Genomic DNA, 70,157 nt, shown 5'->3' with positions numbered 1-70,157 from the left:
CTTTGTCGAAAGACTGAGCGTCTCTGGAAGTCTACTAAACTTGAGGTGCACAGACTTAACCTCAGGGATCAGATGTCCTAATCCAATGAGATGGTGGAAACTGTCAGATCTGATTACATGCGGAAACTGGTCAAAAGTAAATAAGAAAACCCCCAGTGTTTTTTGACACAATAAATGATCTCATGTGTTCTGCTGCTTCATTCACCTCTGTCTTCTGTGAAGCTGACAGCAATGCATTGTTGCGACTTTTCACTGACAAAAATAAAATCCCTCCCCTTGTGTGTTGAACCCCTGCAGTCACTGAGCCTGTCTCCACCTTGTGGTCCTTATTTAACAATGTGACTATTGCTGATATATCGGCACAGGTGAGCAAGATGAAACCCTCCAGAATTCTGACCCGCTCTAGTAGAAGAACTTACATTTCCACGAACCTTAAAACTCTTCACTGGCTTCTGGTTCCTACTTTCAGATCTATTCATGGTCAGGCTTGACTTTACATCACTGATCTGATCCAGACTTACATCCCAGCTTGAACTCTGAGGTCTGTGGATCAGAATCTACTGATGGTTCCTGAACACGCTTCAGAGGAGAGAAATCCTTCCAGACTGTTGCTAAGCTTTGGAACGATCTTCCTCTGTGTTTGATGATCTACTGACTCCTTCAAGAAACATCTTAAGACATTCTTATTTGTGCTTTTCCCTGATTTTCTGGAACTCCTGTGTTTTTGACTGAGCTTAATTCAATCACTTCACACTCACCCGCCGGGTCACGCTCTTGCGTTTGATTCTCTTGTGTGTGAGCGCCTCCTCTGGGAGACGTACTCGCTCACGTCAGGCTGGACTTCCTCAGGCTGGGAAACAATTACAATCACCACCTTTTTTCATGCATGTTCACAACTCTTCTCTTCTTCAGTTTAACCCTTCGTCTCTTCGCTCAGTCCTCGGGCTCGTATCATGAGTTTGTTTTTGTAGCTCCTCCGGAAATGGACTCCCACCCAGAGAAGAGGGGTGAGAGGGAGGTGAACCAGTCTGTGTGAGTCTATTTCTGTATCTGTGTGTGTGAGTCTATTAATGTGTCTGTGTGAGTCTATTTCAATGAGAGTCTATTTATGTGTCTGTGTGAGTCTATTTCAATGAGAGTCTATTTATGTGTCTTTGTGAGTCTATTTGTGTCTGTGTGAGTCTATTTCAATGAGAGTCTATTTATGTGTCTTTGTGAGTCTATTTGTGTCTGTGTGAGTCTATTTCTATGTGAGTCTATTTCTATGTCTGTACGCGTCTATTTATGTGTGAGTCTGTGACTGTGTTGGTTCGTGGGTGTCTACTTCTGTGTCTGTGTGAGTCTATTTCTGTGTCTGTGTGAGTCTGTTTATGTGTGTATGTCTGTGTGAGTCTATTTCTCTGTCTGTGTGAGTCTATTTCTATGTAAGTAAGTAAGTAATATTTATTTATATAGCGCTTTTCCTGTGTGAGTCTCTTCTTGTGTCTGTGTGAGTCTATTTCTATGTCTGTGTGAGTCTCTTCTTGTGTCTGTGTGAGTCTATTTATGTGTGTATGTCTGTGTGAGTCTATTTCTCTGTCTGTGTGAGTCTATTTCTATGTCTGTGTGAGCCTCTTCTTGTGTCTGTGTGAGTCTATTTATGTGTGTATGTCTGTGTCAGTCTATTTATGTGTGTATGTCTGTGTGAGTCTATTTCTATGTGAGTCTATTTCTATGTCTGTGCGCGTCTATTTATGTGTGAGTCTGTGACTGTGTTGGTTCGTGGGTGTCTACTTTTGTGTCTGTGTGAGTATATTTCTATGTCTGTGTGAGTCTCTTCTTGTGTCTGTGTGAGCCTATTTCTGTGACTGTGTGAGTCTGTTTATGTGTGTATGTCTGTGTGAGTCTATTTCTCTGTCTGTGTGAGTCTATTTCTATGTAAGTAAGTAAGTAAGTAATATTTATTTATATAGCGCTTTTCCTGTGTGAGTCTCTTCTTGTGTCTGTGTGAGTCTATTTCTATGTCTGTGTGAGTCTCTTCTTGTGTCTGTGCGTGTCTGTTGCTTTGTCTGTGTGAGTCTGTTTATGTGTATGTGTGTGGCTGTGGATTCTCCGGAATATCGGCTGCTCTGTATGGATGCCGGGCGAGTTCCCCAGGAAGTCGAGGAAGAAAAGCTCTCGTTCTTGTTACACGTCAATGCAAGACGTGTTGGACTGTGACGTCATCGCTCATGATCGCTGCCTGATCAACGTTCCTCCCTGTGATGTGCGACAGCACGTCAGTGTTGCCGTTCGCCTGGACTTCAACGAGTGGTGGTCAGATGTTATCATTTTACTCTTTTTAATTCGGTGTTTACACCAAAGCTAGGGCTTTTATTTGTGCCTTTTTGTTCAGGGTGCAGTTTTAAATTTTGAGCATGTGAGAATATTTTTTGTGTGCATGTAAGTGACAGTTTGCATGTCATTTTTACTCCAGCAAAAAATAAACTCGATCAGAAGTTTATAAACCATGTGTTTGTTTCTTCTCGTTTAGACTATTGTAACAGTTTATTTTGTGTCTTAACAAGAAGGATCTGTCTCACCTACAGTTATTACAAAACTCTGCAGTGAGAATTCTGAGCCGCTCTAGTAGAAGAACTCACATTTCTCTGATCCTTAAAACTGTTCACTGGCTGCCAGTTTCTTTCAGGATCAACTTTAAAATTCTGGTTCTTACTTTCAGATCTATTCATGGTCAGACCTTCCATCAGTGATCTGATCCAGCCTTACACCCCAGCTCGGGCTCTGAGGTCTGTGGATCAGAATCTACTGATGGTTCCTGAACACGGTTCAGGACCAGAGGAGAGAAATCCTTCCAGACTGTTGCTCCTAAGCTTTGGAATGATCTCGACATTTTTATTTGTGCTTTTCCCTGATTTTCTGGGACTCCTGTGTTTGTCTTATGTGTCTTGGACTTTTATAGTATATAGTTTTAACTCTGTCTTGCTCTTGATTGTTAAAGCGCTTCGTGAACCTGCTCTAGAAAAGCGCTTTGCAAATAACTATAACTTACTTACTTTCTCAGAGTCTGTAGCTCTGTCACAGCAGCAAGATCTCAGGAAGTGTAAATGGGAAAAATACTCTGTCTCTACATAATATGGCATTGAGCTGTTCATAAGTGACAGGATGAATTTTCTGCTGATTATTTATTGTTCTATATTTATTCATACATTTTTAAGTTAAGCAGGAAAGGTTTCTGCTTGAGAGTTATTTTGTAAAGTTAATTTAGTTATTTTGTATTAAAGTTAATTTCTTTATAATAACTTGTTTTTACGTTTTTATATCATTCAAAAATATGCATCTAATTCAACTCAGGTTTAAATAGTTTCACCCACAATAAAAGAGCTAAACTTTTTTTTTTTTCAGGGAGTCGGTAACCCTAGTGTGTCATGGGTACGCTGACGCTAATTGTTAGTATTAGCTTGTTAGTTACAGCACTTACTGGAATAACAACAAGAAATAATCCACCACGTAAACCACATTTATGCTAACACAATAGCAGACGTACACACACACAGTATATACAAACATGCAAGTACATGCACACATACAGTTTATCGAAAAGCACAACCATACACACACACACGCACACCTACACAAACACACACCGACTGTCGCTGGAGCAACTCAATGCTGAAATGAAGCAGGTTGTAATTAAAACATCACCATGTGGTTCGATATGAAGCCTGGAGTCACATGATCATCATTGAAGAAACTAATTGTAAACGTTCACACGTGTTGTGTTTCCTCAATCAAGACGTGATTTGTGCGTCCAATGTTTTCCAGAGAGTGACTAGAGAGTGAGCAGCAACATTTTGTAAGTAAGTAAGTAAGTAAGTAATATTTATTTATAGAGCACTTTTCAAGACCAGGGTCACAAAGCGCTTAAACAATCAAAACAATACTCAAACAAGTACATACTTTAAAGATCAAGATAAAATTGATAACACAACAGGAGTTCCAGAAAATTAAGGAAAAGCCTGAACAAATAGAAACGTCTTAAGATGTTTCTTTAAGGAGTCAGTAGATCCATCAAGAACAAAGAGAGAGGAAGATCGTTCCAAAGCTTAGGAGCAACAGCCTGAAAAGATTTCTCTCCTCTGGTCCTGAACCGTGTTCAGGAACCATCAGTAGATTCTGATCCACAGACCTCAGAGCCCGAGCTGGGGTGTAAGTCTGGATCAGATCAGTTTGTTACTGAATGATAACATTTTGTCATACTCATTCACACAAATGCAACATTTGCCAAAAGATAAATGACGACAAAGCCTCTGAAAATATGTTCTCGGGTCAAAAGTTTGTAAAATTCTTTAAATTAAATTAATTTATTTTTACTCCCTCTCTTTTTAAAGTAATTTCCATGACTACACTAACAATATACACAACAAACTTCCTTGAAAATTTACCTTTTTTATACTTATTTCGGATAAAAGTGTCTTTTTTTTTCTTTAAAAACTGAATTCAGGATTCATGGGTTTTTGTTTTGTCAAACCACTCATTGAGGATGAAAGGCTTATTTTCTAACATTTGTAACGTGAAAGTGCAGCTCCAGGGAAGTGGAGGTTCTCTCAGATGACGCTGCTGAAACAATAATCTCATCGGAAACATTCCCGTTTATGAAATTCAACCTCAAAGTCTGGCCGAGCATGTGGGCTTTTCCTGTCCCCCCGAAATCATTCCTAAACAGTCGGATTGACTTTTCCACCCCATGTCAAATGCTGAAAAGTGGAAATTGTAAAATAAATAAATCCTCAATTTAATGGCTCATTTCCGTGGGACACTGTTGAAGCCTGTGGGCTCGCAGTCAGTGGAGTCAACCTTGTAACCCGGCTCTCCATTAACTCTTCGCCTCCTCGCTCGAGCCTGACCGGCAGAATCAGAGTCTGGACTTTAATCTGATTTTTCACTTTGGTGCTTCACGGTCGGACAGGAAGCCGAACGACCGGTGGTGGAGCCGATCAAAGTACCTGTCAGACGAGATATCTCGCGGATTTCTCTAAATACGTGGAAATACCGAAGATATAGAAACTTAACTTCAGTCAAATCTCGTCTCAAATCAATCGGAAAATTTGGAAGGATTTCTCCTGGAGGAGACCTCGGGCCGGACCAAGGACATGTTGGAGAGACTGTGTCTTTTCCGGCTTTCAAGCTCCGGACTACTTTGACTCTGACAGCCGCCCCAACGACTTGACCTTGAACGAGTTACAAGTGTACCGACAGTCGGGAAGATATCAGAAGAAAAGTCTAAAACCAGTTAAAGCAAAATCCTGCCTCCACCAGTTGACCTTGAGTAAGCTACAGTTTGGACCTTCATGTCATTTTGAAACAAAAATAAAACTTGGGCATTTAAGGAGCTATGTTATTAATGTTAGGGGAGTGTATTGGCAAGAATCTCACGATACGATACGTATGACAATACGGGAAGCAACGTCATGATATATAGTGATACTGTAGTAATAAGAAAATATGTGTAGTATTGTAGAGTACTTGACTCTGGTGTTGCAGAATTTACAGACCACATGCCTCTTGATGAAGTTGTAACTGCTTTTGTTTGTTTTCAAACCAAAATACGTCCAAACATCAGTTTTAAAAGCTGCTGGAGTCACTGTATCCTCTCGTCCTCAGTCATCGCTGTGATCTCACTGGAGTTGCAACATAAAAATGAACAAATGCAGTGAACATTTACATGTTAAAAAACAAACAAAAAACTTTATACAACTTTTATTTAGCTATAAAACATAAAAGAATGATCATTAAAAAATGTATATATTTAAAGGAAAAATACAACAATAAAGTATTGATCTGAATATTTAAGTGTATTTAAAAAAATAAAGAAAACACACACTTCATTGAATATCAAACATAAAATAACTATAATTAAATTAAAATATGGTTTAAAAGCCCCATTTAAATATTTACAATACTTAAATATTTACAATATTTAAGCAGTTAATATTTACAATATTTAAGTGGATAGATTTAAAAAATATATATTTTATTTCTCATACACTTTATAAAACATAAAATAATAATAAATATATGTTGTTTTTTAAAGCAAAAATAAATAAAGGTTTTATTTTCTATTTTTTTTAAATCAATACATTACTGTTGAATATTAATACAGTATCATAACTGCTTTCATTTGTTTTCAAACCAAAATATGTCCAAACGTCAACTTTGAAAGCTGCTGTAGTCACTGTATCCTCTCGTCCTCAGTCATCGCTGGGATCTCGCAGGATTTCAATGTTCATTTAGGTGTGGAAGACAGCCAGGACTGCTGCCATCTAGCGGTATTTTACACACACAATATTAAACTATAAACCATAAACAAACTATGTTTACACCAAAAACATGATTTTCAAGCCAAAATCTATACACAAATACATGTATATAAATACTTTCATTTCAAGCCATTTTCTGAGTCCAGTCGAGCTCGGCCTCGAGCGAAAGAGAAAGAAAGAGAGCAAAGTAGGTCCGTCATCATGTTTCATTGTACGTCTATAACATAAAGATTGTGCTGACGCGGCGCTCGCTAATGGATTCATGCGACTATTGATGACTTTTGTTGGCAACATTGTTTTACAAACTGCTTGGGTGTCAACGCCACCCGTCAATCACGGCGCTTTCTAATTAAGAACACCTTGTTATGTCAGAGATTGTTGCCGGCGATGAAAATCTTTATCAGCGGCGGCGCATTTTCATATGAATGAGGCCTTTTAATTAAAGCGTGCAGTTAATTAGAGCCTATATCCAAATAAAAGAACGTTCAAGCAGCTGTGAAAGAGATGAGGAACGACACACGGAGACACACGGAACAAGAACACCACACATGAAAGGAATATCTCTGAACATTTAATAAAGTTATTGGTCGAAAACGAGCGAAGAAAACAAGCCGACTGTTCTAAGAAGAAAGAATATTCATTAAAAAAGAAGGATCCATTGTTTTTTTACCATGTGTGTGTAGGTGTGTGTGTGTGTGTGTGTGTGTGTGTGTGTGTGTGTGTGTGTGTGTGTGTGTGTGTGTGTGTGTGTGTGTGTGTGTGTGTGTGTGTGAGAGCCGTCATGTGAAGGTTAATTAACGCTTTGAGTCAAAGCTGCCGGACCGAGATTCAAACATCTGGCGAGTCGTCGTCGGGGATTATTGGAGGAATTAATGAACATAATGAGACAATTAAAAACATTTGAAAACGTAAACATGGCTCTGGTCTCCATTGATAAACACACCGTCCAAGACGAGTGAAGTGGAAGGAAATCATGTCAACGTTTGTTGATGTTGTTGGAGGAAAAGAAGGATCTTAGAAAATATGAAATGGGAAAAAAAAGTATGGCCCGGGGGCCTTGTGCGGCCATTGAGTCGATTAAATGTGGCCCACGATCTTCATTGTAAATAGTTTTATTTAACAAAAAACTATATTGGAAAAGAGAGAAGATGACAAGTGGACTAAATAGTGGAAACCTTTTCTGTCGGTGAAAGAATTCTCTGTTGGACTGGTTGATGATAAAGGCGATTTAAATGTTTTATTTACACTCTTTTTTTTTACATCGTTTGGGCTTTTTGTGACTTAGAGGGACAAAAAAATGTTACAAAAGAAAATCATTTAAAAAATACTATTTGAAAGTCATATGAAAGTATGTGTAAAGCCGTTTTATTTTTAAGTTAATGTGTAACGTTTGGGTTTTAGATTTTACAAATTCATTCAAAAATGTTATTTGGTGTAAACATACATTATATTGTCAAGAATCTGGTGACACGACACATTTCGCAACACAAAACATGTCCAAACAGCAGCTTTAAAAGCAGCTGGACTCGACTGCATCCTCTCGTCCTCAGTCATCTCCTAGCTCTCTTAAGATTTATTTGTTGCGTAGGGCGTAACGACTTTGTCGGCCATCTAGTGGCCAAAAGTTAAACTGCAACATTAATATGTGCACGTTAATTAAAAAAAAATATTCAAATATTTTATCGTACACGATTATTGAAATATTACCCTGTAAAAAATATAATATGATGCAAAATAGCGCAATATAATCGATGTATCGATATTAAACATCCCTAGTATTCTAGATTTAAATCTATTTTTAATAAACTTTTCAGTGACTTTAAGTGAAAGACTTGCATTATTGAATAGAAGTCGTCAAGTACCACAAAGTAACTCGCTTGATACTGAAACTACTTCATTTCCGTTGACATCAACTTCTGCTGAAACGCTTCTACGTCGACACGATTCCTCGAGGACTTCTGCAGCCTTCGTTTCAGGCCCGCGGCTCTCGTCTGATGCTCTCCGCCATCTTTCTAAACACTTCATAGCAACATAAACCTGCCGTCACTCACGTCGCTCTCCTGGCCGTCCAGAGTTGTGTTCGGCGTGACGCTGACGAGACTCTTTGAATCCTTCACGGCGAGAAACACACGACGACCTCTGGCCAGAGCTTGGTTTTCATGAGATTGTGGCGACTTAAGTAAGTCAAGCATTCTTTTGGTTTTTCTGCTCTTTCTAAGATCAACAAATATTCCTGCCTACAGTCCAGATACATGACAAAATTAAGCGAAATGACACTTTAATGTAGATTTTTTTTTCTTTTGTTTCTGAGTTTTTTGGTGGAATAAAACAAATGTTTAAGATCTTAAGAGCACAAGTAAGTAAGTAAGTAATTCATATTTGAAGAGCGCTTTTCTAGACCAGCGTAACAAAGCGCTTAAACAATCAAAATAATACTCAATAAAATCTATATTTGAAAAGATCAAGATAACACAGAGACAAACACAGGAGTCTCAGAGAATCAAGGAAAAGCCTGAACAAATAAAAGTGTCTTAAGATGTTTCTTAAAGGAGTCAGTAGATCCATCAAGAGCAAAGAGAGAGAAGATCGTTCCAAAGCTTAGGAGCAACAGCCTGGAAGGATTTCTCTCCTCTGGTCCTGAACCGTGTTCAGGAACCATCAGTAGATTCTGATCCACAGACCTCAGAGCCCGAGCTGGGGTGTAAGTCTGGATCAGATCACTGATGGAAGGTCTGACCATGAATAGATCTGAAAGTAAGAACCAGAATTTTAAAATTGATCCTGAAAGAAACTGGCAGACAGTGAAGAGTTTTAAGGATCAGAGAAATGTGAGTTCTTCTACTAGAGCAGGACATGAATTCCAGAGGGTTTCGTCTTGCTCACCAGTGCCGATATATCATCCAGAGTCACATTGTTAAATGAGGACCACAAGGTGGAGACAGGCTCAGTGACAGCAGGGGTTCCACACACAAGGGGAGGGATTTTCTCTTTGTCAGTGAAAAATCGCAACAATGCATTGCTGTCACATGAGATAATTTGTCGTGTCAAAAAACACTTTGGGGTTTTTCTTATTTACTGTTACCAGTTTCCGAATGTTATCAGATCTGGCAGCAAAGAAATAGATTCCTTTCTAGCAAATTTTACCCATCCTCAGTATTTTATCATTTTAGTTTGTTAAAAAAATAAGTATATTTAAACAGAATTTTAAAACCATGTTATCAATGTAACTCAAGAGCGTGAATTAAGAAGTCATTTTTTATCATTAAACATCTTAAATGTAGATTAGAGCAGCAGCTACAACAGAAAATGAAAAATAATATTTTTTGATTCAATGTCACTAAACATCTTGATCGTTTAATTCATGTGTTCATCAGGTGAAAATGATCAATTCAATCCAAGTGGAACAGGTTTACGTCTGGTCTACATGGAAACAATGACTTTAAATAACTAAATAATTAACCAAGATAAAAAACTAAACATGTTTCATGTTCATGACGACACATTTCTTCCGACCTGTAAATGGAACTAAATCCAATGCAGACGTTCATAGTGTAGTTCAGGCAGGAAATGAGTTCTAAAAGTAAAGTGTGTTCGGTTCATTTTGTCACAAGCTGCCTCTTATGGCTCATGACTACAATGAAACTACATTTTTTTCCAAAAATAGTCTTAGTATTTCCTCAATGAATTACGAAAATAGTTATATTTTCTACATGTTTGACCGCCTGAGGGCCACATAAATACAATCAAATGGCCGCATTTGGCCCACGAACCATGTCTGATGTAGTCTGTATATTTGTAAATAATCCTGACACGTGTAGTCGTTGCGACTCGGACAACAACATGGCGGCGCAACTAAAGCCACGACCAGACAAGACCCAAGCATCCCCTGATCTCCGAGAAGCATCTGGTCCGACAGGATGTTTTCGGTTCGTCTCCAGATCGGCGTCAATAAATATCCTGGACAGTCGCTCATTGTCTCGCGCTTATCCTGAAGCCGACAGAAGCCGACCATCACAACGAACGCTCGGGGGTCTATGGCTGGGAAACCCACGTAAAACACAAACCAACCTGTCAGACGTTCGGAGGTTCAGATGATGACGCCTGATCTGAGGGGAGAAGAGTCGGCGGAGGAATTTCTAAAGGTCCGTCACAGACACACCATCATTTGTGACGCAGCTCGATTGTTTTTCAGGGTGACTCCTGCTGAACTTTGACCCTGAGAAGCGCTGACGTCGGCTGTAATTTTCCTCCAGCCTCGGTCAACCTCTCCGTCCGCCCCGGGCTCGCCGGACCCCCCGAGAGAGTGAGTGGCAACTGCGTCGATACGAGGCTCTATGGAAGTGTCATCAGCTCCGATTCACTGTCGCTGAACGAGGCCGAAATATCTCGCGCGTTGATTGGAGAACAAAAGGTTTGTCTTTAGCTCGTCTTTACTTCATTTGCACACTGATGTGTGATCTTCAGCAGGAAATCAAACTATTTCTCAAACGGTTGATGGTCCACGAGAGCAGGATCCAAGGTCACAAGACGTTGAAGACCAGAGTATACTTTTGTGGTGAAGAAATAATTAACATCAATTAATCTCACACATGAGATTAAGAATTTGTCACAAAATGTCCACCAAATGTGTAAAAAAAATTCAAAATATTCTCCAAAATTCAGGCTAAAATACTGCCTTGCTCAAAAGTACCCAATGGTATTGTGATAGTTGTTTTGAGTTATAGTTTGGGGTTAGAAAAAAGGAGAGAAATTAAATTTCCTGATTGACTATCTTTATATAGTGTGGCATGTGTGAGGGAGAGAAAGGATGAAGAAAATGGTCCAAAAAACTGATGAAACGAGATAAATGAAATAAAATGTTGTAAAATAAAAGTGCTGAGTCATCATGAAAATTCGATGCAATTGTTATTTTATATGATATGATTATTTAAGATATACTTGTAAGGAGGTTTATCAGTGCCGTCAGAATATTAAGTGGTTGAATTTAATATTTTTTATTGAAATGTTGTTGGGTTTATTCCATGTATTCTTCTTGTTGTTTTTTAATAATAGAATCCATATTTTTATATTAAAATGTTGAATTTGAAAATTAGAAGAAAATTAGAATATTTTCGAAAAAATATTTTTTACATAGAGATTGAATCCTAATTCCAGTAATAATAAAAAAAAAAAATTATAATCTTCTTTATTTTTAAAGCCTAATTCAATATGTTTCTACTGTAGCCTTCGTTGCTTAAAGAAAATATATATTTTATATAGAATTTAAAAGGCTTAAAAGCGAAAGTTATTGAATTCAGAAAAAGTATTTTAGAATTATTTGAATTAGAAAAATAAACTCTTTGCTAAGAAAGAAAATATTGATTTTGAAAAATAATTCAATTAATGTTTTTTTTAAGTACCAAATTCAACCTTTTAATATATAATTGCATACATTAAATTATTTTAAAAACAGACAATATTTCAATAAAAATAACATTTGAAATGTTAAACTCAACCATTCAATATTCTAATATACTATAATATACTTAAAGATTATAAATGATGAAAAAAACAACCGTAAATCCATATGGAAAAACATTTTTTATTATTTTGAGAGACAAGTAAATAAAAATAGAGAAATAAGAAAAGGAAAAATATAACATAACAGGTTGAGAAAGTATTAAAATGAATTATAAATTTAAGATATTAACAATAATAACCTTGAAAAACGTTCAGGTGCCACATAAGTGTGGCCCTCAAACTCCATCATACAATGGGCCAAAGTCTTTTAACAGACGAGGTCAGGGGTCAAACTAAATGTGTATTTACCAAACTGTCCTTAACAAGAGTCTGATTGAGATATCGTTATTTTTTATTAATGACATATATATTTATTACACAGACAGCAGCTTTAAAAGTCTGATTTATTGTCTCCTCCTCCTCCTCCCTCACCGACTGTCACTCTGTTATCTCTGCTCACTGATGGTCGTTTCTCTTCTGTGGAGATTCTTCTGCTCGGATCATGACCGGCGCTGACCGGCTGACCTCGGGGTCGACGCCACAATGAGAACTCATCACCAGTCGTTATTGAGCAGCGAGACTGATCTCGGTCGTTGTTTCTCACCAGCAGAGAAATAAAAACTAAACTAAAAAGACAATCATCTTCATCTCATAGAACCATTAAGAGGATTCTTCCTTTGATAAGTTTTGTTCTTTATCTTTATCTTTAGACTTAGATTGTATCATCTTGTTCCTTCTTTTTATATATTTATTTTATTTTATTTCTCTTTGTTCTTGTTCTTATTTTATTTTATTTTTTTATGAAAAATTGCCGTATTTGCTGTGGCTATTGGAAAAAAACAACAAAGGACACGTCAAAAAGAATGAAATACAAAATAAAGTCCTAAACGATCTTCTTTTTTTTAATTAGTTTATTGGTTTTATTGTGAGTTGAAAAAATGATTCCCAACTTATTCACTTCTTTTCTTCCCACCGCAGTCAGACTATTGAATGAAACTAAAGTTTAAATAGTGTTTATAACTCCTCCACCACTTTCTCATACTGGTGTTTAGTATATTTTACTATTTTTTATTGTTGTTGATGTATAATTATTTGAGTTATTATTGTGTTTTATTTCACATTATTTTCTTATCATTGTTTATTTTATAGATTTGTAATATTTTTCCTACTGTATGTTTTTTTTTATCATTATTATTAATGTGTGTACTTTACATCCTAATATAATGCGTTTTTGTGAACTGTTCTAACAACTTACATTTTGCCCCACAGTGGGAAGAATAAAAAGGTGTATTGTATCATAATAATTAGTACCAAATAAAATGTTATAGTTTTACTTCGGCAACATGAGTAGAAATGACCGAAAGTGGCCCACTAGCCTCGCTTTCATTTCTTCTTCTTGTGATGAAATTGATTTAAATGATAAATAAATATAATAAATGATCATTTATTTTGGCCTTTTTTCCTCTCAAGAAATACATTTTGGATATGCTTGCTATCTTTCACTGACGCCGTAATTATGAGACATTCCCGAGCCAGAGTGTAGCCGTCGTCGGTTAGAAGACATACACATGCAGACCTTTACACACATTTTTTATATTATTTATATAATGTATTTATATATATATATATATATATTATATAAAAACACACGTTTTTATTTGTTCAGGCTTTTCCTTGATTTTCTGGAACTCCTGTTGTGTTATCAGTTTTATCTTGATCTTTAAAGTATATACTTTATTGAATATTGTTTTGATTGTTTAAGCGCTTTGTGACCCTGGTCTAGAAAAGCGCTATATAAATATAAATTACTTACTTACTTACTTACACACACACTTTACTAAAGGCAAGAACAAGGCTTTACGCTTTCTTATACGCCTTACAAACAATTTCCCGAAGGAGACCTCCTGAGGGATCAATAAAGTTTTACCTTACCTTACCTTACCTCACAAATAACTATTACTTACTTACTTGTCCCAGCTAGCCGGGGTGACATCAAGGGACACCCTGGCCAGCAGTGCATCAGCGGGTGAGAGTGGTGGGAACATTGGTTGCATCACAGGCTGACGATGACCTCACGTTCGAACACGAAGCCACAAGCAGACAAATGTTTTCAATGGAAGTGTGACAGAGGCTGAGCGAGGGGGGGGCGGAGCCAGGAAAGTGAATTAGAGATCCAGGAATAGGAAGCGGCTGCTCCCCCTGCTCTGGTCCTCCTACGAGAGGAATGAGCAGAGATAAGACTAAAAGGCCTGTCACTCAGACAAACAAACCCTCCAGTGTCCCCTCGCACTCCTTCCCCTTCTCCCGCTTCACTCTCGCTCCAATTTCCTCAGATTCCGTCTGAGATTGTTGTCATTTGCTGACATCATCCCGGGGGTCTCGCTCTCTCTCTCTCCCCCAGCAGTGGACACAGCATCACCGTCCTCGTTGTTGTAGAGTCTAGACCTACATGAACGTCTGATGGAGTCGACCCTTATTTTTATAGTTTATTAATGTTAATTTATATCGTGTGTCGTGAGATTAATATATAAACATTATTTTTACTCATTTGAGATTTGTGTGATGAGTGTCAGGATATTTAACTCTCTACTTTAAATATCCTGATGCTAATCTGTAGTGTGTTTTTCTTCTGTGTGTTTTTATCTTATTTTAATTTAATTTAATTTAATTTAATTTTTATTTTATTTTATTTTATTTTATTTTATTTTTATTTTTATTTTATATTATTTTTTACTTTATTTTATTCTGTTAACAGTGCTAATTTTCTAATACTGTAAATAATTTGTATATTTTTAAGATCGTTTTATTTTATTTTATTTTATCTTATTATCTCCTTACTATTTCTTTTTTCCATTCACTTTATTTTCATTGTCCTGCTGCTGCTGTTGTAAAAGTGTGTTTCCCATCTGGGGATGAATAAATGTTTTCTATTTCTATTTCTATTTTGAATATTAAAAATAATGTAGTTTGATGTCCTAATTCTAATCATTTTTAGTTCAATTGTCTACTTAATTTTTTTGTTTTTTCAAATCATTTCTAAATTCAGTATTAAAATGTAACAATAACAAAACATTTCCGAGCTACTTGATCGATCTTTCAGCTGTTTGATTAAAACTAAAACTCGGTTAATCACTATCATACCAACATTTTTATATTATATTTAAAGTTCAACAAATTTAAAAAGGTGAATGTGACAAAAAAAATGTGAATTTCTGTCATTGCGATATTAAACTCTATGTAAAAAGTCATTCATTTTGTAAATATACATTTTTTTCCATTCAATTATAACTAAAAAAAATATATATATATATAAAACATTCCAATATACAAATGATTGAATTTAATCATGTGAAAAATGAATTCTCAGTCCGTAGGTAAGAGTGTGTGTGTGAATGGTTGTCTGTCTGTGTGTGTCCTGCGACAGACTGGCGTCCTGTCCAGGGTGTCCCCTGCCTCTCGCCCAATGAAACTGGGACAGACTCCAGTCTCTTACTGTGACTCCCATAAGGGATAAACCGGTAGAAAATGAATGAATGAATTCTTCTTTTTAACTTAAAATGAACTCATTTTAACTATATAAATTATTCTATTATTATTATAAAACAGAAGGTTAATATTTTCAATTTCTACAAAAATGCTGACTTTGCATTTTGTGTAGAGAACACTACAGTCGAGCGGAGGGTCAAATATGAACTTGGACAATATAGGAAAACTCTTTCAAAGTTTCATAATTTAAAACTAATATTTTAAACCAGTGCTACAAATACATTTTCGCGGACAGAAAATAAAAAAAAGTTAGGCGATATCTTATCATAGACATATGACGTTTAAAAAAAAACTTATTTTCCCTTTTTAAAAATGTGTAATTCTCTAATGTAATAATTACATAATACTGTTACAGTAAAGTTGGATAATACTTGTGTGTTTATGCTGCCTTTCTTCTCGACCATGATTGGGATTCAAAGAACAGTTTGCACTCTTATGCAACACGTTTTTATTCCCACAGAGAAAAACATGTTTCATAATCTTCGACAAAATGACGGTCAGGTGGATTCGTTTTATTACAGCGTGAAATCAAAGCTGCAGTTATATCTGCTGCTCAGAGAACTGGCTTCATTATTCTGCTGCGACAGGAAATCATATTACACGGGAAATGTTGCGTTACCAGGAAAGAAACAATGAATTTAAGGCGGAGGGTCAACAGTTAAAATGAAGAAACAGAATAAATTATATTTGTTGCTTCAATTGAAGACGCCGATAACCGAGGAATCTGAATTGTTGAGTGACGTGAGAGTTTGTGTCGTCGCTGGTGTGGCTCACAGCTGGATCATCTTCTTGTGCGAGTCGAAGATGTAGCGTTTAAAGTGCAGGTGGATGACGACGGGCTGGGATTCTGCTCTGGACTCCTTTTCTGCTGCAGCTCCGTCTTTACTTCCTTTCTTCTTGGTGGCAAACAAGGCCTTGGTGTCTGGATGAAGACCCTCTGGAGGAGAGAGACACACATTTGTCAGTCATGAGATCCAAGTCCATCTTGAAGAAGGAGCTCAAATAATTACCCCCCAAAACGTTTTTTAATTTAAAATAGGGCTGTACGATATATCGAAAAAATGTCAATATTGCGTTATAGGTATATATCAAAAACATGTGCGAGAATTTTTTATTGCATAAATCAAGCATTTTTTAAATGCACACTTTGACCAATCAGTACAAATTGACAACTTTACAGAACACTACTGCTGTGTCTCAAATCGCATACTCAAAGTTAGTATTTTTAGTGCATAAGTGCGTTTCAATTCTTAGTATGCGAAATTTAGTGCGCCATGCACACTAAATTGGCGTACGAAAATGCTCACAAAACTGAGTATGGTTCGATGGACACTAACTACACTAAACGGCCGCCATCTTAGTGACGTTGTAAACAGAAGTTACGTCATATATATATATATATTTATATATACTTACAGGTGCATTTTCCGCAGCAGTAGGAGGATAAACACGTCTTCGCTGCTGATAACAGCTTAAATATCTCGCGAATATTTTGATTCTCATATTTTTTATTCATTTCTTTTTCCAAACTTGCAAAACTTGCCGCCAGCAGGTGGCGATAGCGTTCAAACAGCTGCTTGAAACATCGTTAAATAGTAGTAGAAGAAGAAACTGTCGCGTCATTTCCTGTTAGTGCGTAGCAGCAGTGTTTGATTTGAGACGTATGCTGTGTCTCAAATCGCATACTACTCTTAGTATACTAGAAGTTAGTATGCATCAGGATAGTGTACATACTAACTAGTGCGCAAATCCTCCACAGATAGTATGTCTCAAATCAAACACTGATGCTACACACTAACCAGAAATCACATGACAGCTTCTTCTTCTACTTCTATTTGATGATGTTTCAACCAGCTGTTTGAACGCTATCGCCACCTGCTGGCAGCACGTTTTGCAGAAACGAGAAAATATGAGAATCTAAATAATCGCGAGATATTTAAGCTGGTATCAGCAGCGAAGACGTGTTTATCCTCCTACTGCTGCTGAAAATACACCTGTAAGTATATGAATATATATGCATATATATGACGTAACTTCCGTTTAAAACGTCACTAAGATGGCGGCTGTTTAGTGTGGTTAGTGTCCATCGAACCATACTCAGTTTTGTGGGCGTGTTAGTACGCCAATTTAGTGTGCATGGCGCACTAAATTTCGTATACTAAGAATTGAGACGCACTAACGCACTAAAAATACTAACTTGTAGTACGCTAGTATGCGATTTGAGACACAGCAATACTATCTGTGGAGAATTTGCGTACTTGTTAGCATGTACACTATCCTGATGCATACTAACTTCTAGTATACTTAGAGAAGTATGCGATTTGAGACACAGCATTCGTCTCGTTGTCGTTTATGTGACGTAACTTCATAAACGACCGTCACTAAGATGGAGGTTATTTAGGGTAGAAAGTGTCCATCGATCCATACTCAGTTTTGTGGGCGTTTTAGTGACAATTTAGTGTGCATGGCGCACTAAATTTCGCATACTTAAAATTTAGACGCATTTATGCACTAAAAATACTAAGTATGCAAGTATTCGATTCGAGACACAGCTCTGGAAAAAAAGCTCCACCTAGAATATTTTTCTCAGGCCGCCACTGATAATAAGGATTTTAGCTTTAAATGGGTCGATTTCAAAAGTCAAAACTATTCACGGACCAAACATCTGATCCACAAGTTTGATGGTTGAACCCAAAAAAAACAAAAAAAAACCCTTGAGCAAGCCAAAGACCCGTGAAGGTGCTCAAAAGAGGTCTAAGTGGATCTGGTCTGGATCTGAGCAGGGGACTTCCTCGGTCAATAATATTCCTCTCAAATTCCTCCCTTTCATTGAGGCTCAAAGACGCATTCATTGATTTCATTGTCGCCGGATCGTTGAGATAAGATTTTACACTTCATGCGCCGTGAAGAAGAGCGAGAGTCTTGAACAGTGTCACATGACTTTTCCTGTTGGACTGATGGAAAGGGATAAGAAAGTTATCGCCGCACTCGTGGACTCATCGCGGACTCGTCTCCTGTGGGGTCCTGTGGGGTCCTGTGGGGTCCTGTGGGGTCCTGTGGGGTCCTGTGGGGTCCTGTGGGGTCCTGTGGGGTCCTATCTGTGCACAAGCTCAGTATCTGCTCATTGACTCGTTGTCTCAACGAAGGTAAACGGAGTTATTGCTCAAATCTGTGACTGGCTGACCTCAATCACTGGCGCCAGCTCGCCGCCTGTTATGGTTACGCCGAAGTGAGGGTTGTTTTGTTTTCGCAGCATCTCTCGTTTATCTGCCATCGACTGAAAAATGTTCTCCACAAAAGCCTCTTGCTCTCCTCGTCCGCCACACCTCCGCGGCAAAAAACACGCTCGACACGTTCCGCCCGATAACACCAGCAGAAGAAGGTTCTGGAGTCGGTTCCTTTGTGTCCACCTGCAGAACCTCCGGGCTAACAATGAAGTTATCGACACGTTTACACAGAACAATCTACAGTCAAGTTATTTTGTGTCTGAGGTTTGAATGGAAATGAAAGTCCATTAATGTTCATGTCGATGTGGTGAAGTATAAAGATGTCAGTGATTAAGACACTAAACACAGTTACAGTAAAACTCAGGTTGAAGGAAAGGAATTCGTAAATCCCTATTGGTCCAAAGCAAAGAAAGCTAAAAGATTTTCGCCAATTTAGTTCTCTTTATAATCATGAATTTTGTCAGAGAAAAAAAAAAGGATTTATCAAACGTGTGGCCCTTGAGTCATTTGATGATACGATGATAATGTTTGAGAGCGGGCTGAGCAAGGCGACTCCATCTTAGATTGAATTTCAAGGAACGTAGGCGATGCCCTCTCAAAGCGGGCGTCATGTAGTAGAATGTCGATTATGTTGTTAAATAAATGGATCAGATTAAATGTTATAACCTTGGGCGAAAGTAGATTATTATAAGGTACTTTGTTGCGATTTTTCACTGACAAAATGAAATCCCTCCCCTTGTGTGTGGAACCCCTGCTGTCACTGAGCCTGTCTCCACCTTGTGGTCCTCATTTAACGATGTGACTCTGGCTGATATATCGGCACTGGTGAGCAAGATGAAACCCTTTCAGAATTCTGACCCGCTCTAGTAGAAGAACTCACATTTCCCTGATCCTTAAATCTCTTCACTGGCTGCCAGTTTCTTTCAGGGTCAACTTTAAAATTCTGGTTCTTACTTTCAGATCTATTCATGGTCAGACCTTCCATCAGTGATCTGATCCAGACTTACACCCCAGCTCGGGCTCTGAGGTCTGTGGATCAGAATCTACTGATGGTTCCTGAACACGGTTCAGGAACCATCAGTAGGAGGAGAGAAATCCTTCCAGACTGTTGCTCCTAAGCTTTGGAACGATCTCTGTGTTTGATGATCTACTGACTCCTTCAAGAAACATCTGAAGACTTTTTATTTGTTCAGGTTTTTCCCTGATTTTCTGGAACTCCTGTGTTTGTCTTGCGTGTCTTGATCTTTTAAAGCATGTATTTTAGCTGTATTTTGTTTTTGTTTGTTAAAGCACTTTGTGACCCTGGTCTATAAAAATCTACTTAAAATAACTTTACTTACTTACTTGTTGTCAAGTAAGATAAATTATTTATATCATCTTTTACTTAGACTATTCCCTGAATACGTGTTTACACAGTGTATCTTCTTCCCACTCTTGCTCACGTCTATACGTCTTAAATGTATTTTAAGGCGAACAACAGAAACATGTTTTGATAAAACTTCAAAAGTGGACGTGTTTTTTTAATGCTTTCCGAAGCACCTGGAGAGGTTTGTCAGCCACACTGGAGGGACAGAGGACCATCAGAACTTCTGAAGCCGTGTCGACAAGAAACCCCACGACGTCTGAGACAACTTTGAGTCGGACAGCAGGTCTCAGACGACCGCTGGCCCGAGTCCACTCATGTGTCAGGATGTGTGTATCCATGTCAGACGTGGGGAGTGTGCAGTGGCGGCGAGTCGAGCCAGGAGGATGTCAGCGAGACTCTCTCCCAAAATGTTTTGATTTTCTTCCCTCCCGGTGAGGAACCAGTGGGTTTGGAGCAACAGAAGGTAAAATAAATACAGAACAGACATCCCCCGGAACAACGGCCGTCCTCGGAGGAATCCTGGGAATGTCCATTCCACCTCTTTCACCACATCCTGAAAATAACACTATTTGATGCTTGTGTGACCAACACTCATAACTGTAACCTGCCATCCTTCGCTCTTATTGGTCATTTTCTTAAAAGGTGCAACGAAGTGCTGACAAACAAAACACTATCAGAAACCTTTTGATGTTCCTACTCGTTTCATAAAGCAATATGTACTGAAATACTTGTATGTCTAATTGAAGTAGCTAGTTTAAAATCTGAGGGATAAATACAACATGACCCTGACATTAGATGAAGATACTCTAAAATAAATTTCACTCTCCACTGACATTAGACCCGCCTCCTTTTGAGCTGAAACTAGCGAGAAAGTTGCCCTGCCTTCAGAAACTAGGAGCTACTTTGGTCTTTTTAAACATTGCAGTCCACAGGTCCCTCGTTTATTGGGAAAAAACTAATTATACGAGATAGTGAACATTACTTTTTTAACTTGTTTAAGTTAACATTTGTTTATCAATATTTATTTGAACTTGTAAACTCGACAACCCTCTCAGTAACCTGTGACCTTAACAGCTCCTATAAAGTTTTGCCGCCCTGCCAACCAATCACAGCCGTCGGTCATTTTTGACACGGCAACATACACGGTATTGTAGTACTACCACTGAAATATATTTTGAATAAAACCTTGAGAATGTGTGTTTGTGGGACAAAAAAAAACAACAACTTCTCACCTTGAATGCGTATCTTGAACTTCCCGCTTTGGCCGAAGCTGCCCTCGATGACCCCGGATTCCCCCGTGGACAGGGTGACCTTGAGCCCCACGAATATCTGCAGGTTGGTTTCCTTCTTGAACAGGTTGCGTCCGATCACGGTGTAGTCGTCAGTCACCTGCGCGACAGCATGTTATTCACACAAAAGGAAGCGGACACACCGTGGCGACGCTTCATGATCACCAGTGTGAAAAATATTAAGATGTTTTTTTGATCTTCACTGGGCCGAAGCCTCTGATGTCTGGATCTGGTGGATTGCATCGATTTCACTGCTGCCATGGTGGTGAAACAGCTCGGCCTCTGTCCCGTGCCCCCCCACCACCGCCCCCCCACAACCGCACAGCTCGCCGTCAGCCACATTCTTGGAGACTCGCCGCCTGACTGTCTGACACTCTCCCTTTCATCCTGCTGCGCATTTTCTGCTATATTTGTTTGCATTCATTGCTTATCGTTCATCTCGGGAGTCGATCTAACACGCGGCTAATCTGATAATGGGAGGGCACCGCTCTGTCTCAGGCCGCCTCCCCGCCACCAGCGCATCCTCGCTCTAACTTCATTCACTCTTGAACATTTGACCCCGGGAGCTTCGCAAAGCGGAACCGATGCCCTGATGAAAACAGTCGCTATATGCGTCCTGCAGACCATATGAGTCGTGGGTCCGGTTCCGTCACGTCTCAACAATGTGAGTAATGTGTCCTTAACGGAGTCTCGAAACACGACGGTCTCATTCTGCAAGACAAACAACTCGTGTCTGACCTCTTCCTACTCTCCAGTCACTGACGGGAGCTGTCAACAGCCCCGAGGTGCTACCAGCAGGAAACTAGTTCGCACACTTGACCCCCGACCTTTATCTGACCCTGCCAGACACCCACAGTGCAGGAGTTGATAGTATAAACTTAAGTCATTGATTTGTTCCTTTACATTTCATGGATAATCATATTTTAATTTGTTCTTTCAGCACAGTTTGGAGGACTTTGTCCAAGGAAAGGGGGGGAAGGAAAATAAAGTGTATTTGGAAGTTTTAAGAATTAGGAAATGACTTTTATTAGATTATATTGTTGCATTTTTCTGATGCGTTTCATTTTGTTAAATGTTTATGTAGACCATTAATATTTGACCGACATGAGATGTTGATACTTGCTTCGTTATTTTGTATTACATCATATAACCTGACTTTTATTTAAGATGTTAAAACATTAGTTCAATCCTGAGAGACATGTTTTTAGTTGTTTTTTTTACATATATATTTCAGTGGTCCCTCACAAAATTCACTTCACCTTCAACGTTATCGTGGATATTAAGGTAAGGTAGAACTTTATTGATCCCTCAGGACGTCTCCTTCCGGAAATTGTTTTTTCCCAATAGCCACAGCAAATACATAAATTTTTCATTTAAAAAAAAAATCAAGATAAAACAAGAACAAAGAAAAATAAAGAGAAAGAACAAGATGATACAATCTAAATTATTATATTAATTATAATTATTATTATTATTAATTATATTAATAATTATATTATTACTTATTCGCTCTGTTACAAATGAGTCCTTTTTTTTGCACAGCAGATAAACGTCAACACAACAACAGAAGATATGAACTTCTCCAACCTTACTTATGGTGCCAAAAAAAATCAGCGAACTCCCATGATGCTTTTCTACACTGTGGTTGTTTGGCTGGGCGGCAAAGCCTCATGGGAGCGGTCCAGATGAATGTTACTGAGAGGGTTGTTGAGCACATTGGGAAGTTGAGTTTGCAAATTCAAAAACATGTTGTTAAATTAATTTACTTTGCAGATTTAATTTAAAGTGGGGAGGGGAGGGCGTTACAAAAGGTAACCCCCACAATAAGCAAGGGACCACTATACACATTTAGTTAATTGTACAAGAAAGCTTAGAAATATATTCTCGTATTTTTTCCCATAAGGAAAACCTTTTAAATAATAATTGTGGTTGAGTGAAGCTTATTTAAGCCTGATTAAATCAAGATATTTATTGTATTAAACTATTTTTCTTGACTATATAATGTATTTAAAGGAGAATTCACTTCAGTCCACGAACGAGGGAGTGTGAGCCGAGCGGAGGATGGAGTCAGGTGACTTCCGAGTAATGTGGGAAATGCTGTGCCACTCAGGTGTGTCCAAACAGCGCCAGTCTCTGATAGCTAGACGGAGCTGGTGGCGTCAGACGGCCACCCACGTAAATCCGGGAGTCACAGCACACGCTAGAGGGCACATACCCACACGCAACCGTCGCACTGCTGTTGTGAATGTCTGATGTGCACATCTGTACACAAATAAACAAGACGGTCTGTGTCTGACAGCACAAGCAACGAGGAAGATTGTGTTTGTTAAGGGAGCAGACGAGTCGGTAGAAAACTCACCCTCTCGACCTGACCTTCCTTGTGTTTGTTCTTGTAGATCCGGAGACGAGGCAGGGCTGTTTCGGCGTAGGCTTTCTCCTCGAACCCCTTCAGCAGCCGGCCTTGGAAGGCTAGCCGGCACGTGTTGGAGTGGATGTCAGAGTCCAGCCTGGAGCCAATCACGAGGCAGAGTGCGGGACACGTGACGGGCCGGTCCAACTCCAACAAAGCCCACTGTTCCGGGTCGGACTGTCCCGGCGACTGACTGGTGACATACTCGTCCTGGAACACGTACTCCCGGTCGCAGGTGAAGGCCGTTTCCAAGGAGCAGGCCTTGAGCGCGTGGTTGAGGTCGGCGGGGGTCTCGCAGGCGTCGCCGGAGGGCAGCCCGAAGAACGTCACCCTGGCCATGACCGTCTCGTGTCCGACCGTGATGTGGAACTTGGCGCGCGTCGCCAGGGATCCCTTGAAGTAACCGATCTTCCTGACGGAGATGACGGCGGCGTGGAGCGTGCGGAGAGACCCCGGAGTGCAGACCACTCCGCGCTCTAGCAATTTGGGGTCAAACTGTGTCACGCACACGCCCACGCGGTCGCCCTGCATGGCCCCCGACACCGGTTTCCGAAACATCTGCACTGACTTGACCTTCTTGGTAACCTGAAGAGGCAAAAGTCAGATGTTTATTAACACAATACAACAAGTTAAAAAATAATAAACACAACAGCGAACTTTAAATTCAGAATTTGAAGAAATCGAAAAACAACATAACCTAAAAAATGTTTATGAATTAAGCTTGTTTTGTCTCTTTGGAACATTTTATTTAACCAGTAGATTATAAAAGCGCTGAGGTTGGATCGTAAAAATACACCAGTGTTGCCATCTAGAGGTGGAATATTATATTGCAACAAGAAAATTGTTAAGCAATCAAATCAAGTGTATTTTTCATTTACCATAATTACATCGTATACTTTGTTGACTCATAAATTAAAAAAAGAATGTGAATTAAACAACAGAAAAACAACTTGAATTTAAAGAATAAAGTTTATAAAATTAGGCACAATCCCACAGACAAACATTCAACTGTAATATTCTATTTTCCCACTGAGCCTTAGACATCTGTTTGACATCTTTTATAAGCTTAGAGCTAAATTCTCCAGTCTATAATCAGTCTATATTTTAAACCAAATCTAGGTGTTATAACCTTATCAATAAATATTGAATAAAAACAAAAATTACCATAAGTTTATAAATGATGGTCAACAGTAATTTATCCATTCAAAGTGTAATTTAGATTTAGACTCGACTTAGAGTTTCTAGTCTAAAACAAGAGCTCGTATCAAGCTCTCTTTTTAAACCAAATCCACTAAATAGTTTGACTAATGCATATTGACCCCCAAAGAAATTAACCTTAAAAGCCTTTAGACTTAGAAGTATTTTAAACAGTCAAATGCTTGGTGGGTTCATTCAGATAAAACAGGATCTTTTCAATGCTCACCTTAATCGCTGGGATTTCCAAGGTGTCGTTAATCGCCAGCGACCCCTGCAGGATTGTCCCCGTCATGACTGTCCCCTGGCCCCGGATAGAGAAGCAGTGATCCACAGCCATGAGCAGGTCCCCGCTCGGGTCCCTCTTGGGGACATAACATTGTTTCTTCAACAGCTGAAGGAGAGGACACAAATGTTTGATTATAATGGACAGAAAATAATGTTAGTTAATCATTAAGAAGTAATTTTGATCACCCAAAAATGCCCTCCATTACCCCATTTGTAGTAGACATATCACACACAAGGAGAAGAATATTGAGCTAAACTATAAGTAATCACACGACAAACATGAAGATGACATGCATTTGAGACAAATTGATAAAATTGCATAAATGAATAAACACATGAAGTATCACATTTTCATATGATGTTCACTTGACTTATCAAAAATAACATTTTTTAAAAACATCAATTATGTATGAGGTAAATATTCAGTTCAGGGAAAGTATGAATAAGGGGAAGAAATTATGAGAACATTCATTTTCTCTGCTCCTTCTCAAACTCTTAAATAGCTTGTTTATTCAATTGTTTGAAAATGAGAAAATTATACATTTAGTATACAGTATATATAGTGTATATTTGAAAGTGGGTTAAATACAGTTGAAATAGTTTTATTACAGTGAAACAAGTTTCATCAATAATCAAAGATTGATTTATTTCTAGTCAAATATTTTTAATTAATTTAGAATTCGGTTGAAAATGTTTGATTAAACCTAAGATTTTATTCTACAATTGTACACAAGTGATGCAAAAGAAAATATGTTACCAAAAGTGTACAATCGTTTAAACTTGCAAATTTACCTAAAACTGATGTTAAGGATGTGATAAGATTAAAACAAACAACTGCAGATTCACGAGACTCTGTTTGGAGCCACAAGTACATGGTGAACAATATACCTCTATTAACTCGGACACTCCCTGAGCTTCCTCTGCGTCGGAAGCCTCTTGACCGCCAGGCTTCGCCACCACAGAAATAACCGGACTATTTTTAAACCTGTATCAGAAATAATCTTGATGTTAATACTTTGGTCCGAACTATCATAAAGGCCATTAGGGAAAGAATGTTGGTAATATCAGAAACTGCTGCGACACACACCTGGTGTTCTCCAGGGTTTTGTGGAGTCTCTTTGTCATCTTCTCGATGGCGCTCTCGCGTTTGTCAGCTGGCAGCAGATCAGTCTTGTTCAACACGACCACCATGCGCGGACACGTGAGCTCGCCTATCAGCAGACACTCGGCCGTCTGAGTCTGGATTCCTTTCACCACGTCAATCACCAGCATCATCAGGTCGATTATTTGAGCCCCTGGAGAAAAAATATTAAACATAAACGATCACAAATCCTGTATAAAGTTCAAAGTTATTTATATTTATACTATATATACATTAATTATTAAATGCAATATTTATACCGTTATTTCATTATTCCATTTATACTATATTACACTACTTTTAACTTATTAATATTTATATTTATACTTTTATATATATACATTTATTTGCTGTTTTTTAACGGTTGCAGTTTCACTGCTGTGTTTTCTGTGCAATGACAATAAAAGAAAGTCTAAAGCTAAAATAGAAACTTACTTCAGAAAAGAATCAACCGGATTTAATATACAAAAGATGCCACAATATACTTCAATTTAAAAATCACTAACTTTCATCTAAAACAGTGGTTGAAAGTTCCATTTTTTCAGGGGAAACATTTTATACAGTGGCTCTTCCGAGGGGCCATTAAACATTAATGGCAAATTATTATTATTTTGAAAGTGTCTTAAATAGATCTTGAACTCTATTGTATCATCAGTATTCGTCCGTTTTTAAAAAACTCCCTTTTCATTGAAATATTAGAATATAATCTTAAACCAAGCACACCCAACAAAACTTTTTTTCTGGAGATGAAATCCTGTTTATCATAACCACACTGACTTTGCAGTGATTGGTCAAACAATGAGGTTAGTCACTCCGTGTTATCAATCCCCGAAGTCTCCAACTCCAAGGTACTTGTTGTATAAACAAAGCGGGGCATGATTACAGCTGGCTGGTGGAGTGAAGCCATTATTACATCATAATGGACTCCGCTCTCGTAACCTCTCGTTTTCCCAGATTTCAGACGGGGGGAGAACTTTATAAAGTTCAATAAAGTTCAAAACATGGTCTTGATGAGAAACTTACTGCATCTTGGAGAGGAAGACTTTAACATTTTAAAACATGCGAGTGAGATAGAAGTGTTGGGTGTTTACTTTAGTAAATAAAGTAAATAAATAATAGGAATAATTACAAAATAAAATTGTTAGTTCCTACATGATCTTTGAACTCCTGTGGCTTCATTTCGTTCAGGTCTGATCCAAAACATTGAATTAAGGTCTTATTGTTGAGGTTTTAAAATATCAATCTTGACTAGAGAATGCTGCACCTCTGAACATTCGCTTACTACCACTTTAATCTGACATGTTTTTTTGTTTTTTTTAAATATCTCACCTCCGATGATGGTTCGAATAAGGGAAGCGTGACCCGGACAGTCCACCAGGGTGAACTGGAGACCTTCATACAGCTGCTGACCGTCTTTCTCCTGCAGATGTTCGGGGAAGTCCACGGTGAAGGAGGAGAAACCCAGGTCCAGAGTGATGCCTCTCTCCCGGGACTGCGGGTTCTTGTCGAAGGCGGCGGTCGACGCGATGCTGCTGAGGGCCCTGGCCAGCGAAGTCTTGCCACTGTCCACATGTCCCAGCACCCCCACGTTAAAGTTTAAAGTCTTCCTCACGTTGTCGACGGAAGTCGACATTTTAAAAAAATAGTGTCCGCCCCCCTGTGTGAGGAGTTAGTTTATCTCATGAACTTTGACCTCACTCCACTGGAACAAGTTCTGTTTGTCTTTCTTCGAGGGGTCTGCACTGAAATAATGGATATATTTAATAACAATGAGTTACAAGACAGATTGTTTTTATCTTCTTCACTTGATGTTGTTCTTGCCACCATTTGTATGGTTTAGTTCTCTCACTGAAAGTCTAATTTTACGTCACTAGGAGAATACATTGACAGTAGAAACTTGTTCTGCAACACAAACAATTAAACTGACGTCAAAACAAAGTGTTTGATTCCGTGATCCTCAAAAGGCGACTATAAACAATATTATTTAAAAAAAAATCCAAGTAAGCAACCGATGTGTTCAGTTAAATTATTACTCACCTACGAACATAGTTTTACGCTTATCTCGCGGTTCTACTCACTCACAGGTGTGTTTCCAGTAGTTTCCGCAACACCGACGGACATGTGACACACCCGGAAGTGAACCTTCGAAGGGTGTCGATTTTAATGAAACACACCAAATGAGAACCAATCAAAACGCTTCTCCCCGCGTCACCTAGCCCTTGTTTACCAAGTGGGCGGGGTATCACTTCCGGCTGTGTTCCCTAGTTACCGCACATGGAAACACGTTCCCTCTATGTTTTGAGTCCCGACCCGCAGGAGTGAGGAGATATATATCCGCCGCACAGGAGCCGCTGTTGCCGTTACATTTGTGTCCTGTTACATGTTTAGAGCTCCTTCTCCGGCGCCATGAAGATCGAGGAAGTGAAAAGTACGACCAAGACGCAGAGAATCGCGTCTCATAGTCACGTTAAGGGACTCGGGCTGGACGAGGCCGGGTACGCTAAACAGTCCGCATGTGGACTCGTGGGACAAGAATCCGCCAGAGAGGTAACTTTTTTTTTTCAAGACGCCGTATTGTTGTTTTTATTGCATTTTAAATAATAATTTGTCTCATTTTTGTTGACTTTGATAAGAAGTTTGTCACAATGACGACCGTTAGGAAGTCGTGATAAGCTAACGCTGCTAGCACAAGTGGTGTCGCTGTTATATGACGTAGAAGCCAAGACAAGTGTTTAAAGTAATAACTCCAGTTATTGATGGGGTATTTAAGTTATTTGTGTTGTTTTTTGTATTTTTAAAATATAAATGTACCAATCCGAGTGTCATCATTCGAACAAGAAGGTCGTTTTTTCTTATTTGTTGACACATTTAATCAAAACATTAATTTTCAAATACAAATTACTTACTTCGCACAGTGACTAATTCACGTTTGAAATGATCCTCGTCTAGCGTAGTTGCTATGAACTATTTAAAATATTATGTATTTATAACACATTAGCACTATTTTTAAACTGATTTATATTTATACTTTTATATACATTAATTGTTATATGCAATATTCGGTTATACTATATTGCACTAGCTTTAACTTATTCATATTTATATTTATACTTTTTATATATACATTAATTCTGCTGTGTTTTTAACGGTTGCCAAGCAACGGAATTTCGTTGCCAGTTTAGTTGCCAGTTTCACTGCTGTGTTTTCTCTGCAATGACAATAAAATAAAGTCTAAAATCCGAGTTATTTTAATAAATATAAATGTCCTATGCACAGATTGACTTTGAACAATTTAGTTCTAATTTTCCTTAACAAAGTTCATCATAAGATGGAAAATGTTAATCTTTTTCATGGAAGTCCCTAAAAACAAGCAACATTAAACCGGGCTAGGTAATTGAACAATATTTATTGACTTTCTTCAGGCATGTGGAATCATCGTGGAGCTGATCCGCTCCAAGAAGATGGCAGGACGGGCGATTTTACTCGCTGGGCCACCTGGCACAGGAAAGGTATGGACAGACCCGCATAGAACTACTTTTGTTGAAGCTGCTTCTGGATCTTTGTGCATCTCTTTCTATAGACCGCTCTGGCCCTCGCTGTAGCCCAGGAACTAGGAAACAAGGTTCCATTCTGTCCCATGGTCGGAAGCGAGGTCTACTCAGCAGAAATTAAGAAAACGGAAGTTCTGATGGAGAATTTTAGGAGGGCCATCGGTGAGTGTCACTGTCATGTTGGCCTGATATATTTGTTCATCCATTTAATTGATCTAATCTATTTAATATGTGTAGCTTGTTTGTATTTCCTCTGCTTTCTGAGCCTTTGTTATGATCTTAAAATAATGATGTATAATGTTTTTTTGTACCATTAGGATTACGTATCAAAGAAACAAAGGAGGTGTACGAGGGCGAGGTGACAGAACTCACTCCATGTGAGACGGAGAATCCCATGGGAGGCTACGGGAAAACCATCAGTCACGTCATCATCGGGCTCAAGACCGGAAAAGGCACCAAGCAGCTCAAGGTAAGATGAAGGAGATATTTTCTGTTTGAAATGATAATATCAAGGTGATTGACAGTTAAATATTGTGATTCACTGAGAACTAGGCTTGTGTATTGTCAAGTATCATGATACGTATCCTATCACCACTCTTGGCAATCTGTAACTACTTTACATTGCGCTGTATCATCTCGTTCTTGTCGCAAATTAAGGTGCGTAGAGTGTAACGACTACTGCCATCTAGCGGCCGGAAGTTTAATTGCAACACACAAATTAAGCTCCGAATGGTTGCATGTTACACACTTTATTGAAATACAAACCATAAAGTAAAGCATTGATAGCGTTCATGAGTCTTTACCTAAGTGGTGATTTACAATTCAAGGATTAAAGCTGTACTTTTGTGGTAGATCTTCGTCTGATAATATTGTTTACGAGAAAGATTTAACACCTAATCTTGCCTAATGTTTATAAATATATATCTCCAGCCCGTGCCATTGACTCCAATGACAGCAGATCAAGACGATTCTCTCCATGTTCAAAAGTGTCCATCAAAAAAATTATAATGAAAATTATTCATAAAAAAAAACAGAAAGTTATTGATTATTGCTGCGGAGCTACTAAAGAAAGTACTCGGCGTCTTGTGACAAATAAAGTTGTATCTACCTATAGTTGTAGTACTTGGAAATTCCTCAATGTTTGACTCCCATAATGTTCGGTCCACAGCTGGATCCCAGTATCTACGAGAGTCTTCAGAAGGAGAGAGTCGAAGTGGGCGACGTCATCTACATCGAGTCCAACAGCGGCGCCGTCAAGGTAACATCGTGTGCCGTCGGCGAATATTTCAGCCGCTGTATTATAATGGATGTTTTCGTTGAGGCCTTTAATTACTCTTCGCTTCATCGGGGTCGTCTCTCATCGGCTCCACATGAAAAGCTTTGTGTTCCCAGGAATGAGCTGCACATTCCTTTACTGCTTCATGTTCCTGTATTTCTTTTAGTATGAGGGCTACCTGTGTTGACAGGCCCTTAATCAGTGCAGGTGGGCCTGAGCACAGTTGTGTGCTTGTTGGAGACCCAGACGTTGGCTGCTCGGACAGCGGTCACATGACCTAACCCAGGACTTAACTCTGTTGACTGTGACCTTGTTCCTGCAGAGACAAGGTCGCTGCGACACCTTCGCCACAGAGTTTGACCTGGAAGCAGAGGAGTACGTGCCTCTTCCTAAAGGCGACGTGCACAAGAAGAAGGAGATCGTCCAGGATGTCACGCTTCACGACCTTGACGTGGCCAATGCACGACCACAGGTGCTTGAACACACATGGTGGAGGCTTGTTTTAGAGCTTTTTATTAAAATATTTTAATTTTTTTAAAGGTATTATTCTTGATGCTTTCATCAATTAGAATGTAAAACTCTGTTTGAAAAGAGCCAGTTAGCTTCAAACTGCAACAATAAAATGCTTTAAGGCAACAAACAAGCTCCATACACCTCACTGCAGGGCTGAACGATTAATCACAATATAAAATAAATAGATTATTATATCGCAAAGTTAGTTAGTGAATTGTGACACACAAACCACTCTTCTAATGGCAGCTCAGATAAATGAAAGAACAAGAATAAAGTGTTTTCAACACATTGACATCCTGACATCGGTTTGTAAATTTGAATTTAAAGTTTTGTTTTTTTAAGTATTTGCAGTGAAAATATTATGTTTGTTTACAACCGTAATTAAAGTAACTAAATTAACCTTCTCCCTTTATTTCAATGTATGATTCATTTATTATCTTTATCTTAAAAATTATATTTTATCGCAATGTTTAGGAAAATAATCCCAATTATATTATTTTCAATTATCCTTCAGCCCTAGTTTGTACTTTAGAAATGTTGAAATGAAACGTACGTTATTTTGAAATTTTATCCTTAGTTTTTACGTTTCTATTTAAACTTCTAATGCATCAGAGTTTGAAAATGGTTCAATTGAACATTTTAATTCTTTTTTTGAAAAATCGTTATTGTATTAAAATAATGAATTGCTATTGAATAATTCAACAATTTGTATTTTTAAAAGGTTGCCTTGTTTTGGTGTTTAATAATAGAATAAAAAAACGAATTATTTATTTCACAGGGTAAAATAATTATTTATAAAGTTGTCATTATTAGTGCACAACTGTGATAAATGTATACATTTAAATCCCTCTTTTGTCAATGCTAAAAATTCCCTGTTATTCTAATTTTAGAGTTGAAAATCTTTTATTTTAGATCTATTTTCTGTCAAAATATTGGGCATAAATCTTATTCTCTGTATCATGGTCCAGTTCTCTCTCAACTGAGCCTGAAGGAAAAGTAGTTTCACAATCTATGTTCTTGGTAAATCTTGTTTTCTTGTGGTCCAGGGCGGGCAGGATATTCTCTCCATGATGGGTCAGCTGATGAAACCCAAGAAGACGGAGATCACAGGTAAGAGAGTCGACACGTTCCAGACTCTGGTCTTCTGACTCGTGTGTGTCGTCCAGATAAGCTGCGCACTGAGATCAACAAGGTGGTGAACCGCTACATCGACCAGGGCGTGGCCGAGCTGGTGCCCGGGGTTCTGTTCGTGGACGAGGTGCACATGCTGGACATCGAGTGCTTCACGTACCTCCACAGGGCCCTGGAGAGCACCATCGCTCCCATCGTGGTCTTCGCCTCCAACAGGGGGAACTGCTTGATCAGGTTCGGACCAGTCGAATATATTCGTATAGTTTGTATACGTCTACACATGGAAATGGTCACATGGTTAACAAGTCGTTCGCACGTGTTTTCCTTCCCTTACTGTGGAGACCTGTATAATTGGAAGCGGCTCTAAAAGAAAGCGTGCTTTGATCTAATATGATTGTGTTTGCATGAACAAAGAATATTCTAGTGTTTAAATAATAAGGGTCATAAATCTCTGTTTGGTCATTTCTTATAGATGGTTAGAAGATTCAAATACCGTATTTTAAGCCTTTGATTTTCTTAAAAACGACAGTGCGCCTTATTACCTGGTGGGTGACTTGTTTACAAACACTTTCATGACTGCGCCGACTAAGTGAACACGCCGTGGGCGGGAAAACATCATTGCATCATCACGGGGTGGGATTAACGACGTGCGTCACATCATGGCGGACGTCTATCGAGTAAGATTACTGCCACCATTTTTAGTGAGTGTGTCAATGTTGTTGTACACTCAAAACATTTTTTTTTGCGCAAATTCACTCTGCTGCACGCTCAACCAGTCATACACGTGCATTCAACGTGTCTCATGCACGTTCTAGCCGTCATACACGCGCTCAACTTCACAGCTGCTCGCTCAACATCTGTCTGCTCACAACACCAGTCTCGCTGCCGCTTGAAGCCTTGTGAAATCATTTGAACATCGTTACGATGGGAGTGAACAGAGTTGTCAGAACGCTGACTGTTTTGTTAACATTCCCTTTAGCACAGCTTTATCTAGTGGATGCATAACGCAATCCCAGTCAAACTTTTGACTGTATCTTTTATTCTATGAGCCTTATAATATTTTCAAATATTTACTTCAATTTTATTGAAAGTGTCCAGTGACATCATGATGTCGGCTGACTCTGGTAAATTCACTGTTCTGGTTCTCTTGGATCTGTCCTCAGCCTTTGACACAGTTGATCACCAGATCCTGCTGAGAAGACTAAGGGATGAAGTGGGACTGTCTGGGTCTGTGTTAGAATGGTTCTCATCTTACCTTTCTGGGCGCAGTTTTAGTGTATCTGCCAATCAAATGAGGTCTGAATCGGCAGATCTGTTGTGTGGAGTCCCTCAAGGTTCTGTTCTGGGTCCTTTATTGTTTTTGCTGTACTTGATTCCCCTCGGTAAAATCATTCAGAGATTTCCAGATGTTTCTTATCACATTTTTGCTGATGACATCCAGCTCTACTGCTCTTTTGATCCAACTGAGCCCCAAAGGCTGAACAGCTTAGTCAATTGTTTGCTAGAAATCAAACAATGGCTGAGTGAAAACACTTTACAGCTTAATGTGGACAAAACTGAAACTCTGGTGATTGCTCCTGATGATAAGATTCCAGGGTTGAGTCAGTACTTGGGTGACTTAGGTCAGTCTGTCAAACTGAGCCTGAGAAACCTGGGTGTTGTATTTGATAAAGACATGTCTCTTGTTCAACACTGCAGAAAACTGACCAGAAACTGTTTCCTTCAACTGAGAAAAATCTCTAAACTTCGGAAAATGTTGTCGGAACATGATCTGGAGCTTGTAATCCATGCGTTTGTTTCTTCTCGTCTGGACTATTGTAACAGTTTGTTTTCATGTCTAAACAAGAAGGATCTGTCTCGCCTGCAGTTGATTCAGAACTCTGCAGCGAGAATTCTGACCCGCTCTAGTAGAAGAACTCACATTTCTCCGATCCTTAAAACTCTTCACTGGCTTCCAGTTTCTTTCAGGATCAACTTTAAAATTCTGGTTCTTACTTTCATATCTATTCATGGTCAGGCTCCTCCTTACATCACTGATCTGATCCAGCCTTACACCCCAGCTCGTGCTCTGAGGTCTGTGGATCAGAATCTACTTATGGTTCCACGCACACGGCTCAGGACCAGAGGAGAGAAATCTTTTCAGGCTGTTGCTCCTAAGCTTTGGAACGATCTTCCTCTCTCTTTGCGCTTGATGATCTACTGACTCCTTTAAGAAACACCTTAAGACGTTTCTATTTGTTCAGGCTTTTCCTTGAATTTCTCGAACTCCTGTGTTGTTCTCAGTATTATCTTGATCTTTAAAGTATGTACTTTTTTGAGTATTGTTTTGATTGTCTAAGCGCTTTGTGACCCTGGTCTCGAAAAGCGCTATATAAATAAATATTACTTACTTACTTACTTATAATCCGGTGCGTCCTATTTATGAAAACACTTCTAAAATAGGCCATTTATTGAAGGTGCGCCTTATAATCAGGTGCGGAAAATTCGGTACACGTGTAAAAAAAAGAAGGTGTTGACACCTAGTTTAAAGGATGGTGTGTATGGTTTAAATGTGTTTGGCTCGAGACTTGACGGGTGGGTTAAAGAGATGGACATGACTTGTCTGTGGGTGCTTTAGGGGGACGGAGGACATCAGCTCGCCGCACGGGATCCCTCGCGACCTGCTGGACCGCGTCATGATCATACGCACCATGTTGTACACGCCGCAGGAGATGAAGCAGGTGCGTGTCTCGCCGAAACTCCTGTTCGAACGTGTGTCGCTGACGTCACGACGTCTGTGCAGATCATCAAGATCCGAGCTCAGATCGAGTCCGTGAACATCAGCGAGGAGGCGCTCGCACACCTGGCGGAGATCGGAACCAAGACCACCCTCAGGTGAGAGACGGTCGCACAACTTTTTGTCGCACCAGCATCGTCCACGGCCTTTAAACCGTCGGTCTGTCGTGGCCCCCTCAGGTACGCACTGCAGCTGCTGACCCCGGCCAGTCGCCTGGGTCGCGTTCAGGGTAAGGAGTCTGTGGAGAGGGAGCAGGTGGAGGAGATCAACGAGCTCTTCTATGACGCCAAGTCGTCGGCCAAAATCCTCCAAGAGCAGCATCACAAGTTCATGAAGTGAACGGAAGCGTTCTGCTGGAAAATCCTTTCTGTTCTGTCGCGTCACATTTTCTATTTTCATTTAGTGTTTTGAATAAAATCTTTACCTGAACGATGATTCTTTTTTTTTAGCCTGTTTCAATAGTAGGTCACAGACGAGGTGGACGAAGTATATCGATGCCATCAGGATATTAAATGACTGGATTGAATATTTTGAATTCTTATTGAAATGTTGTTTTTTAGAATAGATTTTTTTCAATAATTGACTTTTTATTTTTCTTTAATTATTTTTAGATTATTAAAAAACATAGAAACCAATTCAACATTTCAACATACAAATTATTAAATTTAACGAATAAAAAAAAAAAGCATTCTAAAAGAATGTAATGCCTAAAAATAACAAAGAAATTTAAATTTAACCTTAAACATTCTAATGGCAGCGATATATATAAAAACAGTAAAATAAATATGTATTGAAAATTGTAGAAAATAAAATATAACAAAAGAGGAGAAATGAATGTCAAAAAATATAAATATATCTACTAGATAGTATCTTTTGAATAAAAGCTTGAAGTATATATAGAAGAAAATGTTTAAACCACATAAGAGTACAAATATTTTAAATTAAAAGTAGAAATTAACTAAGAACAATGAACTTAAATGAAGGTATATTTATTTATGTGGTCTTCAACGTATTTCCATTTAAAATGTCCTTATTTATTTCAGATAAATAATCCTTTTTTATGTTAATAATTAAGATGAGTTCTAATAAAAATAATTAATATTTGTTTATTAAAGAATGTAAAATGTGATATTAACTTCTTCCTTTAACACTGTTTTTAAAATAAGCTGTTACTTAAGGATGTGAGATAACGTCTTTCAAAATGACTTTCAATTAAAGTGTGAAACTTTGCTGCACTTTTATCATTGTTATCTTCCAGAAGTCAGCCCTCATGAAAGACATGAACTCTTTTATTAGCACTGATCTTTCCACAAATATTTTCTCAAGGTTTGGAATTACAGTGTGATTTTTTCTGTTTATCTGTGTAAACTTTAAAAACTGTGTTCAGTCCAATGAAGCGGAGAATCATTCCGCCGCTCATGGTTTATGAAGAAAATCTCTGATGCAGGAGCGTCATTCTTTGGCGAAGTGGATGCTGAATCCTCGACAGCACCTGCCCGCGCTGGAGGTGAAGGGGTACAGGATCACGTCCATGAATGTGGCCCACAGGAACTGGACCCAGCACAAGAAGATGAGGATGTATCGGGTCCCGGGTCCGACCATCCTGTCGCGACAAAAACAAGCGTCAGTTTTGCCAAATATCATTAGCAGTAGCTTTCACTGTATTCACCAGTGATGCTGTGATGAAGCTTCATGAAGCAGTGTCATTATCTTCAGAGTCCACTAGATGGAGTCTCTGCACTATTTTCCTTTGTTTTGAACAGCTGTTCTAACGTAACATCACATCATTTTTTAACTGATGGCGCCACCTACTGACCTGTAAACAACATGACACTGTTTCATGAAGCTTCACCAGCACATCATATTTTTTACCCGGCCCTCATATGTCAAAGAGCAACGATAAGACGTATAATTTAGAAAATATTTAGACAAACAACTTGACATTTTCATATCATTACCACACCTAAAAATAATTTATTACAATGCAATTGAAAATAAATTCTAATACTAATCTTGGGTATTTATTAATTACATTCTTTTTTTTAAGAAAATCGCATTTTGAATAAAATTATAAACAAGCTAATTTTGCTTTATTTTATTACATGTGAACCACTTTCTCCTTGTTTTTCCTTTTCTACTTTTGTTTTTTAATCACTGTATTTTTTTCTTGATGGCAACTAACAAATCAAATAACATTTGATGCGGCCCCTGAGGAAACGTAATTGCTCCATCATTGCTCAATGGTCATAATGTTTTGATTTTTTTTGTTATCAAACAAATTATCTATGATTTTTTTATTGCTTGGCTAAATAAATGTCTAAAAACATTTGTTACTGAGTAGGGGTGTGTACTGGCAAGAATCTGGCGATACTTACAATAATATAGGTTTAACAATACGATATATCGCGATACTGTAGTAACAAGTTTATATTTGTAGTATTGTCCAGTACTTGACTCTGCTGTTGTAGTATTTACAGACCACATGACTCTTGACGAAGTCGTAACTGCCTTAATTTGTTTTCAAACCAAAATATGTCCAAACATCAGCTTTTCAAAGCTGCTGGAGTCACTGTATCCTCTCGTCCTCAGTCATCACCGGGATCTTGCAGGATTTTATTGGTTCCTTTAGCTTGCAGAGGACGTTATGACTGCTGCTATCTAGCGGACTAAAGTTTAATTGCAACACAAAAATGAACAAACGCTGTCAATATTTTCATGTTTAGTGTAAATATATATATAAAAAATTCTAATTATTTTATTTTACAAACACTTTATTGAGATAGAAAGCATAAGTACTAAGGTAACAATTAAACAAATTGAAATATGTATATTTTTTAAAGTATGGATACTGAGTAAATCATTAAAAAAAGAATACTAATACATTATCTTGAAGAAATAAAACATCACAACATATTGCTGTACCTACATTTCCCCACAACTATTACTGGGCAATGTTTGGTAAATTAATTGTGTGACTCACTGTCATGTGCTGTGATTAATTTAAAGCTGAAATAATAATACTATTATAAATACAAATAAAAATATAAATAACAAAAATAAATAATTATTATCATTATTATTATTAAGCATTGAGCTCAGAGCCACTAGATGGCAGTCTTTTCTTTATAATATTTTTTTTTTTCTTCTGGTTAGTCTGAGGGAGAACCTGAGGATGATCCAGGAATACTTAAGTGTTTGGATGAACTAGCTAAAGAAATCCAATTAAAAATCATAATTTTAAAGGTACGAGGGTGTGTTTGTTCACCTACCAGATGTGGAAGCAGCTGACAACAGCAAAGAGAAGTCCAGTGATGACGGACAGAGGAATGGCCAGAAGCACCGTGACTATCCTGTAGATCCAGACCCTGCAGACCTCGAACAAGGCGTGACTCCAGATCCACACCCGGTCTCCACTCCGCAGGGACACCGGCTCCGCGATCACGTCTTCAAACGTCACCTAAAAATCAACCATTATGATAAAAATGATAAAAGTTATTTAAAAGTCCAAAAATGTTTATTTTAATTTTGAAAAAATAACTTTCACCAATATCTTGTATTGATATTTACCAACTATTACTGGGCAAAATAAGTTTTATTAATGAAGTACTAGCAGTCATTGGCCGTGATTAATCTAGGTAAGTAAGCAAGTAAGTAAGTAAGTAAGCAAGTAAGTAAGTAATTATGTAAGTAAGTAAGTAAGTAAGTAAGTAATTATGTAACTAAGTAAGTAAGTAAGTAAGTAAGTAAATAAGTAAGTAATGAAGTAAGCAAGTAAGTAAGTAATTATGTAAGTAAGTAAGTAAGTAAGTAAGTAATTATGTAAGTAAGTAAGTAAGTAAGTAAGTAAGTAAGTAAGTAAGTAAGTAAGTAAGTAAATAAGTAAGTAATGAAGTAAGTAAGTAAGTAAGCAAGTAAGTAAGTAAGTAAGTAAGTAAGTAAGTAAGTAAGTAAGTAAGTAAGTAAGTAAGTAAGTAAGTAAGTAAGTAAGTAAGTAAGTAGGTAAGTAAGTAAGTAAGTAAGTAAGTAAGTAAGTAAGTAAATAAGTAAGTAATGAAGTTAGTCGTTAAGTAAGTAAGTAAGTAAGTAAATAAGTAAGTAAGTAGGTAAGTAAGTAAGTAAGTAAGTAAGTAGGTAAGTAAGTAAGTAAGTAAGTAAGTAAGTAAGTAAATAAGTAATGAAGTTAGTCGTTAAGTAAGTAAGTAAGTAAGTAAGTAAGTAAGCAAGTAAGTAAGTAAGTAAGTAAGTAAGTAAGTAAGTAAGTAAGTAAGTAAGTAAGTAGGTAAGTAAGTAAGTAAGTAAGTAAATAAGTAAGTAATGAAGTTAGTCGTTCAGTAAGTAAGTAAGTAAGTAAATAAGTAAGTAAGTAGGTAAGTAGGTAAGTAAGTAAGTAAGTAGGTAAGTAAGTAAGTAAGTAAGTAAGTAAATAAGTAAGTAATGAAGTTAGTCGTTCAGTAAGTAAGTAAGTAAGTAAATAAGTAAGTAAGTAGGTAAGTAAGTAAGTAAGTAAGTAAGTAAGTAAGTAAGTAAGTAAGTAAGTAAGTAAGTAAGTAAGTAAGTAGGTAAGTAAGTAAGTAAGTAAGTAAGTAAGTAGGTAAGTAAGTAAGTAAGTAAGTAAGTAAATAAGTAAGTAATGAAGTTAGTCGTTCAGTAAGTAAGTAAGTAAGTAAATAAGTAAGTAAGTAGGTAAGTAAGTAAGTAAGTAAGTAAGTAAGTAAGTAAGTAGGTAAGTAAGTAATGAAGTTAGTCGTTAAGTAAGTAAGTAAGTTGGTAGGTAAGTAGGTTAGCAAGTAAGTAAGTAAGTAGGTAGGTAAGCAAGTAATGAAGTAAGTTCGTAAGTAAGTAAGTAAGTAAGTAAATAAGGAAGTAAGTAAGTAAATCTGCAATTGAATACAGTCAAATTCACATGTTAACGTGTGATTACATGTACACGCCGCTAGGTGACGCTGTACCTTCAGGACGTCGTTGATCCCCCGCGGGTCTCTGGAGTGGATCAGCGGCTGAGTGTCGCTGATCTCCACCAGAGCAGAGGTGTGGATGTCCTCCTCCTCCTCCTCCTCCTCCTCCTCCCGGTCCGGACGGGCCTTCCACAGGGTCCTTGGTTCCTCCAAGTCCTCGTGGTCGCTGTCGTTCAGGTTGATCTCCACCTCCTGGTCGCTTCCCTTCATCATGGTTCTGTTCCCAGACCAATAATGGACGACAACAATCCGCAGAGAAGAAGGAGTCGCAACAAACTGGGGCCACGAGTCCTGCGCCTGCAACTGCCCCGGAGTTATATTGGGAACGTGACAGTGCCTGGAATTCACAGATCACTTTCCTGTGCCATGGGAGAGTAGAGGTTATAAATACTGTGGCCATGGAGATGAGTCGCACACACCCCACTGTAGATCACACACACCCCACTGTAGACACACACACCCCACTGTAGACACACACACCCCACTGTAGACACACACACCCCACTGTAGATCACACACACCTCATTCTACACATGAACGTTTCCTTGAAGATAGGATTGTGGTAGGAAGACTATATGAAGAACATTGACACAAATGTATCATTATTATTATTATTATTATTATTATTATTATTATTACTAGTAGTAGTAGTAGTTGTTGTTGTTGTTGTTTTTGTTGTTGTTGTTTTCTTGTTGTTGTTTTCTTTAATTATCGTTTATGTCATTGTAGTAGTAGTACTAGTGGTGGCGGAAGAAGTACTAGTACTAAGTAAGTAATGAAGTAAGTCAGTAAGTTCATTACTTACTTCATTACTTATTTACTTACTTACATACTTACTTAAGTATGTAAGTAAGTATTAAGTAATGAAGTAAGTAAGTAATGAAGTAAGTAAGTAAGTAAGTAAGTAAGTAAGTAGGTAAGTAAGTACTGAAGTAAGTTAGTAAGTAAGTAAGTAGGTAAGTAAGTAATGAAGTATATTAGTAAGTAAGTAAGTAGGTAAGTAAGTAAGTAAATAATGAAGTAAGTAAGTAAGTAAGTAAGTAATGAAGTAAGTTAGTAAGTAAGTAATAAAGTAAGTAGGTAAGTAAGTAAGTAATGAAGTAAGTAAGTAAGTAAGTAAGTAGGTAAGTAAGTAGGAAAGTAAGCAATGAAGTAAGTTAGTAAGTAAGTAATTATGTAAGTAGGTAAGTAAGTAAGTAATGAAGTAAGTAAGTAAGTAAGTAGGTAAGTAAGCAATGAAGTAAGTTAGTAAGTAAGTCAGTAAGTAAGTAAGTAAGTAAGTAAGTAAGTAGGTAAGTAAGTAAGTAAGTATGTAAGTAATGAAATAAGTAAGTTAGTAAGTAGGTAAGTAATGAAGTAAGTAAGTAAGTAAGTAGGTAAGTAAGTACTGAAGTAAGTTAGTAAGTAAGTAAGTAGGTAGGTAAGTAAGTAGGTTAGTAAGTAATGAAGTAAGTAAGTAGGTAAGTAAGTAGGTAAGTAAGTAGGTAAGTAAGTAATGAAGTAAGTAAGTAAATAAGTAGGTAAGTAAGTAGGTAAGTAAGCAATGAAGTAAGTTAGTAAGTAAGTCAGTAAGTAAGTATGCAAGTAAGTAATGAAGTAAGTAGGTAACTAAGTAATGAAGTAAGTTAGTAATGAAGTAAGTATGTAAGTAAGTCAGTAAGTAAGTAGGTAAGTAAGTAAGTAAGTACATTAGTAAGTAAGTAAGTAAGTAGTTAAGTAAGTAAGTAAGTTAGTAAGTCAGTAAGTCAGTAAGTAAGTCAGTAAGTAAGTAAATAAGTAAGTAAATGAGTAAGTAAGTAATGAAGTAAGTAAGTAAGTAAGTAAGTCAGTAAGTAAGTAAGTAAGTAAGTAAGTAAGTAAGTAAGTAGGTAAGTAAGTAAGTAAGTAAGTAAGTAAGTAAGTAAGTAAGTAAGTAAGTAAGTAAGTATGTCAGTCTGTCAGTCAGTCAGTCAGTCAGTCAGTCAGTCAGTCAGTCAGTCAGTCAGTCAGTCAGTCAGTCAGTCAGTAAGTAAGTAAGTAAGTAAGTAAGCAAGGGAAATAGTTTTTAGTGGTATTGTTGTATTTATTATTATTATTATTTATTTTTTTCTGTAATTTTTCAGGGTGACCTTACGTGGTGCCATCTTGCATCCTAATAGTAACAGTTTTAGTAGTATTGGGAGTAGTAGTAGTATTGTAATTTGTATTATTATTAAACTTGATTGTTTTACATAATTATTATTAGTGTTATTGGTAGCAGTAGTGGTAGTAATTTAGCTGTTAACCCTTGTGTTATCTCTGGGTCAGAATAAAGGTGAACACAAGAGACACCACAAACACAAGGGTTGATATTAGTGTAATTGTTATTTTTAATGTTACTGTTGTTAGTAGTAGTAGCAGTGGTGGTGGTGGTACTCCTAGTAGTAGTTTTAGTACTAGTAGTATTGTAGTTGTTATTAGTATTATAAATGTTTTTATTAGTAGTAGCAGTAGTAAGTGTTGTTTAGGTAGTAATACTAATATAGTGGTAGCACAGGAAGCAGTGGCAGTTGTGCTAATATTGTAGACGGTATTATTATTATCTTTTTTATTAGTGTAATTCTAATTAATATTATAAGTATTATTATTAGTGATATGTATGATGATGATAATGTATCATATATATCTGCTGTGTAATATAATAATAATACAAGTGAAATAGTTGTATTTAATTTTCTTTATTTTAATAATTAACAAAGATAACCATGAGAAATGTATTTAAAACATTTTTTTTCAATATTTAACAACATGTATTTATTCTCACTTTATTAATCTAGTTGTTGATGAAATTGATTGGTTGTTTGAAAGCATGTGATTACATAAATACACATTACTAATAAGAATATTAACGGAAGAAAAGGTATATAATTATAATAATTTGTGACCAGTTTAAATCATTTGTGTGATCATTATACTGATTAAAATTACCTTTTGGTTACTGTAATAATATAATATTATAGTTATATGTAAAAAAAAAAGTTACGTTCGTTTGTACAGTAAATGTAAAAAATACGTCAAACCGACTGCATTCCATCCATTGACACAGTAAAGTTTCATACCGCGTCATCTAGCGGTTCATAACAGTACTGCACCCGTCTGAAAAATGAATGAACTAAATCTTAAAACGAAAGCAATTATTATTTTATTCTAAACATGTGTTTATTTTGGAAAGTGGAAATGCTTTGATTCATTTTATTATTTATTTATTTATTTTTATTATTACAAATACTATTTTAAAGTGAAATGAAGAGAGAATATTCCACCAGTTCTGCGGCTGAGGTTTGTGTGTCGACGATGAAAAACAATAAACACTTGACATCCTAGAGCGAGGCAGCTGAGATGTTCCTGTACATGATGTTCTTTCAGGTCCATCAATCCACTCTCAGATAGCGACGACACCGTATGGTCAGATACCTGGACGAGCCGCTGAGCAAGCATTTTCACCCGCGGCGACCTTTGCACCCATTAAACACTTCACTCTATGTATAGATCTTGTGTTTGTTATCACGTATCTTTCTTTGCTCTTCATATAAACTATAATACTAGTGATGCACTGATGAAGCTTCGTGAAACAGCGCATTGTTTTCAGATGCCAGTAGGAGGCGCTCTTTGGTTTTAAAAAATGATGTGAAATTTCATTTAAATAGTTGCTCAAAGGCAAAGTATATGACTAATAGTGACACCTGAGAACGATGCTTCGTGAAGCTTCGCACATCATTACTACCATAAACGGATGTGCTCTAAAATTTACCTTAAAATGTACTCATAATTGGAGCTTCTCGCAACTACTTACCTTATACCTTCATTTTCAGGCTTTATTTAAAAGTACTTTCAACATTTTTTTCATTGTTTTTAAGTAAAATTCAGCAAAAAAAAACAAAACAGTGAAGTTGAGTGAGTCAGCGTCTCCATGGCGACGTTGATGGGGACACTTCCTGTTCTCCCGCCTGAGACGATGGTATGTTAATGGAGCAAAACACCTCGACAGATGGTTTGGTTTTGAGTTTGTAAACAGGTGATGTCAGCCAGGTGTGTGTTTGTGTGTGTATGTGTGAGTGTGTGTGTGTGTGTTTCCAGTTACGTCACTCGTGCTCATTCAAGTGTGTGGAAGTGTTTCAGTGTCATCACAATATTGAGTTTAACCTTTCAAATGTTGAAACCTTGAATATTTATTTTATTGAAATGTTGCTTTTGTTTTTAAGCAATAAATAAGAAATTGTTGTTTTTTAATTTCTTTTAATATTTAAGTTTGAAAAATTGAAAAAACATTTTTTTTACCCATTGAATTTAATTTTGTAATTCTAATAATTCCAAAGTATATGTTTAACATTCAATATGTTTTTATTCGTGGTCTTTTAAATTCAATATAAAAATGATTGTATAGCATCGACTGATGATCCAGCTTTCGGCCAATCATGTGACGCGCAGATGATCAGGTGACGTCGTAGAAGCTACGGTGGGATTTCAACCATTTGCGACTCATGGTATTTCAAAATATTAGCGGGATTTGAAAAGTTAGCGGCTCAGTACTCGGTTGGTTATGTCTGGTAAGATGGCGCCAACATTTTTAAGTTGAATTAAAATTGTATTTTCGTTGTATTGTCATAAGAATATCAAACTATATTTGCAGGAGAATAATAGTAATTAAAAAGTAATTCAATTCAATTTGTTTAGAAAAAAAAGTAAGTTAAAATATACAAATAATAAAATTTAATTATTAAATGGAAAAAATACCTTTCGAATAAATACATTTATTTATATTGTTTAAATCATTCAAAGATAAAAATAATAATAAAAAAGTTTAAATAAATGTTTTTTTTAAATGGTTTCAACATTTTAACAATATTCTGATGGCTCTGATATACTTCCATATAAAAGCTTCATGAAGCCTCATGTTTTTAGTGCGATACTGTGCTCTGTATTTTGGGTTTAAGAAAAAATGTAAATGAAATTTTACAATATTTTTAGGATAAATTCCACCTTCTTAAAATGAGGACGAAGCTTCATGAAGCTTCATCAGTCAATTGCTACCTTTGACACTTGTCAGAAGCTTAAACAATATTACAATATTATAAACGAATACCATGAGTCGGAAAGTCAAAGTTCTTATAAGCGATGGACTGATGAAGCTTCGTCCTTGTTTTCAGATTACCCTCTCTGCTTTTATGAAACTTATTTTTGGAGGCAAGAGCGCCACCTACTGAGTTCTTAAAATGAGGACGACGCTTCATGAAGCTTCATCTCTCCATCACTACCTTTAACAGCTGGTGAAGCTTCATGAAGCACCTACTCTCTTAGCTGTTTCATTTGTCTTTTTAAGATAATAGTTTAAGAAATATATATTTTGGAGGAAAGAGGAGGACGACGCTTCATGAAGCTTCATCTCTCCATCACTACCTTTAACAGCTGGTGAAGCTTCATGAAGCACCTACTCTCTTAGCTGTTTCATTTGTCTTTTTAAGATAATTATTTTAAAAAATATATTTTGGAGGAAAGAGGAGGACGACGCTTCATGAAGCTTCATCTCTCCATCACTACCTTCAACAGCTGGTGAAGCTTCATGAAGCACCTACTCTCTTAGCTGTTTCATTTGTATTTTTAAGATAATAGTTTTAAAAATATATATTTTGGAGGAAAGAGGAGGACGACGCTTCATGAAGCTTCATCTCTCCATCACTACCTTTAACAGCTGGTGAAGCTTCATGAAGCACCTACTCTCTTAGCTGTTTCATTTGTCTTTTTAAGATAATTATTTTAAAAAATATATTTTGGAGGAAAGAGGAGGACGACGCTTCATGAAGCTTCATCTCTCCATCACTACCTTTAACAGCTGGTGAAGCTTCATGAAGCACCTACTCTCTTAGCTGTTTCATTCGTCTTTTTAAGATAATAGTTTAAAAAATATATATTTTGGAGGAAAGAGGAGGACGACGCTTCATGAAGCTTCATCTCCCCATCACTACCTTTAACAGCTGGTGAAGCTTCATGAAGCACCTACTCTCTTAGCTGTTTCATTTGTCTTTTTAAGATAATAGTTTAAAAAATATATATTTTGGAGGAAAGAGGAGGACGACGCTTCATGAAGCTTCATCTCTCCATCACTACCTTTAACAGCTGGTGAAGCTTCATGAAGCACCTACTCTCTTAGCTGTTTCATTTGTCTTCTTAAGATAATAGTTTTAAAAAATATATTTTGGAGGAAAGAGGAGGACGACGCTTCATGAAGCTTCATCTCTCCATCACTACCTTTAACAGCTGGTGAAGCTTCATGAAGCACCTACTCTCTTAGCTGTTTCATTCGTATTTTTAGGATAATCGTTTAAAAAATATATATTTTGGAGGAAAGAGGAGGACGACGCTTCATGAAGCTTCATCTCTCCATCACTACCTTTAACAGCTGGTGAAGCTTCATGAAGCACCTACTCTCTTAGCTGTTTCATTTGTCTTTTTAAGATAATCATTTTAAAAAATATATTTTGGAGGAAAGAGGAGGACGGTGCTTCATGAAGCTTCATCTCTCCATCACTACCTTTAACAGCTGGTGAAGCTTCATGAAGCACCTACTCTCTTAGCTGTTTCATTTGTCTTTTTAAGATAATAGTTTTAAAAATATATATTTTGGAGGAAAGAGGAGGACGACGCTTCATGAAGCTTCATCAGTCCATCACCACCTTCAGCAGCTACAACTAAAGAATGTCGAAGTCAAATCCAGATAAATATGGAAGATATTATAAACACAATACCGACAGAAGATCCTGCACGACTTCAACAAAATGAACATCATTATTTCACGTATTAATCCCTCTTTAATCTGAGCTGCCAACTAGCTCCGGAGCAGACACTTACGCCGACACGATTTAAAACAGGCTCAGAGAGAGTTCAGAGATTTAACCGTGTTCCTGCTCGACACCTGTCAGTCCAGCTGTCACACAGCAGTGCGAAAAGGTCAGACAGATTATTTGTTCTGTCTGGATCGTCGGGATTTTTAATCCCATCAGGACAGAATACCTGTACAGTCGAGAAGAGCTGCATTGAAAAAATGTTGTTTTTATTTCTTGGATTTAGAAATAAAAACATTATCATCCTGTTAATAAAAACCTGGTCAAAGGTCGTGATGGTTTGTTGAAGCTTCATGAAACAGTGTCATTATGTTCAGAGTCCACTAGATGGCGTCTCTGCACTATTTTCCTTTGTTTTGAACAACTGTTCTAATGAAACATCATTTTTAAACTGATGGCGCCACCTACTGACCTCTGAACAACATGACACTGTTTCACCAGCACATCGGCCCTTTGACTGTATTTATGAGGCTCTCTTTATGTCAAAGATCATGTATGAAATATCTATTTTATTTTGTATTTATGTATTTTATTCACTACTACTTTAAATATCACCATAGGGTTTTAGATAAGATTCGATTAGATTTTCCTTTATTATTCCCAAAAGGGGACATTTTAGAATAATTATATTAAAGTATAATAATAGTATGGTATATAGTATACTACAGTATAATATAATATAGAATAATGGATTTTTTTGGGGTTAATTACGTTAGTCATTTTTAAAAATATATTATATATTATTCATGAAATATTATATATTATATATTATATATTATATATTATATATTACATATTATATATTATATATTATATATTATATATTATATATTATATATTATATATTATATATTATATATTATATACATATTTAAATATCTGTTTTGATAAGAACTGACGATTAAAAAATATATAAACTGCTTGTTGGTGGTTTGTCTGTAGCTTCTTAGCTCAACACTGACAAACACATGTATTTGTTTGTTTAGTTCTTGAGGTTAAAGAAAGAAAAAAATCACTCACTTTATTTCTTACATTATGGGTTGTTGTTTTTTTTTTTTACTGTAGCTCAGGATTTCAAAAACGATTTTACTCTGAAAAAACAATTTTGTGTCAAAGTTTGCAAATGAATACCCAAGTCTGTGAATTTGTTTCAAAGTTTGTACTTGTTTCAGGACATTGTAATTGTTGTTGGTTTTGTTATTCATTTTTAATTTATTTTAGGAAATTGTTATTTCTGTTTCAGAGTTTGTACATTTGTTTTGAACTTCTTGGCCACCGTAGTTTTTTGACCATATGAGGTGCAGTGTCTCGAACCACTAGACCACAAGTGACATTTGTACAACGATGACAAAGAAGCGTCTCTTTATTCCTGATCAATAACAACAGCAGCCATAAAGAACAGCAACAAATGAAATGTTCTGTCTCCAGAAGAACAAAGTATTTCCAATGTTTGCGATCATGTCTTTAGCAAATGAACAAACATTGTCAAAGCATAACGTCCTTGGCAGAGGTCAAGACTGTCATTGTTCTTCACAGTCCTCTCTGTTCAATAGTCCAAACACTAGTGATGTGTTGATGAAGCTTCATGAAACAGTGTCATTATGTTCAGAGTCCACTAGATGGCGATGTCTACACTATTTTCCCTTTGTTTTGAACAAGTGTTCTAATGAAACATCATTTTTAAACTGATGGCGCCACCTACTGACCTCTGAACATCATGACACTGTTTCATGAAGCTTCACCAGCACATCACTACCAAACATCTAGTCCACTTCTTCCGGGATCTGTCCGGGTAGTCGGAACCCCGTCTCGTCCAGGGTGTTCCTCGGGGTGGACGTCGCGAAACTCGCGCCCGTTTCCACCGTGGATCTGGTTCTGTGAAGAAACTGCAGGAAGTTCTCAGGTCCAGAACCATCGTGGCAGGAGACGGCGGGTTCTACGGGACGCCTGGAGTAGCAGGTCCTCAACCTCCCGAGCTCCTCCCTGATCTGACGGTTGAGAAGACCGTAGAAGAAGGGGTTGACCGCGAAGGAGGAGTACGCCAGCCAGGTCACCGAGTCCTCGAAGTCCACCTGGATCTCTCCGGTGGGATCCACCATCACGTGGATGTGGAGGGCGAAGTAAGGCAGCCAGCAGATCAGGAACTGTCCGACTATCACCATCAGAGTCAGCGCCGCCTTCCCGCCTCCGAAACCCCTCGGAGAAACCCTTCTCCACGGAGCGATGCGGGTCATTATGATGGTCGTCTGGCTGTTGATAGAGTCCGAACGGTTCTTTGACGGGTGGTTGGTCCACGAGGGCAGAGGTCCCTGCTGGTGTGCCGCCACCCGGGCCACCTTGTAGACGTTACAGTAGACCGAGAAGATGACGACGGCCGGGACGCAGAAGCAGGAGACGCTGAAAAGAACCACGAAGACCTCCATGTGGTCCCTGTGGATCCTCACCATGGAGCAGTGGGCGGCGCTGACGGAGCTCACGCCGTCGTAGGCCGGCCAACCGAAGGTCGTGGACAGCCCCAGTAGGCCCGACACCGCCCAGACCAGGACCAGGACGGCGGCCATCAACCTCGGGGTCATCTTGGCCTCGTAGTGCATGGGGTGGACGATGTAGTAGTAGCGCTCCACGCTGATGACCGTGATGGTGAAGATGGAGGCGGCGATCAGGAGCACCTTCAGGAAGAGGTAGATCTGACAGGCCAGGACGGTGAAGACCACGTCCGAGAAGCACAGGGAGCTGGAGACGATCCCCAGAGGCATGAGCAGGACGGCGCACAGCAGGTCCACGGCGCACAGGTGGCACACGAAGGCGAACTTCCTGAGGTGAGGAGCTTTAAGGACGGCCACCAGAACCGCCGCGTTGGCCAGGAGAGCCACGACGTTCAGCGTCACCTGGAAGAAGATCCCGACCAGATGCTTGAAGTGTCTCTGTGTGCTGGGCGGTCGGCTCGGACCCGAGGACAGCAGCACCCACGAGGTGGTGCTGAGCTGCAGGGCAGACGTGGACGCGTTTCCCTCCATGACTCATGGTAGAACTCCAGAGTCACTTCTTCACTCCAGCAGAACCAAGATCATCCTTCAAGCCTGTGTCAGAAAAGTAGAATATTTGCGTTGAAACAAAGTGTTACTTCCTTTTTTTAATCATTTTTAGTCTCATTTAATAAATGCGTTTATTATTTTGTGTCAGAGTTTTCAAATGTGTTTCAGTTAATTGTTGTTTAATTCAGAGTTTGCAAATGTGTTTAATTAGTTGTAGTATAATTCAGAGTTTGTAAATGTGTTTCAATTAGTTGTTGTTTAATTCAGAGTTTGTAAATGTGTTTCAATTAGTTGTTGTTTAATTCAGAGTTTGTAAATGTGTTTCAATTAGTTGTTGTTTAATTCAGAGTTTGTAAATGTGTTTCAATTAGTTGTTGCTTAATTCAGAGTTTGTAAATGTGTTTCAATTAGTTGTTGTTTAATTCAGAGTTTGTAAATGTGTTTCAATTAGTTGTTGTTTAATTCAGAGTTTGTAAATGTGTTTCAATTAGTTGTTGTTTAGTTCAGAGTTTGTAAATGTGTTTCAATTAGTTGTTGTTTAATTCAGAGTTTGTAAATGTGTTTAATTAGTTGTTGTATAATTCAGAGTTTGTAAATGTGTTTCAATTAGTTGTTGTTTAATTCAGAGTTTGTAAATGTGTTTCAATTGATTGTTGTTTAATTCAGAGTTTGTAAATGTGTTTCAATTGATTTTTGTTTAATTCAGAGTTTGTAGTTGTGTTTCAATTAATTGTTGTTTAATTCAGAGTTTGCAAATGTGTTTAAATTAATTGTTGTTTAATTCAGAGTTTGCAAATCTGTTTAATTAATTGTTGTTTAATTCAGAGTTTGCAAATGTGTTTAATTAATTGTTGTTTAATTCAGAGTTTGTAATTGTGATTAAATTAGTTGTTGTTTAATTCAGAGTTTGTAAATGTGTTTAATTAATTGTTGTTTAATTCAGAGTTTGTAAATGTGTTTCAATTGATTGTTGTTTAATTCAGAGTTTGTAAATGTGTTTCAATTAATTGTTGTTTAGTTCAGAGTTTGTAAATGTGTTTAATTAATTGGTGTTTAATTCAGAGTTTGTAAATGTGTTTCAATTGATTGTTGTTTAATTCAGAGTTTGTAAATGTGTTTCAATTGATTGTTGTTTAATTCAGAGTTTGCATGTGTTTCAATTGATTGTTGTTTAATTCAGAGTTTGCAAATGTGTTTCAATTTATTGTTGTTTAATTCAGAGTTTGCAAATGTGTTTCAATTATTTTTTGTTTAATTCAGAGTTTGTAAATGTGTTTCAATTGATTGTTGTTTAATTCAGAGTTTGCAAATATGTTTCAATTGATTGTTGTTTAATTCAGAGTTTGCAAATGTGTTTCAATTATTTTTTGTTTAATTCAGAGTTTGTAAATGTGCACTTTTGGGCTCTTGTAATATGCAGTATGTGGTCATGATTTGTATACATATAAAAAAGTACTTTGTTAATGTACTCCATGAAAATGTGGGTTAAAAAAACATATTCTATGATGATGTTAAGTAATAATTCAGTGCGAGACTTAATATAAATATTAATAAAAACAATATGTTCTTTGTAGAAATCAATAGATCCTGTAGCAACACAACACAAACAAAAACGCAGCAATAAATGAATTGAAGTGATTTTGACATGACCGTCCCTTCAAGCATCAATAACACTAACACACTGACACAGGAAACACACGTTCAACAGATCAATAAAGTGAATCCAAAGCTGCAGATGATCAATGAAAATAATTCATCTGCAGACGCTTGAGAATAAAAACCATCAGAACCTTCTGAGCCAATAGTGAGTCGATAACCTGCTGGTTACATAAGAACGACCTCTGAGTCGTGACGCAACAAACATTGAAATATTAGCTTTTAAAATGACTCCGAGAAGTCTTAAAAGTTATTTAAAAATGATCATTCAACCAAAAATTAGATTCTCCATGAAAGAATTTTTAGAATTATTGATAATTAATCATCAAATAATCATTAAATGGCTTCTAAAGTCACTTTGTGATACAGTTAAATTTCAGTTAAAACATTGTAAATTTAATTTGACATATTACCCTTGTTAATTAAATCACTAGTTAAGCATAAGTTGTTAAGCTTATTGAACTAATACTGTTTAGTTATTAATTATTTATGTATTATTATTATTATTATTATTATAACTATTGTTATTAACAATATGTGCACTTTATTTATAAAATTGTAATGCTGTGACCAAACAAACTTCTCCTTCAATGGAACGACTTTATCTTATAATAAAACATGAGATATTAAATTAAATTAAATACTTAATTATGACTTTTTTTTACCTGTCAGTGTTGATTCTTCATCGAAGTATTTGTTCCATGATTCTCCCTCAAATCCAAGACTATGTCGTGAGTCCAGAAGGTTTAAAGTTGTCAAAGAAACATCTTGGTTTGAGGAGAACAAACACTGATGCTGATGCTGCGAGTCATGCTGGGAAAAAAACATCTGACTCCAGTGTTAATGATCCCTTCAATGAACAGCCAATCAGCGAGCCGCTTACAAACACGTCGCTCCCGCAGCTTAGATTCATATTAAATGGTTTTAAAAAAAATGTCCTACATTTAAAGATGGTGAGAGTTAACAGTGACATCTCGTGGTGAAACACTAGAACCGCATTTGATAAAAAAAAAACAAAAAAACAACAACTTGTTTAAATACTAACGTTGCTGTCAGTGAGTTTGTACGGTGGCTCGGAAGTTTGAAATCAATTTAAAAAAAGTCTCAAAGCAAATGTATAAACTCTACTTTTTTATCCACGAGTTAGAAAATCGGTTTTAAAGTTTTTTATTTGTAATCTTGTCGAGAATCTGTACACTTTAAGACTTGTTGGCACTTTCCAGCCACCGTAGTTTGAATGTTAAAAAGTGGAATTAAAATCGTAAAAATAAAAAGAAATAAAAAAGGACAATAAGAATAAATGCAAACATAAAGACATCCACTTTTATTTCAATATTTATTTCTGCATTTTGCCACACTTGGTTTTATATACATTTCATTTTGCTGTTGTGTATTTTTGTGTTGTTGCTTAATTGTGTTAAAAATACAATATAATAATGTGGTCTTGAAGGTTTTCATTGTCCAGACCAGGTTTTACATTTTTATTTGTTGTAAAAAAAACATTAAGAACCCAATTAGAAATGCAGGGAATAGTTTAAAATCAGTTGAATTATATTTTTTCATTAAATAAATGGACTTTAAATCACAAAGAGAAAACATAATAACTCAAAAATAATTCAATTGAAATTATAAGGTGGAAAAAATACAAATTAATTTAAGTAATGTAGGTATTCAACACTTTTTAAATGGTTTAATCTTGTTCATAATGCACATTTAGTTCAAATTGTATTTAAATGTGAGTAGAGCAGCTAGTTTGACACCTAAATAATTATTAATTGAAAGTAGATTACATTAAAATAAGTTACTTTAATATATAACACATTAAATTACATGCAAAGGTTATTAAATTAGGTTCTAATTGAATAATTAATGAAATTTCTTAATGAATTCTTAGATTTATTAGAGATCTGACTGATACATCATAGGTCGACGTCTTCATCAAGTAAAAAAACGTTTTATTATTAACAAAATGAACACACGACAGACATTCAAGTTCAGATCAGTACCTGTCGATTAACAACTGAGGATGAATTACAACAAAAGAAATATCAGAATAGAAAATAGAAACTTTAACGTTTGTGAGTTAATATAAAGCATCGTTGAAATGAAGTGAATCCATCACAGGATCGACGTCTCGACAGGAAGTTACATCACAGAATGCTCCGGTATCTGAAACACGCTCGGCTCTGCCGCGTGTTTGCCTTCGGCTCGATCCAGTCCGAGTCGCTTCTTCATCAGCTTGTCCTCGTTGTTCAACTTGGTCCGGATCGCCGTCTTGATTTGGCTGCTGTCGACGCCGAACCTCAGGGACACGTGCTCTGGAAGCAAACGTCAAAAACATCAACATTGAGCTTGTGATTTTTTTTTTAATGTAAACTGACAGATTATGGAAAAAAGTGATGGTTTGATGAAGCTTCATGAAACTGTCATTATCTTCAGAGTCCACTAGATGGCGTCTCTGATTATTTTCCTTTGTTTTAAACAACTGTTCTAATGAAACATCATTTTTAAACTGATGGCGCCACCTACTGACCTCTGAACAGCATGACACCGTTTCATGAAGCTTCACCAGCACATCACTAATGGAAAATGCTTTGATCCTCTTTAAACATCATAATTAAAACAATGAATGAATTGACAGAAACATTCTAATGATTGTCCATTAATCCTAGATTTTAATCCTAGATTTTAATCTTAGATTTAATCCTAGATTATTACTTATCTCACCCTCTCCAGCACACACTGAGGGCATTGAGGAGCTCCATCAGTGATAGGATGCTCCATCCCAGGTGTGTGAGGGAGAGGTACCGCAGGTCCTTCCTCCCTGCTGCCATCAGACTCCACAACAAGAACACAGCCAGATAATATTTAACAGCACCTTTTCTTCTTGTTATTTTTTGTAAATATGTTAGTGTATATATATAATATAGGCAGATTTTTATTCCATTTAGATTTCTTTTCATTTTATTTCTATTTCTGGGTGTTTTTATTTTTTGTATATTGCTGTTTAAACCGAATTTCCCCTCGCGGGACAAATAAAGGATTCTGATTCTGATTTTCTTCCAGGTGTTTTGTGAAAAAAACATTTGTCTTCAACTCACCAAAGGAAAACATGAATAAAGTTCATCTTAAAGTCACGTTATTAACTCAGCCAAGGAGGACAAGATCACAGTTACAATCTCAGGAATTTCATCCATTTATTTCCTGTTGTGCAACAAATCAAGATAAGATTCCAGGACAACAAGTCTTTTTTTTCAATCTTATCCTCCGTGCATGTTTGAAATTATAAGGTTGTGACTGAGGGAGGAAATCGGAGTGACCAGAGCAAACCCATATTTAAACTCCAGGTAGAGATTATTGCCACAGGTGTTATACTGTATATTAAATCAATAAAATTGAGGTCATGGGTTCTCACCGATCAGGCTGCTCAGGATCTCCGGCGGCAGTTTAGGTTTGTGTCCTTCGTCTCGGACCTGAGACGAGCGCCGTCCCTGGAGCGAGTGCGTGGCCAGAGTCTGTCTGTCGAACAGCATCATCAGCAGAGCCGACGTGTACTTCTTGAAGTCGGGGATCTCGGCCACGCCGTCGTACAGGGTCTTGGGCACCATGAGGTTCTCCGCCAGATACACCACGTCCTCGTCCTGGATCGGAGACACCGGAAGAAAAACTTTATTTTCCCCTCATTTGAATCAATAGATGTCCATCAAAAGAAAAATACCTCCGGGACATGTTGGATCGGCCTCATGATGCCGGCGTCGGAGTCGACCACGAAGGAACCTTCGTCGTCTCGAGAACTCTGAGCTTCCACCGACCGCTGTCCTCCGTGAAGAACCTGATCCAGGACCACTTGTAGTTCGTGAGCCGTGTGCCTCATCTCCGTCACCAGGTTGTTCCTCTCTGCCAGCAGCAGAAATGTTAGGAATAAAGAGAAAGAAAACTTTTTTAAAGGTTTATTTTCATAACTGTATAACTTCTATTGTCGTATTCATGACAATAAAGTACTTCACTCTGAGGTTTTATTTGACATTTTCTCAACATAAACTTTAAAATCCTGGAAACTACTAATTTAAATTAAATAATTTGTTAAAACCGACGTCAATATTTACTCATGAATTACACAATAGACACACATACTTTTTTCAATAAACATATGGTTGTTGTAATTTAGAAATACTGCTCAGGACATATAGGTTGAATCAAAGTTAAGATTTATTTTTTAAAAATTGCATATATTTGAATGTGTTAAAAGTAATTATGTAACTAAATATTAACCATTTCATATAAATATACTATATTTATTTCATGGTTCATTTTAAGTTCATTTTTATCTGCTGAACTGACACTTAAAATAATAAAAATGGATTTGTCTTTGAAATCTAAAATTGTTTTCAAAAAGATAAACATACATATATTTTTTGTTGAATATAAATGTACAAATTCCTTTTTAGAAACTCAAATGAAAGTTTTAAGTTACCGTGTTGTTCCTTCCTGTTTTTAACTGGTTAATAAATGAAAGCTATATAATGCACTTGATGTATAGAGAATTAATTGTTTATATTAGTACAATTATCTGCTCAATTGACAATTAAATAAAAATGTATTTGACATGTCAATCTAAATTGTTTTTGAAAAGTCCCCCCAAAAAATCATTGAATATTTTCAAATTTAACGTGAATTAAATGCCTTTAAAAAAAATTCTAAATAACTGTTGTTTTACGTTATCTTGGTTTTTCACTTCCTGTTTTAAACCAGTGTATTAAATGAAAGTATTAAGATGCTATTGGTAAAGAGTATAAAGTGTGTTTTTGTCATATTTTATTTTACAGGTAAATCTTTAATATATTTAACATGTTTGTTTTTTTTCCATCAAGCTGTTAATGGTCGTTTTTTTGCCTCGAAAGAAGACTTTAAATGATAGTTTCATAATCATCATCATTCATTCATCCTTTTTTACTTCATTTCTATTCCTGCGTACATTTCAATGTGTTAAAAGTAATACTTTAACCTAATATTAATCATTTAAAATAAATATGTTTATTTAACGATAAATTGTGAGTTTATTTTAGTACAATTATCTGCTCTATCGACAATTAAATATAAATGTCTTTGACCTTGCAATCTGAAATTGTTTTCGAAAAGTTAAAAAGATAATTGAATTTAATGCCTTTCAAAAATTCAAAATAACTTTTGTTTTTGTCATATTTTTATTTTACAGGCAAATCTTAAATACATGTAACATATTTTAACGTTCATCGAGCTGTTAACGAGAAGCAGGTTATTGTACTCGATAAAAGACTAGAGACAGTTGTGATCGAATCCAAATCATTCATTTTTTAACTTCATTTATTTTCACTCCTGCGTATCGTTTAACATGTCATAGGTAATCATGTAACTTAATGGTAACCCATTTAAAAATAATTGTACTACATTTATTTAAAGAGTAATTGTGAGTTTATTTTAGTACAATTATCTGCTCTATTGACAATTAAATATAAATGTCTTTGACCTTGCAATCTAAAATTGTTTTCGAAAAGTTAAAAAGATAATTGAATTGAATGCCTTTCAAAAATTCAAAATAACTTTTGTTTTTGTCATATTTTTATTTTACAGGTAACTCTTAAATACATGTAACATATTTTAACGTTCATCGAGCTGTTAACGACAAACAGGTTATTGTACTCGATAAAAGACTAGAGACAGTTGAGATCAAACCCAATTCATTCATTTTTTAACTTCATTTCTTTTCACTCCTGCGTATAGTTTAACGTGTCATATGTAATCATGTCACTAAATGTTAACCCATTTAAAAAATAAACGTACAACATTTATTTAAAGAGTAATTGTGAGTTTATTTTAGTACAATTATCTGCTCTATTGACAATTAAATATAAATGTCTTTGACCTTGCAATCTAAAATTGTTTTCGAAAAGTTAAAAAGATAATTGAATTGAATGCCTTTCAAAAATTCAAAATAACTTGTTGTTTTTGTTATTTTACAGGTAACTCTTAAATACATGCGACATATTTTAATGTTCATCGAGCGGTTAACGACAAACAGGTTATTGTACTCTATAAAAGACTAGAGACAGTTGAGATCGAACTCAAATCATTCATTTTTTACTTCATATAACGTGTCATGTAACTAAATGTTAACCCATTTAAAAATAAACGTACAACATTTATTTAAAGAGTAATTGTGCGTTTAATTTTTTAAGCACAATTACCTTTAACTTTAAAAAGATCATTGTAAGTAAGTAAGTAAGTAAGTCATTTTTATTTGTATAGTGCTTTTCCAGACCAGGGTCACAAAGCACTTAAACAATCAAAGCAATACACAATAAAGTATATATTTTAAAGATCAAGATAAAACTGATTACACAACAGGAGTTCCAGAAAATCAAGGAAAAGCTTTATTATTTAATGTGAATTTACAAATGCCTTTTCAACAACTATTGATTTCAGTTAAACTATATTATTTAATAATCATTTGATGTAGAATTTATTAATTTGTGAGTTTGTATGTTACAGTTAAGAGTCTGATAAAGACACTTATATGTTGCAGAAGTTCTCCTCTCACCCTTCAGCTCGTGCAGTTCTCTCTCCGCCAGGATCCTGCATCTGCGTTCATACTTGAGTTGAGCCTTCAGTTGGTTGATCTTCATGACGAGGCTGATGTTGTCTGTTCTCATTGGACTCGCTGCTCCTTCGTCCTCGAACTCATTCGCCTCGAACTACGAAAGAAAACAAACCCTTCTCGATCACATGGCTCCAGAAAAACAAAACAAAAAACGTTCTCACACTTTTTTCTTTTTGTTTGTTTACCTCCGCGGTGTGGAAGGGAGACGAGAATCTGTGGCCCTCGTCCAGCCTGAACTTGTCCCCGAGCTCCTGACCGTCGTCCCCGATCTTGATCATCTTTAGTGGCGGGTCGGGGGTCGTGGACGTGGTCGCGTCTCTTTCCCTCTTTTGTGTCGATAAAACGTCTCGGAAATCTTAAGAACGACGAAACAAAAGCACGTCGTTCAAAAACTTTCCTTCGAAAAACCTTCGTCCAGAGTCAATTCAAACAATTACGCTTCGACGAACACAAAAGAGTTAATCCAACACTTTTGTGAAAACAATACTCACTCATTTTAAATTATTTTCGTTTGTCCGGTGGGTCTCGACACAGACAAAAGACGAGGCGGTACACGAAAGTACTGCGTGGTGGAGGAAGTTGAAGTAGTACTGCAGTATCGCAGTATTCGTCTCGTATCGCGGCTTGTTGTTTTTTTTAAAATCAATTAAAACCCCGTTTGACTTTGAAAGAAAAAGCAGAATCATGTTCTTGATATTTCAGTCCAATAAGAGACGTTTTGTTTAAATCTCAACACTTCTTTTCCATATTTATTTGTTAGAGTTTATAGGCGGAACTAATGTGCGCGCTGGTTATTTCCCGAGGGAAGCATTTAACCGGCGAACACTTTTCCGCTTATCAAATGTGTCCTGATTGTGACCAATAGGAGCGTCGTATTCTAGAAGGAGGCGGGATTAGCTTTGTTAACTATATTATCGAATGTTTGTTTAAAAACATGTTCTGTTTTTCTAGTGGAAAATCGTGAAAACACATTAAAATAACGCCAAGTTAATTACAAAACTTCATTTTTTTTATTATTATTTTCAACATTAAGTCAACATTTAGACTCATCAACTGATAAAGTGGCTGGTAACTAATACTTAAATAGTCAATTTGAATTTTTCAACTAGATATAGAGACACATTCAACTTGTATTTGTTTTACTTCACTGTACCTGTTTACATATACCTGCTAGTGGTACACATGAACACAGCTCTACTGCTCTACTGTACGAAATAACCGTTGATCCAAATTGCGAAAATGAACGATGTCGTGGAAAACTGCAAACACAGCATCTCGAGTTGTTGATCTATTTCATAGAATATCTTAAAACTAACCTGCAAGCGGCCGAAGACGAAAGAATCACACTTTATAAATGGTATGGTAGTTAAAACCATGGAACGAGTGTCAAGGAAGCAAATGACTAAAAACATGAGATACATTAAAAGGTTAATATAAAAATTAATCTACAATAAAAAAGATAAAATATTGCTAAAGAGTTTGTAAAACCGAGCAGCGCCGTAAAGAAACGTGTTCAACTATTTCGTTTTTAAAAGCACAAAAGTACACATAAAATACATTTAATACACAGTGAGGGTTGGGATCCCATCAAATCACATTGTCCGGCGGAAGTGAGTCCATCTGAAGCGAGTTCTGGTCCATCATGAGTTTGTTCTCGGGTTTGCTCAGACCCAGTCTCTTCTTCAAAAGTTTGTCCTCGTTGTTCAACTTTGTCCGGATCGTGGTTTTGATCTGGCTGTCGTCGACGCCGAACTTCCCTGCGATGTGTTCTGGAAGAAAAGACGGGAGGATTTTTATCCACATTTTTTTGTTTCACCTTTATCTCAACTGCACCTGGACGTTGAAAACATGAATACATACTTTTTGTTTAGTGTATAAAGAGATGGAAAAACTCCAAAGACTCCTTTAAGAATCATCTTAAGACGTTTCTATTTGTTCAGGCTTTTCCTTGATTTTCTGGAACTCCTGTTGTGTTCTCAGTTTTATCTTGATCTTTAAAGTATATACTTTATTGAATATTGTTTTGATTTTTTAAGCGCTTTGTGACCCTGGTCTGGAAAAGCAATATACAAATAAAAATTACTTACTTACTTACAAATGGCAGGACTGTATGTATGCTGCCCTCTTGAGGTGAGAGTACTGATGAGAAGACTTTGTTTTCAATTCATCTATTCTTTATTTCTTTTCTTACTTAATCTTACAACTTTTTTTTTTGTCATCATCACTTTTTCAATAATAATTGGTCCAATAAAATAATTTATGTCGTATTTTTCTACTTATGTTTTTTTTTTTCTCCACATATTTTGGCTACAAAGCCCTTCACAACAATCTCTCTATAATGTGGCCCCTGAGGAATTTTAACCTCCACCCCTTTCTTAAAGAGTACTGTTCGGTGTTTTAAGACGGCGCATCCAAAATATATTCAATTTTCAAGTGTTCAATTAGCAGATTTAAGAAAAATGCGTATTGAAATCTAAAATAAAAACCCATTTTCAAAATAGTTTAAGCGCTTTGTGACCCTGGTCTGGAAAAGCACTATATAAATACAAATGACTTACTTACTTACTTTTCCAGTTTAAAATAAAATCCTTTTTTCCAAAAAATAATAGCATAAATATTCACAATACAAAAAAAGCATCGAGCCACAGCTTCTCTCATCATCACGTCTTCAACTGCAAACATTTAATTTTGCATTTAAGAATCTAAAAATTGCTTCTTTTCTCATTAGAGATCGAGTAAATTGAGTAAAGTTAAGTTATTAAGTTTCCTCCAGACAAAACATTGCTTTCCAACCAGTAAACTATACATTTAGAGCTTTGAACAGATGTCAATAAATATTTAAAGGTGTTAAAGTTGACACTGTGATCTGAAAATAAGTGCAGCATCATCTTAAACTATTAACTCCTGAAGTGAAGATGCATGTATTTGTTATGCATTAGTTTCGTCTCACCGATTATACTGGTTAGAATCTCAGGCGGGAGTTGAGGTTTGTGTCCTTCATCTCCATTGCTGGCCGTCCTGCGGCCCTGGAGCGAGTGCGTGGCCAGAGTCTCTCTGTCGAACAGCAGCATCAGCAGAGCCGACGTGTACTTCTTGTAGTCGGAGATTTCCGCGATGCGGTCGTAAAGACTTTTGGGCACTCGGAGGTTTTCGGCGAGATATATGAAGGCTTGATCCTCCTGAAGAAAAAAAAAAAATCAAGATTAATTTGATGGACGCGTTTCATAAAAGGAACCGAGTCGACTCACTCCTGTGATGTGATGGATGGCTCGGATCTCGGTGTCGTGCTCCGCCATGTAGGAGCTGACGTCGTCTTGGGAGCTGGGCGGAGTCACCGACTGGTCCTCCTCCTCGCCCTGGAGGACGTTACCCAGCGTGACTCGAAGCTCGTGAGCCGTGTGTCGCATCTGCAGCATCAGAGTGTTCATCTCTGCACCGACGAAAAAACACATGGTTTAGTGTATCAGGGGAGTCAGAGTCTAACACACAAGGAGCCCAAATGTTAGTGATGTGTTGATGAAGCTTTATGAAACAGTGTCATTATCTTCAGAGTCCACTAGATGGCGTCTCTGCACTATTTTCCTTTGTTTTGAACAACTGTTCTAATGAAACATCATTTTTAAACTGATGGCGCCACCTACTGACCCCTGAACAACATGACACTGTTTCATGAAGCTTCACCAGCACATCACTACAAAATGTTTTAAAAGTTGTGTTTGCAGGCCGAACAAAAGTATATTGAGAAACCAGTCTGGAGTATAATTCAGATTGTGATACTCGTTTGTTCCATTTCATCGAATCCATTTATACTTGTTTATACATTTTCATGCCTTGCTTTTGATCCAACCATCTGAACAGAGATTAGGATGATACCTTAAAGTGCATCTAACAATAACCCTTAAAGTCTGCCTTCTGTCAGCCATCACCCACTACCATAATCCATTGCACAGTTTACTTCTGGATCAACACAATACCAAGTGAAGTACATTTCATAAATGAGGCTTAAGTATAACAAAAGTAAAAAGTATAGTAGTTTAATTCAAGTATTACACAAGTATGCATTCAAATATACTTCTTTTTGCTATGGGAATACAAGTTTTCTGGTCATTAAAGACAACTTTTTTATACTTTTCATTTCCGTAGATACTTTTTGACGAACCTTTCAGCTCTCGCAGTTCTCTCTCCACCAGAAGTCTGCATCTCCGCTCGTACTTGAGCTGAGCCTGGAGCTGGTCTATCTTCATGAGCAGACTCACTGTGTCTGTTCTGATGCCTGGACTGGAAGCTCGCTCGTCCTCGTACTCAAAGGTGTGCTGCAGGAGAAGGGAAACGATGATGATGATGATGATGATGTTGGTGATGATGATCATGATGATCATCATAGTCATGACCTGGACTCACCTGGTCGTTGGAGAAGTGAGAGTGGTGTCTGTACTGCTCCTCACCCAACCTGAACTTGTCCTCGGCGAGGTCAACATCCTCCTCGCCGACCTTTATCATCCTCAGCGGCGGTTCGGAAGATGTTTCCCCCGCTCCTCGTTCTCTCTTCGGAGGCATCGCGATCATCTGAGGCGACAATGTTTTTTGTGTTTGTTTTGTTTCGGCAACAACCGGAAGCCGCTCCATTGAAACATACATGCTCACCTGAAACACTACTATGGCGGCGGCTAGACGGAAATAAACGGCTCCTCCTTAACAAGTCGCAATTAAAAATGATTTAAAAACACGACAACAACTTAGATAACACGTAAAACAACACCTGTTTGCTACATGTCTGACAATTTTTAACAGAGATACAAAGACTAGTACCTGCGAGAGGGAGTAGCAGCAGCAAAGCACCAGTAGATCCAGATCTATTTACGAGTTTTGTTTCCAAATTGAAAGAGCAACGGCTAAAAAAAATAAAATAAAGCAAAACACTTTCAATTTAGATTGTGTACTTAAGGCAACTGTATGTTTTGATTTCAACAATGATGTCCGGAACTCCGGATGCTAGGAAAGGTTTTTACTAAGGGACGATTTTAATGGTCGTGCAGTTTCCGGTTTGTATGCGCGCTTTCTTTTTCGACCAATAGAATTGCAGGAAATCAATTTAGGGCGGTATCGTCGCCCCCGAAACCAATCAGAATCCTCCGCTGGTTTCCCTTCCCCGTCAGCATGTTAGGTTACGCAGAACCCATGTGGGTCTACTGTTGACGTGCTGCTGAGATAGTTGGTTTAAGTTTATTGGTAATATTAGTTATTTTTACACAATGGCGTCTTCTTTTTTCATAAAGAAGGCGGATTACAGCAAACCTGCGATCAAAGCCAAGGGACCAACAGCCTCTAAACGCGTGGTAAGTAAACAGGGAGAGTTTTACTGTGTTTCACGTCCAGTAAAACTCTATTTTATTATGATTATTATTGTAGAGCAACCCGGAGAGAAGCGATAAAGGATCTCTACGAGGAAGGAAATCTGGATCCAAATACAACGAGGAGATTTCTAGTGACTCTGAAACTGAGGGGTAAGATTATCTGCCCCATATTTTATATTTAAAAAAAAAAGAAAAATGACTGTATTTCTGCTTTATTTCTCAGAGCACCAGTGAGCAAGAGGAAACAGGACGAAGAGGAATATTATTTGGATGAGACGCCTCAGGAGAAGAAGCTCAGGTTAGCCAAAGGATACCTGGACCAGTTGAAACATGAAGGTGAGATTGACCACGGTGACGTCATCAATAGGAGACAGAGATGAGATTTTGATGTTTGTTATTTATTTTTCTCAGAGGAGAATAAAGCAGAACAAGATTCGTTTGAAAGTGATCTTGTTGCTGGACGGCTGCAGGAGGAACTGGTGAGTGATGTTTTATTCAAGAAAGAAATGTGTTAAATAGACTCTATAACTCGGAGTTAATGATGTAGAACATTGTGAAAAATATCTCAATAGTGGATTGATAAAGGTTACAAATCATGCAAAGAGGGGAAATGTTTTTGCGTAAAATTTGAAGGATAATGTTTGTTTACATTCTTTTGCATCTGTAAATGTATTGTAAATATTATCCTGTGTCTCAAAATGCAATTAATCTGCATTTAATTTAACAATATTAAGCTTTTTTTTTTTTTAATTTAAGGTTTTTTCTTTGTAATGTGGTTAAATAAAATCTTCAATCAAAATAAAGATTATCAATAAAAATAACATTTTGTCAATTCAAAACGACTTCAGTTGATTAAAGCAACTTTTTAACTTGATAATTAAGACAAAAACACAAAATACACATAATATGTACTAAACACAAATGATTACTTCAATTTTTTCTCATGTTTTATTTTATTGTTTAAAGTCAATTTTTAACTTAATAACTTAATAATTAAGACACCAAATACACATAATATGTCATACACACAAATTATTACTTTGGTCCAAGAAAATAGTTTGAATATATATATTTTTCTCTCTCTATCTTCTTTTATTGATTAAAGTAACTTCTCTTTATTTTGACAGTTTTTGGATTATAACACCTTTTTTGAAGACTAGATGATAAAGAAACAAATCTATTTAACTAGAACCTTTTTCTCACTAAATGTTTACTTTTAACTTTTAAACTCTTTTTTTCTTGTTTTTCTTCCATTCAGCTGGAACAAAGGGGAAGACTTCAGCGACTCATCGCAAAAGATGTACGTACAAGAATCTCTAGCGTTTGCATCAACAGTGTTTTGACTGTGGATTCTCTGAACTAGATTTTGCCGCCGGAATCTTCGGAAATCCGACTTTTCCGAGGACACAAACTTCCCATCACGTGTCTGGTCATCAGTTCCGACGACAGGTTCATCTTCTCCGCGGCGAAAGACTGCTCCATCATTCAATGTGAGGTCGAACTTTCCATTTCCAGAAATTTGAGGAATTCTGATGTAATAAAATCTTCTCAGGGGAGGTAGCGAGCGGTAAGAAGCTGAACACGATACACGGAGGTAGAAAAGGCACAGAAGACCGACATGTCGGACACACGTCCCACATCCTGTGTATGGCCATTTCTTCAGATGGTAAATACCTGGTGAGTATTTCCTTCTTTATTTTGACCTGTGTTTGGGTCACGGGGGCAGCCACTAGAGCGAAGAGATCCAGACTTTTTCGCTCCAAGAACGAGCTTCTAGTGACGCTCGATCTGTTCCCAGGCCACTGGTGACATGAACAAACTCATCATGATCTGGGAGGCGGACGCACTCAAGCATCTGCACAAGTTCACGGGTCACAAAGGTCCGGTGTCGGTGAGTTCTCTCGTTAAAAAGACACTTCAAATAAAAGGATACAAGTCGTGGCTCACGGTCTTGATTTGGTTCAGGGTCTGGCTTTCCGGAGGGGAACCCACAACCTGTACAGCGCGTCTCACGATCGTTCAGTGAAGGTTTGGAACGTGGATGAAAACGCATACGTGGAAACGCTGTGAGTAACTTGTCGCCCCGTTTGATGACGTGAGAATTAGGGTTCAAATGTCAACAGTGACATCATAACAAGAGTTGTTTCTTTTAGAAATTAAAAGTCAAAGCTTCCGTGTTTACGAGAGATTTGTTTCTCTATTAGTAAAAAAAAAAAAAAAGTAGCTTCAATCAAAAAAACAAAGGTTTCTTCAAATTTAAGATCGTTTTATTTTATTTTATTATTTCTTTTATTATTTCTTTTTTTCCTTGCACTTTATTTTCAATTGTGTTGCTGTTGTAAAAGTGTGTTTCCCCTCTGGGGATGAATACATATTTTCTGTTCTAAAGAAAATGATATGCAATAAAAAAACATTTTTTTTACAATCCAAAAATGTGCTTTAATCCAAGAAACATTTGAATAACAAATATTGAAAGTATTTTCTTTGATTGAAGTCGTCTTTTTATGGGTAAGACGTTTGTTTCTTTATTATTCAATCCCCCAAAAAACTTTTTTTAAGTCACATTTTTGAAGTTCTTTTCATAAAAAAAAACAACTTATTTGTTTAATTGAAATGAAAAAAGTTTCAAATTTGTTTTTGTATCAGCATCCCTTTTATAAAAAAAAAGTATCTGTGAGATTTAAAAAAGTTTCATTTGTACCCTTTAAAAGCATGTGATCAGTTTTATAACGGTGGTTGTGATTCTCTAGTTTCGGGCACCAGGACGTCATCACGGGCCTGGACTGTCTGAGTCGGGAGCGCTGTGTGACGGCAGGCGGCCGCGACCGGTCGGTGAGGGTTTGGAAGATCGTGGAGGAGTCGCAGCTGGTGTTTCACGGCCACGAGTGAGTCGTTCATTCACACGAACACAATTCATCACCAAATGATGTTCTGACAGAATTAAAGGCTGTTAAATTAAAAACGTACTTACAGTAGAAAAGTTCAACAAAAAATGACTTTCACTTTTGAAAAAACCTTTAAAAAAGTTTAGTCTAGTTTTGGGAACTAGTGAAGGTCTGACCAGGTTGACTGAAGTCACATGACTAGTGGTGTGTATTGGCAAGAATTTGATGATACGATACGTATCGTGATACTGTAGTACCAAGTATATATTTGTAGTATTGTCAAGTACTTGACTCTGGTGTTACAGATAACATGACTCTTGACGAAGTCGTAACTGCTTTCATTTGTTTTCAAACCAAAATATGTCCAAACATCAGCTTTAAAAGCTGCTGGAGTCCTGCTGTATCCTCTCGTCCTCAGTCATCACTAGGGTCTTGCGGGATTTCACTGTTCTTTTAGCTCCGTAGGATGTAATCACCGCTGCCATCTGGAGGCTGGAAGTTTAATTGCAACACAAAATGAAAAAAAAACAGTAAATATTTGCAACTTAATTGTCAATAAAAACATGTAATTATTTAATTCAAATACACTTTTTTGGATTATATAATAAATATGATTAACATAAATATTATATTAAAGCCTAAAACTATAAAAAAAAAGAGGCTTTTATTGATCGACACAGAAAATAAAATGCGACAGAACCTTCACTTCCGGACGGAATTATACAAATATTTAAAAATTAATTCATGTTCTATTTGACGTGTGTTCAAAAGTAACACAATAAAACACACTATACAAACACCATAGTTTTATGTTTGAGGTTGAAATGGTTGTTTTGGATCATTTAAAGTAACATTGAAAACGTTCCTCCAGGGGATCCATCGACTGCATCCAGCTTATCAACGAGGAGCACATGGTCACCGGCGGCGACGACGGGTACGAACGAGCGTGACCTCTTTCACCTCCACCTGTCCTCGCACTCACTCCCTCCTTCCTCCGTCACCTGTCCTCGCACTCACTCACTCCTTCCTCCGTCACCTGTGTCTCGCACTCACTCACTCCCTCCTTCCTCCGTCACCTGTGTCTCGCACTCACTCACTCCCTCCTTCCTCCGTCACCTGTTCCTCGCACTCACTCCCTCCTTCCTCCGTCACCTGTGTCTCGCACTCACTCCCTCCTTCCTCCGTCACCTGTCCTCGCACTCACTCACTCCTTCCTCCGTCACCTGTTCCTCACACTCACTCACTCCCTCCTTCCTCCGTCACCTGTGTCTCGCACTCACTCACTCCCTCCTTCCTCCGTCACCTGTTCCTCGCACTCACTCCCTCCTTCCTCCGTCACCTGTTCCTCGCACTCACTCCCTCCTTCCTCCGTCACCTGTTCCTCGCACTCACTCACTCCTTCCTCCGTCACCTGTTCCTCGCACTCACTCCCTCCTTCCTCCATCACCTGTCCTTGCACTCACTCCCTCCTTCCTCCCTCACCTGTTTTCTGCACTCACTCCCTCCTTCCTCCGTCACCTGTCCTCGCACTCACTCCCTCCTTCCTCCGTCACCTATTCCTTGCACTCCCTCCCTCCTTCCTCCGTCACCTGTTCCTCGAACTCACTCCCTCCTTCCTCCGTCACCTGTCCTTGCACTCACTCCCTCCTTCCTCCGTCATCTGTTCCTCGCACTCACTCCCTCCTTCCTCCGTCACCTGTCCTCGCACTCACTCCCTCCTTCCTCCGTCACCTGTCCTCGCACTCACTCCCTCCTTCCTCCGTCACCTGTTCCTCGCACTCACTCCCTCCTTCCTCCGTCACCTGTCCTCGCACTCACTCCCTCCTTCCTCCGTCACCTGTCCTCGCACTCACTCCCTCCTTCCTCCGTCACCTGTTCCTCGCACTCACTCCCTCCTTCCTCCGTCACCTTTTCCTCGCACTCACTCCCTCCTTCCTCCGTCACCTGTTCCTCGCACTCACTCCCTCCTTCCTCCGTCACCTGTGTCTCGCACTCACTCCCTCCTTCCTCCGTCACATGTGTCTCGCACTCACTCCCTCCTTCCTCCGTCACCTGTTCCTCGCACTCACTCCCTCCTTCCTCCGTCACCTGTCCTCGCACTCACTCCCTCCTTCCTCCGTCACCTGTTCCTCGCACTCACTCCCTCCTTCCTTCCTCCATCACCTGTTCCTCTCACTCACTCCCTCCTTCCTTCCTCCGTCACCTGTTCCTCTCACTCACTTCCTCCTTCCTCCGTCACCTGTTCCTCGCACTCACTCCCTCCTTCCTCCGTCACCTGTTCTTCGCACTCACTCCCTCCTTCCTCCGTCACCTGTTCCTCGCACTCACTCCCTCCTTCCTTCCTCCGTCACCTGTCCTCTCACTCACTCCCTCCTTCCTCCGTCACCTGTTCCTCGCACTCACTCCCTCCTTCCTCCGTCACCTGTCCTCGCACTCACTCCCTCCTTCCTCCGTCACCTGTGTCTCGCACTCACTCCCTCCTTCCTCCGTCACCTGTCCTCGCACTCACTCCCTCCTTCCTCCGTCACCTGTCCTCGCACTCCCTCCTTCCTTCCTTCCTCCGTCACCTGTCCTCGCACTCACTCCCTCCTTCCTCCGTCACCTGTGTCTCGCACTCACTCCCTCCTTCCTCCGTCACCTGTGTCTCGCACTCACTCCCTCCTTCCTCCGTCACCTGTCCTCGCACTCACTCCCTCCTTCCTCCGTCACCTGTTCCTCGCACTCACTCCCTCCTTCCTCCGTCACCTGTTCCTTGCACTCACTCCCTCCCTCCTTCCTCCCTCACCTGTTCCTTTCACTCACTCACTCCCTCCTTCCTCCGTCACCTGTTCCTCGCTCTCACTCACTCCCTCCTTCCTCCGTCACCTGTTCCTCGCACTCACTCCCTCCTTCCTCCGTCACCTGTTCCTCGCACTCACTCCCTCCTTCCTCCGTCACCTGTCCTCGCACTCACTCCCTCCTTCCTCCGTCACCTGTCCTCGCACTCACTCCCTCCTTCCTCCGTCACCTGTCCTCGCACTCACTCCCTCCTTCCTCCGTCACCTGTCCTCGCACTCACTCCCTCCTTCCTCCGTCACCTGTCCTCGCACTCACTCCCTCCTTCCTCCGTCACCTGTCCTCGCACTCACTCCCTCCTTCCTCCGTCACCTGTCCTCGCACTCACTCCCTCCTTCCTCCGTCACCTGTCCATGCACTCACTCCCTCCTTCCTCCGTCACCTGTCCTCGCACTCACTCCCTCCTTCCTCCTTCCTCCGTCACCTGTCCTCGCACT

General features: G+C 37.8%; 7 protein-coding genes across 11 annotated transcripts in view; 2 read left to right on the top strand and 5 right to left on the bottom strand.

Annotated features, from left to right (window-relative positions):
- Positions 1-15,794: 15,794 nt before the first annotated feature.
- eefsec (eukaryotic elongation factor, selenocysteine-tRNA-specific) lies at positions 15,795-28,375 on the bottom strand. 5 transcript variants are annotated; one of them, XM_087801396.1, is made up of 8 exons: positions 28,297-28,375; positions 27,589-28,001; positions 26,206-26,413; positions 26,007-26,103; positions 25,060-25,224; positions 23,586-24,221; positions 21,170-21,326; positions 15,795-16,281 (listed from the first exon to the last, which is right to left on the bottom strand). In XM_087801396.1, the coding sequence occupies exons 2-8, from the start codon at positions 27,890-27,892 to the stop codon at positions 16,115-16,117; spliced, it is 1,734 nt and encodes a 577-aa protein (XP_087657522.1). In that variant the 5' UTR covers positions 27,893-28,001; positions 28,297-28,375; the 3' UTR covers positions 15,795-16,114. The 5 variants fall into 5 exon arrangements, with proteins under 5 accessions (XP_087657522.1, XP_087657526.1, XP_087657525.1 ...); XM_087801400.1 differs by having other exon boundaries at positions 27,589-27,996; positions 28,297-28,365; XM_087801399.1 differs by having other exon boundaries at positions 28,342-28,365.
- Positions 28,376-28,525: 150 nt separating this feature from the next.
- Positions 28,526-35,941, top strand: ruvbl1 (RuvB-like AAA ATPase 1). Its single transcript, XM_087801270.1, has 11 exons — positions 28,526-28,806; positions 29,682-29,768; positions 29,840-29,972; positions 30,128-30,279; positions 30,979-31,068; positions 31,409-31,558; positions 32,646-32,709; positions 32,766-32,964; positions 35,348-35,450; positions 35,513-35,604; positions 35,686-35,941. The coding sequence occupies exons 1-11, from the start codon at positions 28,666-28,668 to the stop codon at positions 35,843-35,845; spliced, it is 1,371 nt and encodes a 456-aa protein (XP_087657396.1). The 5' UTR covers positions 28,526-28,665; the 3' UTR covers positions 35,846-35,941.
- Positions 35,942-36,881: 940 nt separating this feature from the next.
- cav4a (caveolin 4a) lies at positions 36,882-40,751 on the bottom strand. Its single transcript, XM_087801168.1, has 3 exons — positions 40,456-40,751; positions 38,776-38,963; positions 36,882-37,109 (listed from the first exon to the last, which is right to left on the bottom strand). Exons 1-3 carry the CDS (start codon positions 40,672-40,674, stop codon positions 36,959-36,961), a joined length of 558 nt encoding a protein of 185 aa, XP_087657294.1. The 5' UTR covers positions 40,675-40,751; the 3' UTR covers positions 36,882-36,958.
- An 8,330-nt stretch (positions 40,752-49,081) lies between these two features.
- LOC148070155 (putative G protein-coupled receptor) lies at positions 49,082-50,335 on the bottom strand. Its single transcript, XM_087801407.1, has one exon. The coding sequence runs from the start codon at positions 50,333-50,335 to the stop codon at positions 49,082-49,084; it is 1,254 nt and encodes a 417-aa protein (XP_087657533.1).
- A 3,612-nt stretch (positions 50,336-53,947) lies between these two features.
- LOC148070154 (uncharacterized) lies at positions 53,948-63,640 on the bottom strand. Its single transcript, XM_087801650.1, has 10 exons — positions 63,456-63,640; positions 63,048-63,337; positions 62,806-62,959; positions 61,895-62,076; positions 61,597-61,825; positions 58,832-59,001; positions 58,587-58,740; positions 55,728-55,906; positions 55,425-55,650; positions 53,948-54,327 (listed from the first exon to the last, which is right to left on the bottom strand). The coding sequence occupies exons 2-10, from the start codon at positions 63,282-63,284 to the stop codon at positions 54,155-54,157; spliced, it is 1,704 nt and encodes a 567-aa protein (XP_087657776.1). The 5' UTR covers positions 63,285-63,337; positions 63,456-63,640; the 3' UTR covers positions 53,948-54,154.
- LOC148070144 (ubiquitin-like modifier-activating enzyme 1) overlaps positions 54,818-70,157 on the bottom strand; it is a 280,272-nt gene continuing 264,932 nt past the window's right edge. The window contains exon 25 of the transcript XR_015712945.1: positions 54,818-54,887. The gene's annotated coding sequence lies outside the window, so the exon portion shown is untranslated. The remainder of the gene's footprint in view (positions 54,888-70,157) is intronic.
- rrp9 (ribosomal RNA processing 9, U3 small nucleolar RNA binding protein) overlaps positions 63,827-70,157 on the top strand; it is an 8,911-nt gene continuing 2,580 nt past the window's right edge. Inside the window, exons 1-11 of the mRNA XM_087800683.1 lie at positions 63,827-63,982; positions 64,056-64,150; positions 64,224-64,336; positions 64,412-64,479; positions 65,259-65,300; positions 65,364-65,490; positions 65,553-65,677; positions 65,799-65,891; positions 65,966-66,066; positions 66,751-66,885; positions 67,757-67,819. Coding sequence (XP_087656809.1) covers positions 63,899-63,982; positions 64,056-64,150; positions 64,224-64,336; positions 64,412-64,479; positions 65,259-65,300; positions 65,364-65,490; positions 65,553-65,677; positions 65,799-65,891; positions 65,966-66,066; positions 66,751-66,885; positions 67,757-67,819 — 1,046 coding nt within the window. The 5' untranslated portion in view covers positions 63,827-63,898. The remainder of the gene's footprint in view (positions 63,983-64,055; positions 64,151-64,223; positions 64,337-64,411; positions 64,480-65,258; positions 65,301-65,363; positions 65,491-65,552; positions 65,678-65,798; positions 65,892-65,965; positions 66,067-66,750; positions 66,886-67,756; positions 67,820-70,157) is intronic.

Source organism: Callionymus lyra, chromosome 10 (assembly GCF_982586985.1).
Source record: "Callionymus lyra chromosome 10, fCalLyr1.hap1.1, whole genome shotgun sequence".
Taxonomy (NCBI): Eukaryota; Metazoa; Chordata; class Actinopteri; order Syngnathiformes; family Callionymidae; genus Callionymus; species Callionymus lyra.
This window is presented reverse-complemented; position numbering and strand designations above follow the sequence as displayed.

Excerpts from the sequence above, each read along its gene's own strand:
- ruvbl1 (XM_087801270.1), top strand. The coding sequence starts at position 28,666 with ATGAAGATCGAGGAAGTGAAAAGTACGACCAAGACGCAGAGAATCGCG. Across the intron at positions 28,807-29,681 it reads GACAAGAATCCGCCAGAGAG|GCATGTGGAATCATCGTGGA; the intron begins GTAACTTTTTTT and ends GACTTTCTTCAG. Across the intron at positions 30,280-30,978 it reads AAGGCACCAAGCAGCTCAAG|CTGGATCCCAGTATCTACGA; the intron begins GTAAGATGAAGG and ends TTCGGTCCACAG.
- LOC148070155 (XM_087801407.1), bottom strand. The coding sequence starts at position 50,335 with ATGGAGGGAAACGCGTCCACGTCTGCCCTGCAGCTCAGCACCACCTCG.
- cav4a (XM_087801168.1), bottom strand. The coding sequence starts at position 40,674 with ATGATGAAGGGAAGCGACCAGGAGGTGGAGATCAACCTGAACGACAGC. Across the intron at positions 38,964-40,455 it reads GGATCAACGACGTCCTGAAG|GTGACGTTTGAAGACGTGAT; the intron begins GTACAGCGTCAC and ends GTTGATTTTTAG. Across the intron at positions 37,110-38,775 it reads GTCAGCTGCTTCCACATCTG|GATGGTCGGACCCGGGACCC; the intron begins GTAGGTGAACAA and ends TTGTCGCGACAG.
- LOC148070154 (XM_087801650.1), bottom strand. The coding sequence starts at position 63,284 with ATGTATGTTTCAATGGAGCGGCTTCCGGTTGTTGCCGAAACAAAACAA. Across the intron at positions 62,077-62,805 it reads AGAACTGCGAGAGCTGAAAG|AGATGAACACTCTGATGCTG; the intron begins GTTCGTCAAAAA and ends TCGTCGGTGCAG. Across the intron at positions 54,328-55,424 it reads GATCCTGAGCAGCCTGATCG|AGCACGTGTCCCTGAGGTTC; the intron begins GTGAGAACCCAT and ends GTTTGCTTCCAG.
- eefsec (XM_087801396.1), bottom strand. The coding sequence starts at position 27,892 with ATGTCGACTTCCGTCGACAACGTGAGGAAGACTTTAAACTTTAACGTG. Across the intron at positions 26,414-27,588 it reads TATTCGAACCATCATCGGAG|GGGCTCAAATAATCGACCTG; the intron begins GTGAGATATTTA and ends TTTTTTCTCCAG. Across the intron at positions 16,282-21,169 it reads GTTCAAGATACGCATTCAAG|AGGGTCTTCATCCAGACACC; the intron begins GTGAGAAGTTGT and ends TCTCTCCTCCAG.